The sequence below is a fragment of the Telmatherina bonti genome, assembly GCF_933228915.1.
Source record: "Telmatherina bonti genome assembly, chromosome: 13".
NCBI classification, from domain to species: Eukaryota; Metazoa; Chordata; class Actinopteri; order Atheriniformes; family Telmatherinidae; genus Telmatherina; species Telmatherina bonti.
This window is the reverse complement of record NC_136611.1, coordinates 27999319-28060266: the sequence shown is the minus strand read 5'-3', so window position 1 is coordinate 28060266 and position 60948 is coordinate 27999319. Positions and strand designations below refer to the sequence as shown.

At 39.4% G+C, this 60948-nt stretch overlaps 3 protein-coding genes across 3 annotated transcripts; all 3 read right to left on the bottom strand.

Annotated features, from left to right (window-relative positions):
* Positions 1-1864: 1864 nt before the first annotated feature.
* On the bottom strand, positions 1865-3832 carry ch25hl3 (cholesterol 25-hydroxylase like 3). Its single transcript, XM_079251981.1, has 2 exons — positions 3308-3832; positions 1865-2846 (listed from the first exon to the last, which is right to left on the bottom strand). Exons 1-2 carry the CDS (start codon positions 3736-3738, stop codon positions 2471-2473), a joined length of 807 nt encoding a protein of 268 aa, XP_079108107.1. The 5' UTR covers positions 3739-3832; the 3' UTR covers positions 1865-2470.
* A 3793-nt stretch (positions 3833-7625) lies between these two features.
* Positions 7626-27792, bottom strand: erlin2 (ER lipid raft associated 2). Its single transcript, XM_079250927.1, has 13 exons — positions 27746-27792; positions 26362-26469; positions 25649-25730; positions 23012-23058; positions 21978-22039; positions 21747-21872; positions 19709-19782; positions 17999-18057; positions 15417-15508; positions 15247-15336; positions 10115-10194; positions 9856-10009; positions 7626-7676 (listed from the first exon to the last, which is right to left on the bottom strand). Exons 2-13 carry the CDS (start codon positions 26466-26468, stop codon positions 7645-7647), a joined length of 1005 nt encoding a protein of 334 aa, XP_079107053.1. The 5' UTR covers position 26469; positions 27746-27792; the 3' UTR covers positions 7626-7644.
* Positions 27793-46931: 19139 nt separating this feature from the next.
* On the bottom strand, positions 46932-50306 carry znf703 (zinc finger protein 703). Its single transcript, XM_079251105.1, has 2 exons — positions 49739-50306; positions 46932-49143 (listed from the first exon to the last, which is right to left on the bottom strand). Exons 1-2 carry the CDS (start codon positions 50003-50005, stop codon positions 47635-47637), a joined length of 1776 nt encoding a protein of 591 aa, XP_079107231.1. The 5' UTR covers positions 50006-50306; the 3' UTR covers positions 46932-47634.
* Positions 50307-60948: the final 10642 nt, after the last annotated feature.

Genomic DNA, 60948 nt, shown 5'->3' with positions numbered 1-60948 from the left:
TATTGACTTCAATTGGAATAATTATTCAATCTGGTCAGAAGGGATAGTTTAAGAATTTCCATGATCTGATTATCAGAGAAAAAAAAAGCATGTCTACAATCAGCCTGATGGTTTCTGTGATGTATGTTGTTCCTGGGCACGCTTGAACCATGGCAACATGAAAGGTTTTCAGGAAAGATTTGAAAAATAGTGTCAGCAGCACCAAACTGGACGTGTTAAGGATGCAGCGCTTTAACTGGAAACTCTAAAAGAGGTGGAGATCATTAAGCATCTTAACAGAGGCAAAAAAGGAAGTGCTGAAGCAGATATTTGTGTCTAAAGTAGGTAGGCACCCCCCTTCCCTACCCCCTTCCCTACCCATGCCCTCCGACTGATTTGCCCCTTGATTTCACCCTGTTTCTCTTTTCATCTGTTGTGTCTTTGGCATTTTTTGTAGTTCCAACTAACTAAATGGAAGCAAATGTGTCTTTGTAACCGGCTGCCAAGGCTGTTGAGAAAAAAAATGTAATCTAGATTTTCCTGACAAATATTGTGAATTGCTCTGCACTTGACAGAGTAGCATGTTGGGAAATGTTGCTTCAGCCACTTGAAAATGAGACAAAATAAGATTTTTCAAACCTCTCCCAGGGAGGTGAAGAATCGATCATGTTAAGCTGAGAACTTTGTGTTCATCAATGCAGCAGAACAAGTGGAATCTACTGTAGTCCTGTATTAATGTACTACTGTATTAATATCAACATGTTATTAGAGACCTGAACTTTTAAAGTGACTGTGCTCAGTAAGACAAAATAGGAAAGACTCAGTTTAATATTAGTTCTGTTACGATGGGATGTTTTCCGTGTTCCAGGTTCCTGTTTTATTTTGTAGTTCTTCCCTGTTTCCTGTGTAACCTTTGTTCTTGTTTGTTAGATTACCTGGTCTTGTTAGTCCATTCTTTACACTTGTTTAGTTCTGTCAGTATCTCTAGCCCTCAGTTCAGTTGTGTTTAGCAGGTTCATTGTGTTTGAGTTAGTCTCCGTCAGTCCCTGTGCTTCTTCATGTCTCCTCTGTTCCCTCGTCTCAAGAATAAATCCTCTAGATTCTGCATCCCTGCCTCTCTGGCCTGCATTTGGGTCCACACCTCAGCACCCAACCCATGACAAGTTCTTTGCTAACAACACTTGTTTAGCCCTTGAGTGTTGTGCTATATCTTATGCCTGAGAGATCCACGGGTCAGTGTTGTCAAATAAACAAACAAAAAACCCAAAACCCTTCTTTTGAAAATGGTCAAGAATAGAGTAGAGTTTGCCTGAAACTTTGTCTCTTATCCAGGCTGATTTCTTTACCCCAGAAGTCAATTGGTGGCACCAGACTAAATATAAAGGTTCATTTGACATAAAAAGGCAGATATTTACAGGAAGCTTGCACAATTTAAAGCTGTTTGCTATTTATCTTCAAGGTAATCTGAACACAAGTGATAAATACAGGGTAGCTACATGATGTATGGTATAATCCCAGGTGAATTCTTTTGGGGATTGATGATGACAACTCCTCAGCAAAGAGGCAAAAACTATGCAAACAGAAAAGTGCCTCATCTTTAAAAACATGTGGTTTTGATTGTGCTCCCCCGTGAAGCCAGTTTACTATGTAAGTGAGCCAAATGAGAGGCCCAAGGTAAACATGGGACTGACTACAGTCCAAAGTGAAAACCAAATTCCATGCCAGGCAACAAATTTCAGCCTGTCCTGCTCTCAGATATTTTCTCATGTCAAATCAGACAAACAAAAGAACATACATAGCAATTCAAACTATTGCAACTTAGAAGAGGAATTTTATTCAAGGAGGATACTTATATGCATGTATCTCTTTGTGTACATGACTCTTCTCAAATATTTATAGTATGCATGAACAAGACACTCAGATGTCATCGCTTTTCAAAACAAATTAATCTGAATTTTTGCTTAAGTAATATCTTGGCACTATTTAGACAAAGTTAGCTGCATGCACTCTGTAATTCATAAAGCTCGAACTTGTCAGTGGTATCAAATTTCTCCCAGCGATAAAACAAAGCAATGTACACACACATTTAAATAAATCCTTCTACTACACACATGGTGAAAAGAAAGCTGCTACATTATTAGCTTTGAAAGCACATGAAACCAATCCACACCCACTTCATGAACAAACATTTCTTCATTGTTTTCAATTAATATGAGGAACGATGCTGGCTTTCACTTATGGCTTATAAATATTATGTTCTCAGTTCAGTGAGTTTGAGACTTTATGAAACTGTTTGACTAAAGAATCCAGTTCTTGCAAAGAAGACCTGAAAATTTCCTGATATCGCAGAACATTTGCCTGAAATGTCACTTGCAGATTTCTTCTTCACAGATGTGCATGCAACAGATTTAGCAGAAAGTATCCTTCACTGTATTTTGTCAGCTTTGGTGCAGTTGCAGCAATCATTTTTAAAATGTATGCAACAGTCTTATCATCTTAGATGTGAATTCAAGGCTGATGCACGATATGTGCCGAAGATGCGGTCCCAGTGGGTGAAATAAGGGGCATAGTTGGTATTTGGCACACTGTGATGGGCTTGGTGGTGAGGAGCTCCTCCCAGACAGGGAAGCAGACTGTGCAGAGACCAGGAAAAGTTGTAGCCACAATGGTCCTCTACTGCCAGCCAGCTGTTGAGGAGATGAAAAAGAACTTCGCTGAGAGGGTGGCAGCCGAGTATCCAGGCGCTACTCAGAGCCAGCAGCAGCAGAGACAGCAGCTCAGCTGAGCTGGCGTCTTGGGCTGCCAGCGCAAAGGGAACGTGGTGCTGATGGTGCATCTGATGGATGCTGCGGTACAGCCAGGGAATCCTGATGAGGGACACACACAAACACAGCTGTCTCTACTTATTCTGTTAAGATGGAGGAAAAGTACAGTATTTCCAGAACAGATTTAAGTTCATGGTAGATGGCTCAACAGAATTTCACCTCTAGAGCAACTTGTGCAAACAGCCTACATTTACTTATAAAGATTTTCTGGAACATCTCTCAGAGCACTTTCTGAAAAAGATCTGACTGAAAGGAAACTCCATGGGAAAATAACTGATTGCATCAAGACCTTGGTTACTTTAAGGTTTAAATGTGCCACAAATATTATATGTCAACTTAAGCTCTGATATTTTTTTCATAAAAAAAAAAACAAAAAACAACAAAAAAAAAACTTACAATACAAATCTATTGTAGGTCTACCAGTTCAAAATGAACGCAGCTGCAGAATTAAGGAAAATCCAAGTCATGCTGAAAACAATAGAAACAAAAGATGTGTTTCTCACCTGTGCATGCTGTAGTGCCATACAAAGAAGAGTGTATCAAATAGCAGGAAACAAGCAAGAACTTCAACAAAGAGTCTCCAACAAGAAGGAGCCAGATCTGGCAACTCGGGTGTCCGTAGGAGCTGGAACAGCGCCGTGGCAGGGAGGACGACTGTCGTGTATTTGTACAAAACCCTGCAAAAACATTCAAACCATCGCCTGAGAGACGGCGGGGGGCCCGAGTCTGCTGCTATCCTCCACGACCGAACACGCTGACACACGTTCCCAAGTGCGTCCAGCGCAAAGAAGGGCGCGCAGAGCAGGATGTGCGTCAGGAGGGCGCAAGCCGCAGGCAGGTAAACAGACCTCAGTATCTCCTCTTGTCCCGTTCTCACACATTTCCACAAACCCTGGAGGAGCGGCGCATGGGACTCCGTGGTGGGTACATCCATCACGGCGCTCACCTTTACTCCAGCCTCACGTTCATCCTCTCAGATGAGCCGCTCTCATCGCCTCACGCGCCTCAGACACTTTCCTTGTTCTTTTTCTCCCACTGCTGTACCAGTCACTCTGGTAAGAGAGTCATGCAGCTTAAGAACAGAAAGCTTCTCCACACTGTTGTAGGAGGGGCCCCAGATCCCATATATGTAGGTTTCATAAGTTGATAAGAAAAAAATGTCAGCGATGCGCTGAGGAAGTAAATCCCGTTTCAGTTTTACGCAAACCTGCCCACCTGCGTGAAGATGGTGGTTGGAAACTCAGGGGATTTCAGGGAAGGAAAGGCAGGACAGTTATATAGGCTGTCATTAGAGTCCTCCACCTATTGCTCATCCACACCACGCTTAGACCAACCTTCTTATGATGTAAATGAGAGGGAGGTCACTTTCTGGAACCCGGAGGTTCCAGGGAACTTGAATCACTTAAAATTGTTACCACACTGGTTAAAAAATCATTTCAGTTTAGCTTTCCTTCATTTCTAACTTCATTCTGCCTTTTAATCAATCTGCAACAAGAATTTATATGAAACCTTCAAAATGAAACAAATGGAGTAATTTGTGGATGACCAGATTAGTATTTAATGACATTCTTTCTGTTCTCCTTTAAATCAGATGGATTCTTTAAATGACATTCCTCTCTGCATTTGGATATGCTGATTTACAAACGATGGTCAAATTGTTAAGGTCAAGACAAACCTTATGCTTCCTGTCCCATAAAATACAGATGTAGTATTGTCCAGCCTTATGTTCGGTATTGTTATAATATAGGAAAATGTACAACCCCATTTTCAGACAAATAAGCATAAAATGAATTAATCGAATTCAAAACAGTGAAGAAATAAAATGCATCAGTTCATCCTAAATTTGACAGGAAAGACACATCTAAAAAATGTGACGGTTACCTCTGTAAAACATCTGTAAATAATGCTGCAAACATCTGGGAATGGAAGAGACCAGTGTCGGACATCCGGTAGAGTAATGCTGTCCTGTTCTCGTCTGATGCAGGATTCAGCCTCTCAACAGTCTGGTCTTTGTAAAATTTTGCATGTCATGATGCTTAAGATGCTTCAGTTGTTAAAAGGTCAGGACTGTGAAACACTAGTACATGAGAGCATCCTTAACCTGGCTGCTTCTGCTCCTCTTCAGTCTGGAGGACACAATCAAATCAAATCAATTAAAATGAAACTTTATTTATTTAGCACTTTCTGTACAGTTGTATTCCGAAGTGCTTTACAACATCATTTTTAATGTTTTGTGTGTGTGTGTGTGTGTGTGTGTCATTGACACGATCACTCTTCATTGAACACTCTTCACTCCATATATTCTGCACGCTGAGATCGTCACTTCGTTGTCCTGCAGGTTTATTCACTACCAGTTTTGTGTGTGTTTCTGGTGTTAGCTGAACCACATGGTTTATATTTACCTCTGGTGTATTTGACAGTTGTTGACTTTGTCCTCCTGCGGAGGCACCATGTTGGCCTGTTGGGTTTTAGTCATAGACTGTATAAAAAAAGGTTTTAGTACAGATGTAGCAAATGGTCCAGAATCTATGGTTGGCTTGTGTTTTTTTCTTTGTGGTATTTCTTTTCTTTGAGGTGTTTTTTTTTTTTTTTTGTTTGTCTCCTCCTTGTTCTCCGTTTACCTTCCTTTCCTTTTCTGTCCTCTTTCTATCCTTTTTCTATCCTTTCCAGACAAGTCCAGCAGTATACTATGCAAACTCTGTAATACAAACACTTATTCAAAATAAGCAAATAAAAAAAAAAGAATTCAGATTATCAATGATATCATTATCTACAGTATATATACTATATCACCTCTTGGCAAAGCAGACATGCGCAGCAGAACGCAGCAGCCAGACCATTATTCTGCTTGCTTTAAAAGAATAAAATTTGGTCTATAGGAGTTTCAAACCATTGCATTTTGTTTTTATTTATCCATACACAGCATCCCCAAATTTAGGGAAATCTGGTAGTGTTTGGTGATACCTATGCATACAATCTCTAGCAACCCATTCGTTAGTGAGCCTTTTTTTTCCTTATTTCTCAAGAGCTGATGAATGTCAGTCAAGAAGCTACTTCCCAGCTCTTCTATTGACTCATCTTAGAAAGATTTCTTTAACTCCAATATTGTAATTACTGACCTCAGGCTGGCTCTTCGGCCGGTCAGAAAGGGTTTTTCCATAGTTCCATGAAACTGATGAGTATATTACCTTCAGTCTTAACTCAGCCCTCGGGTCTCAACTCAGTCCTAAATATATATATCTATGTGTACATATATATATATATATGTGTATATATATATATATACATATATATATATATATATATATATATATACATACATATATATATATATATACATACATATATATATATATACATACATATATATATATACATACATATATATATATATACATACATATATATATATACATACATATATATATATACATACATATATATATATATACATACATATATATATATACATACATATATATATATATATATATATATATATATATATATATACATATATATATATATGATGAAGAGGTCTCCCAACATGCATCCCAGAGATGAGCTTCAGCAGAAACCAACGGACCTTGCTCTAATTTGTGATAAATACATACATACATAAAAGGTTATTAATCAATTACAGTATTACACACAGTCATAAACTTCCTCTGTCAAGTTTCTTAATTCAGCCATACAGTGTTATTTCATACTCCCATACATGTGGCAGTATGGGGAAATTCCTATAAAACAGATATGTGTAATGGCTGAAAAAAAATCTATCGGAATTGTGAACAAGTTCGACGAAAGCAGACACGAAAGCAGTTAAATTCAAAGATCTAGTTGACCTTAAAATAAGCAATTCATGTGTAGCATCATTTATAACAAAGTACCACCCAGTACCCAGGTCTTTTTTTTAAAGAGAGTAAATGCAAAGGTGGTTTGTCAATATTATGTATGTTAATAAAAACAAACAAAGAAATAAGTTAGGGACAAACTCAAAGTTTTATTATCCAAAAATCCATGGAGTTTATGAATAGAACAACTGGAGTTGAAATCATGTAAAATGATCATTTAAAAAAATGTACTGAACAAATACAGGATGGAAACATATTGTAGCGTTTTTATTTTATATTGTTATATTTAATTTTCATATTAACAGACATTTGTGATAAATTAATTATAACATTCCTTTAATATATAAACAAAAACAGTTAAAGGCTGTATGCATTAAAAATGTTACTTTTTTTTTTTTTTTTTTCTAGACCACAATTATTTAAAGGAATTGTCAACAAATTTTGATTGCGACAAATGTTTTCTTTTTTCTGTTAAATATGGACCTGTTTCTTTTAATATTTTATTCTTTCCTTTTTTTTATTGTTGGTTTCTCTGATATTCTAAAACAGATTTAATAAATTAGAACTAATGCCCCCCCCCAAAAAACTTTAACCGATCAGGTCTGGAAAACTACTGATCAATACCATTAGAAAAGTCTGACTGCAAAGAAAATTATAAATGTATTTGTGTGTGCATGTGGTAGTTGGGATGGGAATATTACACAGTACTTCAATGAAACAGCATGTGTTGTGTTATTAAATACATTGAAAAGATTTAATTATACTACATCAGAAATAAGGTTCAGTAGATTTTATTGTTTGAATCTCATATAATTTTATCTTTATCATAAAATAAACATCTAATAGATCATTTGATCAGTGCAGAAAAACACCACAATTCTACAGACTTTTCACACAAAAAAACTGTACTTTATTGTCAAAAGACTATCTGGACTGTACATTCACCAGTGAAGTAAGTGCAAAAGAATCTCTGTTTAGTCAAGTCTTCAGAAGGAAGTTTCCAGAGAGCGAATGCTGCCTGTAACAACACAAAAACACGGCTTTAATGTTGAATGAGGTTGAAAAATGTGTCATTTGGTCTACAACTGGAACAGGCATTCAGCAAAATTCGCTGCTGATGCAAAGCTACCAAAAACAGGAAATAAGTCATCCTTCGGTGACTTGCAGAAAAACACATAAGGGGTGGGCCTTTTTTTGGTCCTTATTATTCAATAATTCTCTGTCAGCTGTGATAAATGACTGCAGAGATAGTAAAAAATAAAACACCTTCAATACCATTTTCTCACTTCAGTAGTTTTTATATCAAAGTTTCAGCTATTTTTTGTCATCCTTTAGCTCAATGTCATGCTGCAAAAAAACCAAAAAAACAGAAAATTCAACAAACAGCTTGTAGAAGATGTTGGAGATTCACAAAACAATTTCATTAAAAAAAAGCCGAAAACTGGACAGTAAAAAATAAACAAAACAAACAAAAATAACAGATATTTTTGGTTATGAAAAATGCAGAACAAATCATCTTTTTGTCATGATCCATTATTTTAAAAAAATCTTTGACAAAACAGATACGCTTTTCCTCATACAGCATGTTTGTGCTACTGACACACATAAAAATGTTGTTCAGCTTCACACAGCGGCACAGATTCAGTGAACTTCCAGCAAATTTTGTGTTCAAAAAGCAAAACATACAAAATGCAGTGACATGACACTGAACAGTGATCAGCTACCACACAGTACATTCATACTGATGCGTTCAGGGTCCAAATTAATACAGCTGATCAGAAGGAAATCACGGCTGGTCCTCAGAACAGCAGCTGCTGCTTTATGAAGCCGATTCAACGTGCAGCTCATTTAAAATGACAACAAATACATTTTCTGAATGTGTCTGTTGTCATTTTAAATGGCAACAAATACAACATCTTGGATTGATCAATTTTCTTTGCCCAGCTAATTTAATAAATCTGACCGGTACATGACCCTGTCCGCTGAACAGTTTCTGACCTGAAGCATCTGGGATTAAGGCAGCAGAGGCAGAAGCTGCTAAACCACATCTCACTGCAGGGAATGGAGTGAAGCCTCAAAGCCACTTTGTTGGAGAACAATACTTACACAGGCTCTGTTTGTTGCTGTGAACATCAGGCTTTTTCTCATGTTTCAGCATCAACGCTTCTCCACACACTGGGACACACAGACTATCCCAAAACTTATCCACAACACCCTTCATGAATGTTAAGAAATAAAGTTTTAATTGTTGCTTTTAGATGTTTCCTCCAATAAATATACTGAGGCAAACCTCCCAAAACCTATTGCAGCTGCCGAGATGCATCTTAATACTCGATGGGCAAAAATATTTTTCATTTTTGTTTGAAGTAACAAGCTAAAGACGGAGATTTCCTTTCTGCATTCCAAAGCCTCTGAGCTGAGTATAATGATTCAATTGTTTGATGTATAACAAAGCTCAGCCTCTCAGCGGCCCAGTTAAGGGGTGTTGCGTAACAATCTAATAGGCTTTTTTTTTTTTTTTATATGAAAAGAGTCAGATGGTGGCTATTGAAAAGGTTATCAAGAGGCAGTTTTTATGATCAACCCACTGAGCTGATGCTGCTTTAATCTGTTTCATGGCTGCAGCCATTTGCTAGTAAAAGCAGCCATTTCATTGGCGAGTGCTGGAAGTGAGAGGGCTGCTTTTGACCAGCGATGTCTGACATCATATTCACTACATGAAATGTAGTGAATATGTTCAGTAATGACACATTTTAAAAGATTGGCTCAACATGGGGCCAAACAGGTGAAGTAGTCGTTTTTTTTCTTGTTTTTTTTTTTTGCTGGTGACTGATCTTTCCACCAAATAGCTTAATTAAGATGAATAATTTTAAAGCAAGGCCAAAATAGATTTTAATTTAGGGTATAAGCCGGTTTATAGCAACTTATTTAAAGAGAGAGATTCCTTCAGGACAGTAGAAACTCAGCTTGTCTACTGTGTCGATGGAGAAATTCACATTCTGGTCAGACTTCAGCCGTGTGATTTCAGCAGTGGTTTAGAAGTGTTGGAGAAATACAGGCCTTAAACAGCAGAGTTTTTCTGGGCCGCAAAGATCCAAACCGCCAATCCTGATCCCAGGCTCCATCCTGCCCACAAGAAAATAGTCCTCCACCCTTGTCCTGATTTCTTTGTTAATCCAGGTCCAAGACCTGCTCACCAACAATGTCCAGGGCTGCGGAGGCCTTGATCGAGTTTCCTGCAGAGCCGGAGTCCACAAACATCTGAGGGATGTCATTCCCAAAGTAGATTTTGCTATTTGCTGCAATGGCTTTGTACTTCATGAGCTGCAGGTATTGAGGAGTTAACTTCAGCTGTAAGAGGAGGAACAGAGGTCAGAATAAAAAAGAACACTCTGGACATTGCAGTACCCGTTAGGCCAGACCAGCATGGCATGACTGACTGTGTTGTCTCTTTACCTTGTTGGCCTCTGCCGTTCTCTGAGCCGTGTAGAACTCTGCATCTGCTTTGGCCTTCTGTCGGGCCAGGAAGGCATCGTCTGTCGATTACAAATAAACACTGTCAAGAGTCAGAGCTGGTCTAAGGGCTGAAGGCAACAAATAACCATCTGACCTCAACATTAGCTCCAAAGTGCTCAAACAATTCCGCTGAGAAATAAACAACTTTGTTAACTCAGAAAGCCACTGTGTTTTTTTACATGAGAGTGAGCTTTAATGCTTTAGTTCATATCCTGAGTTTGTTAGTGTTCATGTTTGCTTTATATTAAGTAATTAAACACAGCTGGTCACTGCTGTAAAACACTGTGCAACCAAAGCGTCTTGCAGCCAATATTCATGGCTTTAAATGAAATTACAATCGCGACTCTGCTAAGAGAAAAGGGCTGCAATATTCAAGACATAAAAGTAAGTGGTATATAGCAAAGGTTTATTACCTAACCAATACAAGTACAATGACAAAAACACAGGTCAGAACCAGTTTAGACCACAAAAACACCACTACACCTTCCAAAATGTCCACTACAAGGACTCCTTTACAGGCAGGTTCCAAATGATAATCTGTTCTACACAACCGCATCTGGCCTTAATGTTCATCAGCAGCCTGTTCATGTAAGAAAGTTTCAGCTAAGCCAATCACAGATGAGGAATCCCAAGTCCAACCAGTTGCGGACAGTGATGGCACCGCCGGGTGTGTGGTGTGGTGCCAATATATATCTATATCTATATCTATATCTATATATATATATATACACTACTCACAAAAAGTTAGGGATATTTGGCTTTCAGGTGAAATTTATGGAAAATGCAATATGTTCATGCTACAGTGATATAATATCATAAAAGTAAGACATTTAAGTAGAAGGATGCACTACTGATTTCCTCATCTCAAAAAATTCATTCAACACAAAAGGTAACAACAATGGTAGTTACACCACAACAAAAAATTTGAACGTCTCAATATCTGGTCATGTGCCCTTGAGCATCAATTACAGCTTGACAACGACGTCTCGTGCTGTTCACAAGGCAACTTATTGCCTGCTGCGGCATGGCATCCCACTCTTCTTGAAGGGCAGCCCTCAGGTCATTGAGGTTCTGGGGTGCAGGTTTTCGAGCCTCTACACGACGGCTCAGCTGATCCCACAGGTTTTCAATGGGATTCAGGTCTGGAGAGAGTGCAGGCCATTCCATTTGAGGTACACCAGTCTCCAACAGCCGTTCCCTGATGATGCGGCCTCGATGAGCAGGAGCATTGTCGTCCATGAAGATGAAATTAGGCCTGTGCTGTTCATGTAGGGGCACAATCACTGGATTAATGATGTTATTCAGGTAGTATGGGCTTGTCACTGTACCATTCACAAAGTGTAGGGCAGTTCTGTACCAAGTGGACACCCCTGCCCACACTAACACCGCCACCACCAAAAGCTCGCCTGGTGACAACAGTGGCTGATGCATAGTGCTCTCCTTGACGTCTCCAACATGGTTGCCGGCCATCAGTTCTGCTCAGTGTGAATCGACTTTCATCAGAGAACAGCACTGAGGCCCACTGGTTCCTCGTCCAGCGTAAATGCTCCCTGGCCCATGTAAGACGATGATGCCTGTGCCTGGTGGTGTGGTCAGGTACCCGTGCAGGTCGTCTAGCACGCAGACCACGCTGATGGAAACGGTTTCGAATGGTCTGACGTGACACTTGGGTGCCTCTCACCTCTCTTAAACGTGCCTGGAGTTGAGTGGCATTCATCATCCGGTTTCTCAGGGCAGTGTTCACAATGTATACACATATATATGTATATATATATATATATATATATATACACATATATATATATACATACACATATATATATATACACATATATATATATATATATATATATATACACACATATATATATATATATATATATATACACACATATATATATATATATATATATATATACACACATATATATATATATATATATATATACACACATATATATATATATATATATATATACACACATATATATATATATATATATATATATACACACATATATATATATATATATATATATACACACATATATATATATATATATATATATATACACACATATATATATATATATATATATATACACACATATATATATATATATATATATATACACATATATATATATATATATATATATATATATATACACATATATATATATATATATATATATATATATACACATATATATATATATATATATATATATATACATATATATATATATACATATATATATATATATATATATATATATATATATGTATGTGTGTATGTATATGTATATGTGTGTATATAGACTATATATGTACATTGACTCAATTTTTTGTATATGTACATATGTATACAAAAAAATGTAACTCTTCCTTCAATTATATTTAAATTGAGTCAATGACACAAAAATTGTAAAATCATCAGAACTCAAGACTTGTGTGTCCTTTTACATTAATAATTACATAGATCTAAAATAAATAAAAAAAACTAAAAAAAAACCACAAGATATCCTAATTTATAAAACGTCATAAAAATGCTTTCATTTGCAATTTGCCATTTTTGTTTATGTCCAAATGCATTATGGGTAAGAGGGAAATCGTATGGCTGTAACAGACCTGGGCTGTGTCCTAATGTCCACACTCTGCCCGAATGTCCAGACAGAAAAAGGAGAATCGATGGTCACTAAATTGGTCGACATTGACCACAATGCTTTTTAGGCAGGAATCAAAATGGCGCAAGTGACAAAACCATCAAAGCAGATAAAAAGCAAACTATAAACCAATCATTTTTACTGGTTTTATTGAATAGAATAAAATAACGCAATATAAGGAAATAAAATATTTTCACTCTAGTTTGGATTCGTTTTGGAACGACTTCCTCATGCATGCCATGGTTGCCGTGGTAACAGCTGGTAGTCATGTGATCTGCGATGAGGAGAAAGTAAGTGCTTCGGGTCCGAATTGTCAAGAGAATGAGTGAAGTTCACTGTGTGCTGTATAGTGCTGCCTCATGTAGTAAACGAGGAATAAAGGAATAGTGAAGCCATCCGGACACAGCCGTGCTCTCTGGACTCCACAGTGAAACAAATATGACTTTGATTCGGCTTCATATTGAACCTGAGTGCAGAGTGAGCTGTAAAAACAGCGCTGATAATGTTAGAGGGAACACACAGAAGCAGTCTGATGTTCATGCAACAGAGTCTGTGCCGTTTATGCAACAGCGGCCTTTTTAAACATTTCCACCCCTCAACAAGATGCTTCTTGCAAAAGTACCCATCTCCCTCATGCCACAGTTCCCCAGAATGGGCCTGTTTCCTATTCTGAAATCATCAAACAATTATGGTACTTTAATTAGTAGATCCTATTTAGGGGCTTCATAGAGAAGTGGCTGAATACATATGCACACACTACTTTAATTTATCTTTATTTTTCTCTTCATAATCGTTCCCAACTATGCTCTCTTGTGTTGTAACAGTAATTTAGACTATTTTTTGTAGATCCATCTGTAGAGACTAAACAAATCACTCAAGCAGCATTCAGTGGTTTAAGAGGCGTAATGGCTTCTTCAAAGCCAAGCCCTCAATCCAGCTGAGAATCTGTGGGAGGAGATGAAGACAGCTGTGGACCAGTGAAACTGAAAGGGCTGGGGCAGCTGTGCTTTAAAAAAAATGGAGGGAATGGAAAACATCCCAGCGGCTAGATAAACCGAGCTCCTCCAGACACGGCCGAAGAGACTTGCAGGTGTTCAATTATAAAGAGGAAGCTCTACAATGAAACAACAAGAGGGATGTAGTTATGCACAATATTTTGTTTTTTCTTTTTTTCTGCTTCTCTCTTTCTGTAAATATAATTTAGTTTTTGCCATTTCTTGCGTCGTGCTGTGAGTCCCTCCCTCCAAGGATCTATTCTAATCCTGAGTTTTAAGGCAGATATCAGCAACTCCGGTCCTCGAGTTTCCTGTAGGCTTTAAATGTTTCCTGAATCCAACAAACCTGATTCAAAGTAATGGATATTTCCTCTTGGAGACCATCTCACTTGAATCAAAAGTGTTGCAGCAGGAAACCGTCTAAAACCTGAAGTACATGTTCTTGCAGGACCAGAACTGTCCGCCTCTGCTTTAAGGCAATGAGTTAGAGAAAAATGACAAAGGTGTGTGCATACTTTTGTAAACCACTCTAACTGTCATGCTTTAATATTCTAGATGATCATAACATTATTATGTAAAGGTGGGCACAGTTAGGTGCTAATAGGTGATAAATTTGAAGGATTTTCATTAAATGATTAAACATTTCATGTGATTTTTACATTTTATTAGAAGGTAATAAGGACCAAATAAGATTTGTTGGTGTTATTAGATACTCTTTTCTTCATCCGTAGCATTCAGAGTCTTTTTAAGCCATGTGACTCAAACATTAAAATGTTTTTTAGTATCTGATGACTGTATATGACACAACTAAAACAGACAAGGGGACCACATTGTTATATGATGACTGCTATGACTGGGTTTATGCTGAAATTACCATCACAATTCTGTAATAGATTGTACAGTGTGTGAAAAGTAAATAAAAACTGAACTCAACAATGTCACTAAGACAATACTAAACCACATGCAGCCTTTACAACACAGTGGCTGTCCAGGTGAGGATTCTGGTTGCTGAACTGGTCTGCCTGCAGTTCAGATATTTTACCAGCAGAAAACATTTGGAGCATCATAAAAATGGAAAATCTGGTAATGAAGGTCCAGGACTGCTGAGCGGCTAGAAAGCGATGATGCTCCACTTGACAAACATCCTCTTCCAGCTTTTTTTTTTTTTTTTTAACATGTTGCTGCCATCAGATTTAAAATGAGCTAATAATTATTTAAAATATGTGTTTTTATGATCTGCATTTTGATTTGATTATACATTTTACACCCCATCCTTACTCTTTTGGGGTTAGGGTTGCAGATTTAAAGCACACACAGATGAAATTATTAAGGTTTTGTTTTTTGTTTTACTTCCGGACAGGGTTACCTGCCTGATGTGAAGCTCTGACACTTCTGTTCCTCCATCACTAACCTTCAATTTCAGAAATCTTCTTTTCTGTTTCCTTTTCCATGACCTTCTGTCCAAACTTAATTTCAGCGACTTGGGCCACCTTCTCAGCCTCTGTGGAAAAAAACCCACCAGAATGCACTCTGGGCATGTCATTATTAAAATGATTTATTTCTTTGTGCACTTTTCTTTACCGATCACAGCTTTTATTCTCTCCGTCTCTGCCTCCTTCTCCACCACCTTCTGTGTTTGTTGGGAGATCAGCAGCTTCGTCTTCTCACTCTCCCTGCAAACACATACATTTACATTGACTTGTTGTCCACTCCCCAGTGTAAACTCAGGCTACGTCCACGCGGCGCCAAAGCTGGTTCAGATGTCAAAATGGTGGTGAAAACTATGAGAAAGGCTTCAACATCCCCACAAAACCACCGTAGTACATCCTAAAAGGCTGTGGGAGGTGATATGATGATTGAAGAGTATCACTCCAAAGATAGAACAACGCAGTGTGTGTGCAGATAAGGGCTCGCTGCGTGTTGGTGAACGTTCATACAACAGTCATGTAACATACGCTGTTCTCCATATCTGCTTGCTCCCGCTGCTGATGGTACAGCGTGCAACACTCTGTTGTAACAGCGTCTTGGTGCAAAAGCTGTAAACAAGTCAGGATGGTCTGGAGCAGCACAGCAACACAGCTGGTCACCGACACCAGTACTGGTGGTGTTCGCCACATTGACGCCATTTCCTCCAGTTGTGCGGTTATGCTGTCCTGAAGGAAACCTGGATGGTGGAAGTTTCAAACCAACCCACCTTGGTACCTGGTTTCAGACACGATCAGTTTCATGGACGTGATCCCTGGTTTCATGTGGATGAAAGGCTAGAATGCCAAAATACTTTTGGGGTTTGACTGCAATGCTGCGCCGTGTGTGGACGACCCCTCAGTCCTTACAGATCACTCCTGCTGTTTGAGTATCTGACCTCTGCCAACAGCTTTAGTGTCACAAAGCCCATGAAAGTGGGTCTGAAACGCCTGAAAGTCTGAACTGGGGGGAAGTGAAAGTAAAAGAAAGCATTTCCCCAGACACTGGTTTTCTTTCACGATGAGACACAGCCAGGCTCTGAAGAAGGTTTTTGGAAACATGGACTTAAACACTAAATAAGCAAACATAAACTGGGAATTCACCTTCAACCTCAGTGGAAGAACAAAAAAATAAAAAAAACATACCAGTAAGGCTCGGATGTCTATTCATTTCCTTGCAGATCCCGCTTAAAAGAAAACAGTAGCTAAGTAGCTAAGAGGAACAACATGAAACCTAATCCAACAGACATTGTAACAGCAATGATCCTGATTAAAATGACAATAAATATCATCCATCATGCAGGGTAAGCTGCACCAACATCCACACTGTTAAACAGGCTTAAGACTGATTTAAACCTGTTTAGTCTCAGTTATTAGCAAGTAAAACCATAAGCATGATCATATGTAGGATTAATATCCACCAACGTCTGCATATATGACTGAACCCTTTCTAACCACAAGATGAGATGACAGACAGAACAACTGCCAGAATGAAAAGAGGACAAATGATGGAAGAGTTTTGAATTAAAAACAAGATTTTTGGACAGATTTTATGTCTAAATTGTCAAACTGATCATCACAATGAGGCTCCAGCTAATCTCTGCAGTCGTTTCAGCTGATTTAACCTGCTCTCGCCTGCTTTTTTGAGAATTTGTTTTTTTCCATAAACTCTTTTCACCCAGTGAAGATGAGTGTTGCTTACATATCTTTCTTTTCGGAAACTGGCTCAGTAGTAAAAGAAAATAGTGACAGATAAAAGTTAGCTGTTTCAGCTAAAAGACTGATCTGTTTTCCTTTCTCTGTCTTCCCAGGACCTCGTGTCCCCTGGCACATTATCGCTTCAGCTATCCCTGACTGTAGCCCCTCACACAGCAGCTCCTCCTCCATGACTACCTCAGAACATGATGGGAATTTTGGGATTGGAAATTCGCTGCGAGCCTCTCCGATCACAACTTTGAGCTACGGTGATTAATTCCTGCTGATCAAACTGCAACATTAAAATATGACTTATTGATCTCAGTTTATGGTTGAAATTATGTTTCTTTATGAGATTCAGACTCAGAACACTCGCTTTATCTCCGAGGGACTATTTGATTTGCAGACATGAGTTACAGAAAAAGACAGGCCATTATTCACACATTGCACTTAGATTGGTCCATGTACAGGAAAGAAAATCAGCAGCTAAAGAATCCACCCAGGAGTGCAGCAGTTCCACCATCAGTGCCAAAGTGCAATAGCAGAACAATAAAACGGGTTAAAATGTAAAAACAACACATGTAACACCTCACACGAAGAATCGTCACAAGCATTTAAATTACAGATGGCAAAAGGAATGAAAGAGCCGGCACGTCTTCTTTCGCTTTGGGTGCTGGTTATAAAGAATATGCAATTTTGTACCTGCGAAGAACCTGTTTTGTTTCTCAATGAACATGCATGCATCCTTCCTATCAGTCTAAATATCATTTGCTGTGTTTACGAAGCTCTGTGCTTTGCATGCTGAAAATACTTTACTTGAGCGTGCCTACTTAGCTGTTGCTATAACCGAGCACATAATGATGTAAACCAGCAGTCTTTGATAACTACAGGACACAGCAGGAAATGTGGGCACGCAGTTGGAAGCAGATCAAATAAAATAAAGGCATGGGAGAGTTTGAAGGGAAAGATAGGTGAACATCTCTTTTTGGGAAAAAGAAAACTCACATAAGCTCGTAATTCCTGCGAATGCTCTCCGGGATATTTGGTTTTGTGACACGCACTGCCTGTAAACCAGAGAGAGAGAGAGAGAGAGAGGAAGGCACTTTTAAGAGATAAACAGCATGGATGCAACAAGAAAAATGACTATAAAAAGACATTTTAAGCACACAGCTGGGAACAATCTTAGTTTTAAAAAACTAAAAGAGGACATCTGGAAACACGCCCAGGAGCTAAATCTGATCTTCTGAACTGTGAGACGGAGTCATAACAGATGCTTAAGATTTACAGGCAATGCAAATCAGGCCTTTAAAGCCCAGTAAGGAACGCAGACTCACACATGAGATGAGTACATCTGTGAAGACAAAGGGAATTCAATACAGGAGAAAAACCACTTCAGACCTCTTTAAAAAGTCATAATGTTGCCCAATCATCAACTCTCCAAAGGAAATGACTTGTGTTATAATGATTGCTTCAGAAGCTTGACAGGGTGAAAATATCAAAGGAATGTGAAATGCTAACAAATCGGGTTTCGTTAGACAACTACTAGCTCTGCCACACTGGTTCTGTACTGGTGTTTAGTGAAATGTTTCCCTCACATGAAAAAATAACATCAAGCTAACAAAGGAGGAAAGATACGGTACAGAACTACCCCTTAACTTTTTATAACACTGGCAAGTAAACACGAAAGCAGAGCAAACATCTGATGCAGCAAAATGTTTTAGTCCTCATTTCATTTTTCTACAGAATTATGTTGGAACATAACGTCGATTCTGAAAGCCAGAACACACACAGACTAGCTGCTCCGCCATGCGGGGGAACTGCAGAGTGAAGTGTTACTGACTCTCACACAGGACTTGATTTACTGAAACAAACTCAGCAGTGAATCTTTCATGATGATGCATCTTAAATCTTCTACCTGAACAGGTAATCAGAATCATACTTTTATCCATCGGCTGTGTCTGTAAAGCTGTACGGGAGTTCTTCTGGAGCTACAGGCTCCTGATTAGTAACATCTGCTCATTTCTCACTCTGCACTGATTCACACCGCTTGTGGCAAATTATTTCAGCTAATAGTGAAATTAGCAGCATCACTGCACTTTTAAGATGTCTGGCACTGGACTTTCCCCACACACGAAGTTGCCGGGGATTTTGACTGCAGGTCAGATAGACTAAAGAGAAGATCTAAAGCTGGTTCTTTGCTATGTTGGCTGTTATGTGTTGACAACCATGGGTCTTCCTTTTAGTTAAGTGTCCTTTTCAGTGCCGGAATGAACCATATGTGTCAGTGGCCTTCCAAACAAATAAAAATAAACACGATGCTTCCAGCACTGGACTGAAAATGAGTGAAAAAAGCAGCAAATGTCCGAAGAAAACTTTAAATACCTTCAGAGAGAGGGGGAAACTGCTGCTCAATATCACTTTAAAAGATTAGGAAGGACAAAGGCGGCTCAAAACCTTTAAACACTGCTGTTACTTTCTTGGTGGTGGTTCACATGAGAGATGTCAAACCAGCATATCTGTGTTTTGTCTCAGAGAAATCAGAGCTGGATCAGGGAAAGTATTTAGCATTTCAACTTTCATAAAAAAAACTCATTAAGACAACAAGTTCATGCACGTTTGCACCATGCTGTTTGAACAGGTTAAATAAGCAAGAAATAACCCTCGGCAGAACTTAGCCCTGCTGCTGCCTAGCCTGAACTGGTGGTCTTGTAGTACCTGTATGATCAACCCAGGCGCCATGGATGTGAGATCCTCTTGCAGAGTCAGCTTTAGGTTTTCATCGATTTGGTCTGTGGTTAAACACATGAGAAGAGAGTCGGTGAGCCCGTGAAAACCATCGGTGCAATGAGATAAGGGTTAAGGCATAATTTATTCCCATTTTTGAGGAGACTTTTGCACCGTATTTATTTGATAAAAGACATCTTTGTTGACCCTCAAATGTTCCTTCCTGGTAATTCACACTTTCCAAACAAAGAGGACTCCGCTCCACATCAGTGTGTACTTTCACACATCAAGTCAGCCACACAGAATTAACAGAGTAGTGATAACACCATTATGTCCTGCGTGAGCTCAACTCTCCCTCACATTTAAAGCCTATTTTTTTTGTTATAACCCGATTTCAGAGGAACATTAGATGGATAAACTACAACCTCCTATAAAGCCTCTATATGTTCACACAAGCCACATAAAGTCCCAGCAGGAAGGTCGTCTGTGAAAAGGCCCACTGAATCACACGTATAAAATATGTATAATGTATATGTACAGAATCATTTCATATACATTCATATACAATATGTAAAACATATTGTAAGAACCAAGAAAAAGAAAACGTCACATTCATATATATATATATATATATATATATATATATATATATGTGTGTTTAGAGAGAGAGATTGAGACATATTATATATATATAGATACATACATATTTTATGTATCTATACATTTTATTTTATATATATATGTGTGTTTAGAGAGAGAGAGATTATATATATATACATACATATATATATATATACATACATATTTTATGTATCTATACATTTTATTTTATATATATATATTTTTTTTTATAAAAGGTATTTATGAAGTTTCTAATGTTCTTTGGTTGCAGAAAAGTTTTATCATTGGCTTTCTAGACAAAAAAAAAGGAAAAACACGAACAAATGACCTGATCCAAAGAGTCCAACCAGGACCGCATTTTTGACTATTTGACAGGACTACCAGGATTTGATGCCGCTCGTTTTGCTCCGATGTGTGGGAAACAGTCACCCTGCATTAACCAATAGATGACGCAGTTTTTCTTCATTATTTGTCTTGTCGCCTCCTTCAGTAATTCTTTATGGAGTCCCACCCCTGCAGGCGTAGGGAAAACGTTTATCAAACGGTCATGTTTATTTAAGTAAGTGAGGTGTGGTAGCAAACTCGGACCTGAATCCGCCAATTACTCTGAGTCCCCAACTGTACCGAGTCGAGGCGGCTATTTGGTGTGAATGAAAGCTGGTAGACATGAATTTATAAAACAAAATAGTTTTACACGGTGCTGAAAACTTTATTTCATTTTCACAGTTTGACAGAGCAGAAGCATTTTACAGCTGTTCCCGCTGCTGTGCTCCACACAGGCCACGTTTACATGACTAAGTCCTCTTTCATTCCAAATAAAAATCCACTTTAAAGACATAAAAAAAAAAAAATCACCATGTAAGCACCGACGTCTGAATAAAAATGACAAACCTGAATTAGACACAGTTCCGAGGTAAGTGGCAGCTTTATTCCCATTTTAAATGCAAACAGATGAACTCCTCTATTATGTAAATGTTCGTTTCATTTTAAGTTAATTCCAGTCAATCTGCACACGCTCGCCACCTTGTTCCGCTGCAGTGACGCACGTTTCAACGCAGTCTCCGTTCTGCAGTACACGCCCCCCCCCCAACCCGACCTAATCTTATATTTTCTGCAAACCTCAGCTCAGAATTACTATTTCCATGTAATCCCGAAGGAGAATACCATAATTCAGAGTTATTTGACACTGACTAATTCATTCTAAATGAATATACATGCAGCCAAAGCCACTGTCCCTTGGTCGGGATAAATTTGTGAGGACTGCTTTGTCCGGTGTGGAATGAAACAAACTGGAAATTAAAGATGTTGTGAGCACTTGATTGCGCACGTTAAAAAGAAGAAATCAGGAAAAAGAGGGAACATCTGACAGCTCTTCGTTTGTTTTGTGTTTGCAGCACATCTTACTCACCAAACAGGCCGATGTAGACCTCCTGCAGTGAGTGAACGCTGCAAAACTGGTTGAGTTCATGGTGCACTTTGTTGAATATCAACGCTTTGTCATAGTCTGCTGTGAAGTTCCTCACTATGTCGTATACTGCAAACAACAACAAATAAAGACAGGAAGGATTCTGGGTTTGCATACTGCTACAGAATCCAGAGCTTCGTTAGCTTTTCTTTTCAGGGTTTATATGTTGTTTACCTGCTGTAGGAATGAGGTAGTTCACCACTTCTATGCGGTCAAAGTAAATCATCACTCCTCCACTGAAAGAAAAGATAAAACATCATGTCAGATTGAACTAAGGCAAGGCTATCTTATTTGTATAGCACCTTTCATGTACAAGACAATTCAAAGTGCTTTACATGAAACGTTAGAAGCCTTACAGAAAAAAGGAACAAAAGAAAATACAACTAACAAAATCACAATAAAATTATACATTTTATTAAAAATAATTAAAAGCAGAATTAAGTACAAGTTACTGTGCAGATGTCATGCAATGTTTTTAACCTGCATTTAAAAGTTTCTACATTTTGTGAAAGTTTAATCTCCACTGTCAGATTATTCCACTTGTTTGCAGCGTAACAACTTAATGCTGCTTCTCCATGTTTAGTCTGGACTCTGGTCTGGACTAGTTGACCCGAGTCTTTGGATCGAAGAGCTCTGCTTGGTTTATATTCTCTGAACATATCACACATGGATTCCGGTCCTGAACCATTCTGGGATTTGTAAACAATCAGCAGGTTTTGAAATCTATCCTGTGACTGACTGGAAGCCAGGGGAAAGATTTTAAAACTGGTGTGAACTGGTGTTCAGACCTCTTAGTCCTACTTAAAGCAAAAACCTGCATGGATCCAAAGAAGTTTAGTTTGAGTGATGATGTTTTGGCGTAATACTTGACCATAATTGTCATGTGAGCCCCATTATGAACATTAACTCACTGGCCGCCAAAGATGTCTTCTGTGTATTTGTATATGGAAAGCCACCTGGCCGGGAGCGCGTCCAAACGCCTCCAAAATGCCCCCTGAGTGTGTACCCAACATGTTGTGAATGCGCTCCGGGTGCACACCCCCAAAGACACCCCAACACACACACCTGCATCCCGACAGATTAGCCTAAATGCTCCAACATGCACAGGGCTCTCTGCTACATCGATACCTGGCAGCCAATGAGTTAAATGCAGCACAATCCACACCACATGCAACTCTACTTTTCCCAAGTTAAAACCGCAAACCCACCTTGTTCCACATGGTACATTCTTCACCTCATCTGTCTGCAGCGTCGTCTGCAACATATTAACAGAACAAGCACGTTCAGTGTGTTTAACATTTAGCATTTCCTTCTTACGTTCCTGAGACCACAGCTAAACAGAGGACACAACAGTGGTGAAATCGTCCGCGCTGTAGGAAATCCAGCCTGACTAAAGACAGATGGATTGCAGAGGTGCACGCAGGATAAACAGCGCCAGATGAGCTCATCGGTGTCTAAATCACATCACAACACCACATTACACAGAGCCAACACCTCTACAACAAAATGTGTCAACACAAGCTTAAGTTGATGTTTAAAATCACTGTTTGGGCCAAAAGCTGAATAGTTTCCATTTCCCTTCTTGGAACAGCAAAGCGGCATTGGACTGCTGTTTATTTATGCCTAGACAGTTAAACTCCACTTTCTCACAGGCCTCTTTGTCAGAGTGGAACAACATCTTCATTTCACCTCAAAACTTTCCTCACAAACCTCAGCCACAGTTATCCTAATACTAGTACTAAATAAATACTTGGAAATGTGCAGACAAATAAAAAAAAAACAAAACATGAACATAATCATGTGAAGTATTTGAGCCCCATCCGATGTCTTCTGTTTAAACTATGTCACATCCGAACTAAGTTTATTCTAAAACAACCCCAAAAGAAGGAATTTCAATTATAAGTGCATAGATTTAAGAAAAAATATAAATTTGGCCTGTGAAAAAGTACAAAGTATTTGATACGTAACTAACTAAAGAGGTAATAAAGTAACAAGTAGGTAATAAGTTCCTTGAAGAGCATTTTTTCAGTGGAAGAGAAGCCGACAAGCAAACCAAATGCTTTTCATGTGAATGTTTTGATCTCACCGAGCAGCTCCACGCTGGTGGTTCGCGCTGCAGATTAACAGATGTTTTCCACCGTGACTTTGTATGGTTTTGCTTTTTCACAGGAAGAACTTCGCAGATGGTTTGGTATGATGAAGTCACCTTACTGGGTGTGTTAGACGAAAATACCGCTATGTTCTTAAAACATGATGAACTGGGAACGATTAGGGGAAAAGACACCTAATCTTCCTTGTTTATGTGTTTTCTCCACTCCAAGTTCAGACGACAAAGTGATATGAATGAACCGTAAGACTTATTCCAATACCTCCCAATACCACTTCACACACTGCAAAAATTCACCATCATTATATAGGAAAAAAACAAACATCTAACTTGGGAAAATCCAGTTTGTTAGCAGTGGAAATAATCTGCCAGAGCAGAAAGAGAACCTGTCCTGAAATAAGAAAAAAATATTGAAGCTTCGAGAGAGAAACATTCATATCAGGTTATTTATCACATGAAAAAGAAAATCTACTTAAAACTAACCTGTTTATGCTTCTTCCAGTGTTGTTTCTTTCTCACTTTGAGTGAAAAGATGTTAAATATTTAATGGTTCGACTCCCATTTCACCCCATTCATGAAACTTCACACACTCCGTCTCCTTTCAGGTATGTTTGCTAATGGTCAGAGAGGTCACTGATGGTTCGATTTCTGTCCGTCAGCTCAGAGGCATGCAGCTTACCGCCTCCAGCAGAGTGAAGGAATTATCACAATGGATTCAATGTGAGGTGCTTTGAATTGTGTTGTATATAAATTAAATGGATTTAATTTAATGTAAATGCATTTCCTGCTTTTTCCGGTTAAAAAAAAAAAAAAAGAAAATTCAATAGCACTTCATGAATATCGATTAATTTTGTTTTAACATATTTTCTCTCAACATGGGGAAGAAACAACATTGCAAAAAGAACAAGTTAGTTTTTTTATTTTAATTAATTTTAAAATTTCTTGCTGCTCTGGCAGATTATTCCACGTAATTGAAGTTTGGATATTCTCAAGATAAGTTGTTTTTTCCCTCACATTAAGATACCCAATTTCAGCAATAAAGGAAGGTCTACTTGGCATCCGTCTTTTCTCTTCTCTGGCTTCTCTCCAACTAGCAGGTTGAAGTTGACTCTCATCCTAACTCTTGCTCCATCTCTCTCTGTCTTTTTTCTCTTTTCCTCCAATCCTGTCCTCTTGCATTTCACTGGTAAATCAGCCAGTGTGTTGATATGCAGTTTCTAGCATGTGTTGCTATGTTGTGAAGTGAAAAGTAGCAGTAACATAAAAAAAAAAGAAAAAAAGAAAAAAGGTTTTCTCAAACTCAGACTGCTTCATGGAAAAATAACTCCAGTGTGCATAAAAAATGTCAGTGTATCATTAGAATGAGTCAGAAGAAGTGTTTTAAGGTTGGAAAGTTATGCACTGTTACTAAAATAATCCTCTTATAAAGTTATGGCAGCATTTAGTCACACAAAAAAGATTTTACTTTCAGACAAAAATCCTCTACCGACCAGTGCAAAATGGGGTGTGTCCTGAAGGACAAATATATTCCAAGGAAAAGAATGAAAACTCTGCATCCATGTCATGTTCATACTTTAAATTCAGTCCATCTTGGAAGGCCTTAAGTGAAACAAAAGCTAATTTTGGAATGAACCTAGTCACGTTGTTGACAGTAAAATGTTGTAGCAGGACCTGAATTAAACACTACTTAAGCAAAGACAAGTGGAACAAAACTGGAGTCTGACTTCAGCCAACGCACCTGAACAGACTTGTAGGTGGTGATGAAAGGAAGCATTAGATGAAAACCAGGTCCACTGGTGGTAGTTAGGAGGGCCCCACCCCTGTGTCACACAGAAACACACACACAAACACAAACACATGCACACACACGTACGCACAAGGACAAATGCAGAAAAAATGTGGTTTGTTATAAAAGTGAGCCGATGATTCAGAGCAAAACTCTGAATCCTGAATCAGGGCAGCAGAAGAATTATTTGTAAAGACTTGTTTCGGGCTTTATGCATAATCAGTTTACAGAAACTGTTCACTGCTTTATTTATTCTTTATGCTGCTGTTGCTCCCCCACTCTGGGCTTTTTCCATGGTCTTTATCATCCAGATTGGAAAGGGATAAGACTTTTTACTGACTAATTTCTTCAGAAAGAATATTTACTTCTAAGAATAACAGCATAACAATGAGAATGTGACATGTTTACATAACTTTACTAGAGTAGAAAAAAAAAAAAGATTTAAGTAAGTTTGCTCGAAAAACATGGCCTGCCTGTACAAGTCACACACACCTAAGACACAGCTGGGAACAATCTTAGTTTCCAGATAATTACAGCGCTCAGTGTGATATTGATAAAATGCTTAGATCAGAAACCTTTAAAGACGGTACTAAATTCTTCATAGACTCAGTCACCCTTATAACATACAAGTACAAAATGAAAAGCAATGCATCCTACAGGCTCACCTGTAGTACACACCAGTGTGTCCTTCATCAATCTTGTGCACAGATGCCAAGAGCGCTGCTCCTCCAAGGGCAGCAATTACAGAGAATATGGCACCCCACTGTGCCATCCTGGCAAGCAGAGAGTAAAGGACAGCATGTGAAAAGAAGCAGATGAAGTCTTGAGACACTCTCCCAGCTACATGTGACAGTAAAGATGTCTGTTTAGGCAGTCAACTCTCAGTAGCCTGAGTAGTGCAGCAGTAAAGCGCTGGAGCTGGCTTCTTGCTCACTGGTTTATCTCCTCTCAGCTCAGGCTTATCCAGGCATCAGATGGGACTATGACCTTGTCACACTAAAACAGGATTGGGGCTAAGGTTCAGAAATATAACTTCCATGGTGATTCAAAAAGAATGTGAAGGCAACATTTATCTGCATTTTTTCCAAACATAAATATATGCATCAATATATAAAAAAAAAACAAAAAAAAAAAACTAAGCAACAAATGTTTGCTGTTATGCAAGCTTGAGGTGTCGAGCTGCTTTAGCTTTGATTATTAAGGATTTGCTGAGACAATCTGGCGAACCTTATGGCTCAACTTTGGAGTTACACAAGTTTTTATTCAGCAATGTTCTTAAATGGTCCTACTGGACCTATTAAACAGATTTTTTTTTTCCAATATACATGTTTAGTTTTGTGGTTTGGGTCTGTTAGTGGTATGACACAGCTCTACAGCATCTGGTTTGTATAACCAGTTGGATATATTTCCCTGGTGCACAGCTTTCTACTGAGATGAACAAAAATAGTCAAATTCAAGAAGGGTATGTTCTGAATGTAGAGAAGAAAAGAAATGAACATTTTTTAAAATGTTAATATTAAATGAGAGACATGAAAACTCTGGAAAATGACTGGACGTCTCAGCAGTTCAAGAATGAAAGGAAACCACAGATTAAAATGAACTAATAATAAAGTAACAAGCTGAAACCTAATAGTTGGTGAAATTATAAAACCAAGACAAACAAGAACATCTCAAAATCGTGATAATATGATATGTGTGACTGAATTCAAGGACATAAAACCAAATAACCGAATATTTGAACAGAGTTCGGATTATTTGGCTTAAGGGCTAATGTTACTAGCAGGATGTTATTTTCATCATGTATGTTGCATGCATTTATCAAACACAGGTCTATTCCAAGCGTCAAGCTTGTTTAAAAATCATGATCATTAATGTCTCAACCTCACCACAAAATTCAGCCACATTTAGTTGGACTTTTTGCGTACGTTGTAGGTCGTCAAAGCAGCTTCAGATCGTATCTTTTTAACGAGTAATCGTCACATTAATCAATGCAAAGCATGTATTTTGGATATAAAGACACAACAGTCCACTCTACTCGTCTGTTCTTACCTGTATTTGTTATACGGCTACACGTTCACCTACATAAAAGAAACAGCTTCTTCTTCTTCTGTTTTCTTACAGTAGCCGTCTGTACATGCAGTGTTTCACTATCGCCCTCTGGTGGACAAAGTGGAAAAGTAAAATAGCAATTCGAGCTTTTCTTCTTTTCCTTTTACTGCTGTATTTATAAATAAAAAACAATCTGATCAATCGAGTTACAACACACACAGTCCTCCAAGCAGTTTCACTCTGCACAGGTTTACAAGCAGATAAATTCACAAATGATTAACAGAAAAGCAATAACTAATTTGGAATAACTTGTATGATAAGGTATTTTGTTTTTCCTTAAAACAGTTGATGATACAATTTATCTGTAGCCTTAATTGTGATAAAAGACAGATGTTTGTTGCTTCCTTACAAAATGTATTGTGTTTTTACAAAGAGTCATTTTTCCGCACCGGCTTGAAATTGGTTTACTACCATCTTACTACCATCTTGTGGCCACACCTGGTTACTACAACCACGTTCACGGTAGCGATTTGTCAATTAAAATTCCGATAAATTTCTTAAAATTAGGCTCACAATAATTCACTGTACTTGAAAAGAATAATACATATACTACACAAAATATATACTTAAGTTTTTATTACTTAAATGTATATAAAAACAGTTGCAACGCCACACATTGCATTTGTGTCATTGGTGGTCAGTGTGTGGAACTACAACTGCATGTCTACTGCAATAATAAAGCACTGATCCAAAACTTTAGGATATTTGTGATAACCAAGTTAAAATATATATATATATATATATATATATATATATATATATATATATATATACTTTTTTTTTTTTTAATAGACACATACTATAACAATCTTTCTGTCATATTCATCTTCCTTTGATGGTCACAATTTGTGCTTGCAGCTTCAGTGGGTTTATCATAGAAATTGCACAAAACTATACAAAAACATTGGTGATATGTTCGAACTAGTTACATGGCAGATAAAGAGTCAACAATTTTGCCCTATGTATGCATGAATTCTTCATGAGGGAGACAAAATACTGTACAGCAGGGGTAGGCAGCTCTAGTCCTCGAGTGCCACACTCCTACAAATGTTAAGAGTTTCCCGACTGCATCACACCTGATTCAAATCAATGGCTAATCAGCAGACCTGTGCAGAGTTTAATGTCAAGATCTGCACAAGTCTGCCAATTAGGTCTGATGTGTGCCAGGTTTGTTGCAGCAGAGAAACTCCTAACAATTGCAGGACTGTGGCAGCACAGAACTTCAATGCATTGCACTGCGGGACCCCCTTCTTTATCCTCCCAGTGAAAAACCAATCAGCATATGGAATGCAAATGAGTTGACAATAGCCTGATTGTTGGGTGTCAAGTTTCTCCCCCTCACTGGCTGAGCTACTGTAGCAGTAAAACTTTAAAGAAGTGAGGGAGTGAAACTCTGTTAAATACCTCATAGCAATTTATATTGTTAGACAGGCTACTTAATGACTAATTAACAATAAATAAAGTAGTATATAACATCTATATGTTATGTCAAAAAGAGATTGTTGTGAGCCTGTCAGTGGGAGCATTGCCCAACCTGAACATTGGATTTGTGTGGCATCCAGATTGCTATTGTAGAGTAGGGAATAAGTTTAAAAAAAAAAAAAAAAGAAAAATTAAAAAACAAAAATTAATGTTCTCTGTTTTTGTTGTTTGTTTTTTATTTTTATATAGGTTTGAGGTCATTGTTCGGGGGACTGCCACCTTATTGTGGTTAGGAGCTTGATGTTCTGCTCTGTTTTTGTTGTTTGTGACAGGCCTAACCATTCCAGCTTAGTTTTTTAGGGTAGTTTATTGTTACTTGGATGTATATTGAGACATTTGTTGTTTGTTAAAACTTTGATTATTGATATTTGTTTTTTGGTTCAAAATCATGATTTGATGCAATCAGTTAGCAAGGCTATTTATAAATTGGCTTGAATTGATGTGTATGTAAAGTGCCCTGTGACAACATTGTTGTGAAGTGGCGCTAAACAAATAAAGGTGAATTAAATTTAATTTTATATATACATTTTTTTTATTTTAGGTATCTGTAATTTTTATATTCCATTTCCCCCTGAGGAATTGACACCTTATTGTGGTCAGTGAGTTTGCGTACCTCAGTGACCCGAAGAGTTGTCCCAGCAGGAGCTTTAGTTTCTGGTGGGACACCGAAGTTGGACAGGTCTTTGGCTAGAGGCCTGATAAAATGCAGTCCATTTCTTCCCTGATAGACAACAATAACAAGAAAAAGAGCTGTGCACGTATGATGCCTCGTTAACATTTCTCTGCCCCCTCATGTATGCATTCCTGCAGCTGGCCTTGATTTTCATGTCCTTTTTTTAGGAAAAAGTTAAAGTTATGCTACTTGTTGCAATGATTTAAAAAGTTAAATAGTCTGGCTGAATCATTTCTCTGGCTTTGCAAGTTTTTGTTTTAATGGTGTCGTACAATCTCAATTTTGTTACATTAAGCATGCTTTTACCCTCCTGCACATTTAAATGATCATTGGTGTATCTGTTGCAATTTGACTATCTGCTTACCTAATCCTAGAACTCAAACATATTTGGGTATATCTAAATAATCTGAATATATTTTGGCATGCTGTTATGAACCTCATGAAGTTCACCTTCTGCCTTGGCAACTATTCATTTGTTTATATGCAGCTAATTTATATTTTGTATTTCAGACCCATAAAGAAATTTAAAATATAGCTGTAGAAAGAAGGTGAAAAACTATATAATATTATGTAATATCAAACAGCTCTAACTTAATCACTGTCTTAAAGTGAACAGCAGGTGGGGGCAGAGACCATCCTTGCAGCATAGCTTTGTTTTCATTTGTGGTGCCTTTTAAAGGCTGCAGTTCTCTAGTTGTCTGACTAATCACCAAAAAGGTTCAATGAGTAACCCTTTTAACAAAAGCAAGAGAAAAAATAAATGTATTTTTCAAATAGGTTTAAAACAGAACAAAATCAGTGTATCTAATCGTTAAATACACCTACATAGGCAGCCAGGGAAACAACTAAATCTGAAAACTCATTTTTCTTTTGCTCTGGCAGATCCAGAACTTGTTCATTTGTTTGGTGAAACCAGACTAACAAGCAAAGGCCTTGACTCCTAAATGGTTGTGGTGCTTGATTTTTATTTTTAGACACCCAACTCTTGAGAATTCTACAAAGGACCAGAGCTAACCCCAAGGTGATGCAGTGGCAGCTCTGTGTCATGCATTTTAAACATGGTTGCAGGGGGGGTGGGGGGCTGGATTGTAAAGGGAACAACAGAGCAAGGGAAAAGAAGTTTGTCAGAGTTCATTAAGTATCAAGGGAACATCGCTGGAACTGGCAGCGTAAGCCGCGCCGGGGCCCTCGTGCCATTAATCACGACTGACATGAAACCGGGGGCCGAGGGAGGGGAGGGGAGGGCAGCTCTGCCAGAGACTCTGGTAGTGATTATAGAATGTGGTCCAGGCAGCTCGGACCAGGGGTGTTGAAGGTAAAACACACCACAGCCAAGGCTACAAAGTTCAGCTAACCTCACACAGATCACTCTCACATAATCACAGGTAGACCGTGAGGAGAGACATGTGACTCCAGGCTTTGAAAACATGACAGCGTAATTGCAGAGGGAGTGGAGTATTTTGGCCTGAGAGGTAAAGTGCAGAGCAGGAGCTGAATCTTTCCTCTTGTGCATTCCCCCCTGTCTCCCTCATGTATATGAGCTGAGCCTGTGGCTTAATAGCATGCAGGAGGAAGAGGGTAGTGCGACAGTAACAGAGTGCTGCTCATATATCTCTGTCGGCCTCTCTTATTTTCTCTCTGCACCCCCAGAAACCTTGTGGTAGCTCGCCACCCTGGTAGAAGAAATAAATAGGAGTGAAAAAAGAGAAGGGAGAAAAGAAAGAAGAGAGCTCGTGACTCGTGAAGATGGAGGCCTCTGTTAAGTGCTGTGCTTGAAAGGCCGTCCAGCCTCATTAGCTGTCAGTTGTAACAATACTGAGCTGGCAGCGAAGACTGCTCTCAGTCTCGGTGCCATAAATCACGGGCTGACAGGGCCCAGACAGGGCTGGGAACCAGCACACATGCAACACTCACTTGCTTTCTGTCTCTCTGCTGTTCCCTTTTCTTTCTCCTCTCTCTCTCTCTCTCTCTCTCTCTTTCTACAGCTCATTCCTTTTCCCTTCTTTATGCTGCGTCCTCTCTCCCTCTCTGACTTTATCTCTTTCTGTCACACACACTTGCAACACATTACAACATGTCAGCAGACAACCCAGGACACATGGGCTCATATACTTGTCTTTCACAGCTTTTTCTCACATCCTGTCCATAAGTGTTTTTGACAGGAGAGGTATTGTGAAAAAAAAAAAATAAATCAACGATTATATTGATGGATGAGATGAGATCACAGAGTCCTTACACACATGTGTTACAGTTCACACTTGGTTTTTGTAAAATTTCTCTTACAAGGCCGGATATTAGATATATTTTACATGTATGAAAGTCTAGCAGACCTGCATTTTAATCTATAAAAGTATGAGCCTATAAGCGTGTGACAGAACTGCAAAGACAGTAAAACACATCAGTTCATTATAAGTTGGATTAGTAGTGTTTTAAAGGAACCTGCTAAATGTTTCCAAACTGATTAAAATCCAAATCATCAAAGTGGTCAGAACCCTTCAATGTTATATATCTTTTAGCACATACGGCTCCCTTTTACTTTAATTGCTCAACATTAGACCATTCTAATGGCACTCAATGGAAGTCCATTCATAATATATATAGCAATGATGAAACTGAAGGCAGATTTTGTCTGCAGTCGTTACAGACACTCTAAATATCTTTGTGCTAACCCAGAAATGGAGGAAAAGGTTGCAGTGAAGACATTAGTCCATGTATCACATCTGTCTACTGACTTTAGTTTATCACAGCCCACTCCTTGATTAGAGAATATAATGTAGCATGAATGCAAAACTAAGGACTAACAATAACCGGTCATGAGAATGATGTTCATCTGCCTGTGAATGTTTTCTGATGTGTGTCACATTCAGGTCTATGATGTGTGTCACACCATGTAGGATGTTGATCAAAAGTCAGCAGAGGCTGAGAAGACACTAAGAACAACCAGTTCCATAAGTAAGATGACAAAGCAAACAACAAAAGAAAGAAAAAAAAAAAAGAAAATCAGAAGTTTGTCCACTTGGAGCAAAGCTAAGGGACAAACAACACAACTAACACAACCAAGATGAGCCTACAGCTCAAACTGCTGTTTCTGAAAGCCTTCATATTCCACTGCCCCAACATGGCAGCAAACTGCTATACCAGGCAAACTGACAAGCTTTTGTCAAACCCTGATGCAGAAATGTTGGAGAATCATGTCCAAGCCATACAAAGTCCCCTGTATCACACAACCAGTTCCTTGCTGGATCAAAAAGTAGAACTCAAAGAAACTCAAGAAACACCACACTACTGCATCGGTTAAACCCGTTAGGAGCTTTATCATTGCATGTGCATCAGATCTCTTCACTGTCCTGTCCTTTAAAATTCATCTCCAAACACCCTTCATTAAATGTCATATTATGAATGAGAATGTTTTGTAAAAACTGACCTTGACTTTAATTTTTTTTTTTAAGATGAAGGGAAATCTGCTTGTTAGCTCTCGGTTAAAGTGGAGGGTGTGAAATTACAGGAAAAATCTACTTGTGTAGTCTGACTTCAGTGTGACACTTATTCCAGTTTTAGATTGTGTTCCGCACATTTTTCTGTTAGTAGCTTCAGCAGCGGAGAAAAAGTGAGATAATGTTCAGCAGTACGGAGTACGGTGACGTTTTGGGATGTTGGAACGCGTCCACGTCCAGCCATGTCTGTGTCCATGATGACAGTCCGTTATACAGCGAAACTTTTACACCGCTGGACAGATCACTAGATCAGGGGTGCAGGACCACAGACCTCTTAAATTTCACATTTTAATATGATAGCTTGTTTTTGTCTTTTAAAAAATGACTGCAATTAACTTAGGAGAGGATATTTTCAGTCAGAAACTTAACAAACAGGAATAAAGTAAATCACTTGGATTCCATATGCCATGTTCATTACATGCAAATAACACGCAAAATAGTTTGGTGTCACCAAACTATATAAAAATTAGTTAAAACAAAAAAAAGAAAAGTGTGTGTGGTTTGCATTTAACAGACTGATTTAGCTGAAATTAGTTGAAAGAAATCTGAGGATGATGCAAAGAGCCACAGACATGTAAAACTGTCCTTGTGCAGCTCTAATGTAAATGCATGTCGGAATTACCACGTGAAGGATGTCATGGTTTGTTTTTATCCATGAGGCCGAGTAGGGGCTGCTACAAATACCTGTCAGCGTCACTTGGGGTGACTTGTGATGATTCATATGACTTGCCTGGAGAGGAAGGAAGTTGGCGAAAGCAGGGCTGTGGGTCATTAATCACCGGTCACACATCCATGCACACACTCATACACACAGCTGTGAAACGTTGGTGCTGAGCTTGCAGCTGGAGTAAACTAAACTGAACATTTATATACACAATAATCTTATGTACACAGTTTTGTGAGTGTGTGTGTATACACAGATGCCACTGATTGTGTTGTGCTCCACAAACCCAAACCCTTCATCCTCCATTTTAAAGCTGCATATTAATAGAAAACCTAAAAGGACCCAACTGGATCTTACAGAAACAGACTTTATAACTCCACTATTAGGAAGAATTACTGACAACAGCTGCTGGTAATTCAACAAGAATTTTATTGCCTCTTGTTGGTTAAACTTGTGCTTTAGCTTAATCAATGCATGATCCTTAATTACCAAACACAACATTATAAACACTTTCATTTAAATGTACAATAACCAGCAAACAGCTGTGACTTACAGCTGCTAACAAATAGCTGAGAGAAATGTTGGGTTGTTTAGCTGGTAAATGCTGGACATGCATGTTAAATAGCTGCCTGTTGGCATCTATTAGAGAGATGGCAGCGATAAACAGACAGGATCATCAAACTAAAACAATGAACAGTTGATGAAAAAAATCCTCAAAACTGGAATAAGCCATAGAGTGTGATAATTATTTTTGTTGGTAAGCCACGAGGAATGATCACTATGATACCATTTAATGTAACTGATAATCATTTATTAACGGTTAATCAAATGATTGCATATTATTGTATGTTTCTGGTTAGAGACCAACATAAAGTAAAGATTTAACTTGAAGCATCTGGACCATTATCATCCTCCTCCTCTGTTCTTGCCTGAAAGATTTATAATGTATTCAAATAATCCTGGAGAAAAGAAAAGCGTTTGAAAGTTTAGGATGTCCTACTCTGCACGTTACCACAGTTCTGCTGAGTCCTATGGAGGGTCTTTGCACAAAGTTACACAACTGGTATCTCTCCATGGCACCACATTAATCTTTCCTCTCAGAAATCTCCCTTCAAGGTCTTCCTCATGGTTATTGCAAGACGTGTGTGTGATCTGGTGCATCGCATGCCTATATGTGCATGCATGTGTGGGTGGACAGGGTAATTGGTCCTGAGAAAGTGTTTGGTTCTGCTCTGGGCTCTTGATGCTGCATCGTATCTACAGTGTGGCGCTGAGCTGTGGGGGTGTGGGAAAGTGATCACATTGGACTTCAGAGGGAACAGAGGAAGAATGAGGAAATTGCAGACAGATAGGCTTAATGGTTGTGTTGAGGGAAGAGGTTGTGGAGCCAACAGCTGCTAGCCATCCATCTGGACCAGCGGGGACTGGACCTGCTCGGCAGTGACGTATTCACCTCCAGGGGATGAATGTGCTGGGACTTTCCATCAAAGCTCTGCCAGCGGGAATTTGCAATAAATTAATTGAGTTTGTTTTAGAATCCATTGAAAACAGTTATGCAGATATAATAACTTTATCCAAGACTGACGTTGTCCTTTTTTCTCCATATCCATATTGTGGATCTTGTCTGATAGGTGTGGCTTTAGTTCTAAAGTTGCAGTGGAAAGAATCTTTTGTTGTGTTGTACGAGTCAGTGAAGTTGTTGCAAGCGATTTGATGCAGAAATGGGGCGGGATTAAATACGTTTTCTTTTTTTCTTTTTTTTTAATTATGGTGGTTAGCACTGTGGCCTCACAGCAAGAAGGTCACTGGTTCAATCCTTGGCTGGGGAGGGGTTTGGTCAGTGGCCTTTCTGTGTGGAGTTTGCATGTTCTCCCCATGTATGCGTGGGTTTTCTCCGGGTACTCCGGCTTCCTCCCACCATCCAAAGACATGCATGTTAGGTTAATTGGTTACTCTAAATTGCCCCTAGGAGTGAGTGTGAGCGTGAGTGGTTGTTCGTCTCTCTGTATGGCCCTGCAATGGACTGGCGAGCTGTCCAGGGTGTACCCTGCCTGTCGCCCAAAAGCCGGCTGGGATAGGCTCCAGCTTCCCCGTGACCCTGAATTGGATTAAGCGGTTCAGAAAATGAATGAATGAATTTTTTTAAACTTTCAACAATTGATCCAAAAATACTATGCACTTCTCTTGGTGGCGCCCTCTTTCAGCCAGGGTTGTGCAGTAAAACCACAGCTTTTTTACAGCAGTCTGAGCTGAATGTACACATGCTGGAGTAACGCATTCATTCATTCATTCATTCATTCAAGTCTATTCCAACAATCACCAGGCGAGAGGCAGGCACACCCTGGTAATGGTCACCAGTCTATCAGCTGGAGTAACTCGACCATAATAAATTAATTCTTTTTTAATAAGCTAGTTTATAGTCTGACTGAAAGATTCCATTTAGCTTGATTGAAGTCAGACTAATGTATTTACATGTGTTATAAAAGTCCAGCTTTAGTCAGACTAATGCAATTATTTGATTTTCTTTTCTTGCTGGCATGTAAACTTAAACTGATGAACTAAAGAGTAACTTAAAGAAGAAGAGACAGCAAAATGGTCTGCATCTCATATTCAGCCTCAAGATAACAGTCATGTATGAAAACAACAAATGTTCAGCTACTATTTACTGGTTAATGGCCTGTCTATCTTAAACCCCTTTTTCCTTTTTTTAAAAAAAATAGGCTCTAATACGCTCATCTTGTATGTATGACTGCTTAATAAGGGAATTACTTTCAGAATAGCTGCAGTTTGCTAAAAATAAAGAATAAATTACACTGTAGAGACTTGTGGGAACCATAGACTGTATATAAAGAGAGTGGGAACACTTTATTATTTCAGGACATTAGCTGATGTTTGAACAGCAGTTGGTTAGGACTGGTTTAGATCTGGCTCTCAGTGACCGCCATGTTTCCCTTTGAGGCATTGACTTCACTTAAATATTCCTCTTTGCATGCAGATTTTCTCCAGTTAATTTCTCACATTGTGGAGAAAATGTAACAGAAAACATCTGAGCATTTTATGCAGATTGATTCTTCGTCTTTGGGTTTGGGTTAGGGTCTTCTATGACTCAGCATAGACAGGTTTTACAACAACACTGAGAAGGTTTGTTCCGTCTGCCTGGGAGCTGAAGATGGGTAAAATGAGATGAGGGTCTATCTGATTAATCCCATTGATGTCTGAACACTTAATGAGGAAGAGGTGTTGTTACATCTTTATAATTTTCATTTAAACATGAAGTGATAGTTTCAAATGCAGCAGACTTTTGTACATGTTTCCTTTATGAGGAGAGATGAGTTTTAGAGGGTATAACCAATACCGGGAAAAAGCGTTGATCATACAGCCTAGAAGCTTCAATGAGGTCCCAGAATTTTTTAACTCTTAGCAAGACATGCAGAGAACTTTCTCGCTGTGAAACAATAACCTTTTAACAAACTCAGTCCTAGCCAGGCTTCTTCATGCAAGTCTTAATGTCAAGTTATGTCATATTTAGTACATAAATATAGTATGACAGTTGCTTATCTGATGGCCAGAAAGGACATAAATGCATTCTCTGAAATGCCAAACTTTTCCCTGAAGACAATAAGGTTATTTAAAAACACACTGTACACTTAATTTGAACTGACATTTTCCTTGCCTTACTAAAAGAACTGCTTTTAGGAGCAACGCAGGCCAAATAAACATCACTTACAGTTGAACAATGAGAGAAATATTGCTCATTCTCTTCAAATCTCGTCTGTGGAAGGATATTGGGAAATGACTGATGGAAATCTAAGAACCTATGGAGAGTTGTTTGAGTCATTCTGGATGTAACATCGATCCTGCTGCTGAAGTTCAATCACGGAGCCATGAAATAAATAGAAAAAGAGCTTAGCTAACCATCTTTGGTTTGTGTTGTTGATTTGTCAGAGCAGAGGGTGAAAGCTGATGAGGTGATTTTACTCACTGCTCCCCTCTGTGTTCTGATCCACACCTCCTCTGGTCATGTGAATAAATACCCTCGTCTTTCCCTCAAAGCTACCACACACAAACACACCATTTGGACTCGTGCAGGCACACACAAACTCAGCCTGACTTCCACCCTATAACCTCACTATGGTCTTACACAGCAGGCCTGCCATAAATCAATGGGCAGGATCATGTCTGCCAGTTAGACTAAACAAGAGCATTTGTGAGGATTTGCTCTCACCCATTAATCATCTTGACAGCTTGAAAAACACATTTCCCCTTTAATGACTGTATTTGGATAATCAGCTCTGTTTCCCCTCCCGCTCTCTCTGAGCTCTACCTCCCCTCTTATCCCCTCCCTAATTTCTCCCCAAGTGCACTGCTAGGCCTGTGGGTATAAGTCACTTTTACAGGAGGGGTTATGATGTGGGAGGTGTCTAACTCCTCTAAAATTTTTTACTGCAAAAAAGTAAAAATAATCACGGTGCCAGTGGAATTTTTTCCACCCTTTCTCGGCAAACCACATGGCCTCCGCTAATATAAACTTGAGTGTGTGAGCACACACACTTACCATCACAGGCCTGCTAAATAAACATGAAGAACCTAAGAACTGAGATGAAGCCTGGATATTGTGTACTTTCAAATAGCAAAACCTGTTGTGCCTGATAAGGTACTGTAACTTAGGTTCCAGTGAAGCAAATGAAAAATGCATTCCTAGCATTTGTGGTTTCTCTCCATCTGCAGGTCAGAAACAGTGAAGCTTATTACTGTGAAGGAATCAGGCCACCTCTGTGCCGCACTGGACCAGCAACATCCAGAGACTCTGAAGCTGGCAATGCAGCGCTCTGGAAAGCACAACAGAAAGAAACAGAGAGGGAATATGATAATGTGGATATGAAAATGTGCCCTGTTTTCTAAACCATGGCTGCTTGACATAACTTTGCAAACTTCCTGTTCCAGACTTGTTTGATGACATATTATGTGCATTTCTTGAGCCTTTGCTGCCCGGCAGCTTCCTGAAGTTGATACCACAATATACAACTTTTTCTTCCCAGACATCACATGATGTTGCAGCTGAGTTTTACATTGTGCACCATGTCATACGCTAGCAAATAACACAAGAAGACGTAGGAAGAAAAATACAGAACAAGAGTCTAGATAAGACTGTATTATACTGGCTGGAGAGAGCTTACAGGACAGTTAGGATGCAGGATAGATGCTGAATTAGCTGTCAATAGGGGGTGCGTCACTGAGGAAAAGCTGCATCTTTAAGTTGCGGACACTGACATGAACACAAAGATCAGTGAAAGTTTAATCAAGCTAATATGTGTAATTATTCACAACTTTATTGCATGGAAATTAGTTAAAAAATAAAAGACTATTATATCATAATGTACTCAATGTGCACACTTATGCAACGTTTGCACCACACACACAAAGTTGCATTCACAGTCATGGAGAATTTGTGAATAATTTTCCCAGTCAGCCTGATCTGTTAGTCATCGGTTTTATGGCCCAGATTAAGATTTTCTATGTTGTTTTTAAAAACAAGTGCTTTTGCTCCATCTTTTTTGACAGAACTGCTACAACAACATGCTTCAGTCAGCACTCTGAGGGCTTCCACCCTGCTCCTCCTGGAGGTTTCAGCATCCAGGCTTAAATCTGGGGTAACAGAGCATCTGTCAGGCGCTGGTCCTAAATTGTGGAACAGCCTCCTGCTCAAACACTGCTCTGGTTTTAAGTTTATAGTTAAAACTAATCTCTTTATACTGGCTTTTAAACACAGTTGACCTTGGCATTTATTTGAACTTGTTACCTTTTATCATGTTTTATCATTTATTGTTTTATTGTGCTTATTTCTCCTTATTTCTGTATGCATGCGCCTTCCTATCTGTTAATCTGTAAGAGTGTCCACTCTGATCTGCAAGAAAAGCCAAGCAGCTGTCATACACATCATATAAAGACTGTAGTCCCGATGATGACACAGAGGGAGACATAAAACAGACCCATGATGCTTAAAGAGTGAACATCATGACCACAGAAGATCCCCACAAGGAAGAAATAACTAAGCTGCCAATCGGACCATGAATCATGATCATCAGTGCCGCTGCTTGATCTCTGCCAAAGCACGTTTGCTTCCAAAATGACATCTTCATCACGTTCTTGCTGTGTGGCAGCAAATAGAAACAGCTGGACATCCAGCCCCAGTCAGATTCCAGTTATTAAATGTTCATGTATTTACTGGTAGTTATGGGATAGAATGTGTCCCTTAGCAACGCTCTCTGACAACACAGGAACTATAGAGAATAAAAACATCTCCGGGGAGCTTTGAAGTGATAACTGCTGGGATCAGCATAACAATAAGATAGAAAAAACCCCACTTGTTTGGTAATTTTTCTTTTTTTTTTTTTTTTTTAACTTGTTAATATGTTTGTGAAAAACAAAACGTTTTAAGTCTTAAGCATATTTTATCGACAATATATTGAATTTGTTTAAGCTTGGATATTGCCATGGGAGAACTTGTAGATGGCAGTGTGAAATGAAAAATGAATGCTCACAGGTGCTTTAAAGGTAGGGCGTGATCTTTACGTCTGCATTGTAAAACTTTACAGCTTCTATCTTGCTGCTTTTCTTTAGATCTGTGTTGATGTTTTTAAATAAATGTATCATTTCAAATATTTTACAAGACCTTTCTATAATCACATAATAAATTATCTCTCTTTGATGAAAAGCTAAAACTACTCACTTCCAAACAGAAGCTTTGGGTCTAAAGAAAAGATGAAGAGTGACAACAGCATATATTTCCATAACAAGAAGCTCTTTCTTCTTTCACATGTTTATACTGAGTCAGTATATCGCAATGAGGTCCTAGTAGGACTTGTTTTGAAAAACCTTGAGTGATGGCAAGGATGTTGACCTGGTCTGTACATAATCATTCACTGAATTACAAAAGATCTGTTGTAGGAAAATGAGAATGGAAGTTTATCATTTCTTTATAATAGATGAAAAGGTGGTGCGGACATTTCACCTTTTTTCATTTCCCATTTTCAGGTTTAATTTTGTTTGAGTCAGCAGGTTGCATCTATTTGGCCTCCAGGTTCCCTTCTGCCTATCTTCCATCTGTAAAGTAGTACGTTTTATAAGTTTTTGTGTAGTAACTTTTAGAAACTTTTATTAATTGTATTATAGTGAACTCACATTTGTTGTTCAGCTGGTTTTTAATTGGACCTGTGGCTTCTTTGTTTATGAAATTCCCCAGTTGACGTCAACAGCTAACCTTCCCTTATCACAAAGTTGTTGAACACAATAACTACATAGATGCATGTAAAACGTTCCTGTTCAGTTTTACAGTGGTAGTTTATTTTATGTCACAAATAATAAAACATGGAAGTTCCATGGTAAAATGTGAAATAGTTGCATGGCAGAAAACTTAATGTTAAAGGTACAGCATGGAAGAATTAAGAGATGCGTTTCCATTACATTTTTTTCATTAGAATAAAAGCTAAATTTGTAAGTTTTGACAAAAAACAGTTCTGATTTGCAGGTGTTTCTATGAAACAGTGTTTGGCGCATTAGCCTCAAGACTCATAAAATCTTGTCTCACGAGTTTCTAAGAGAATTGTGGTTTACGCAAAGTAGCGTTTTTTTTTTAATTTTTTTTTTATTTGCTGTAGAAAAATTGTTATGGCTTTTCTCCCTCAATTTCTTTTCTAAAACTCTGAAATTTGCTGTTTGTTCCACACTACGCCATCTTCACCAGAAAAATAACTGGTTATGACCCCTCTACATCACATCTGGGGACTCATGGATGGATGGATGGATGGATAGTAATACATTGGGTTCCACGGGACGAGGGCAAAAAAAACAGGTGCCACCACTGTGCCTCAGGGGGGCGCTGTCTGGAGAGACAAACATCTCAAAAAGCACAACATTAGAGAGCACATGGGAAGTGGGGTTGGGTGGGATACACCGGCACAGCCAGTCAGTTCACAGCCAATAAGATGCATCTCCAATTGCCATCCGTGAGTTGACGGAGGGACAAGGCCCAAATGCAAAAAAAGTGTTTCCGCTACACTTTTGCGATATATTTCTATATCAAAAGGACTGAAAATCCACCTCATGAGAGCGTAAAAACTTTTTAGAAATATTTTAGACTTTTTTGAAAATGTGGGTGTTTCCATTCACGGTAATTTCATTGCGATATTTAGTTTTTGCGCAATTCTGGGTGTGACGGAAACACATCTAGCAAGAAAGGTAGAGATAGAAATTACTTCAACTCTTCTATGGTTCTTGCAAGGTGTTTTCTCAATTGGTGCTCTATCAAACAAGACAAGTAATGCAGTTTTAAAGCTTGGAAGTTTCTCACTCCACACACAGTCTATTCAGACACATTGTAGCAAAAATGGTGGCACAAATATGGCAGTTGCCATGTAGGTGGACCCACACCAAATGGATTCAAATGGCTAAAGAAACTTAAAAGTAAAGTGAATATCTACCAATTGAAAAAGTTTTAAGCTACGATACTATATTCCTAAAAACTACTGGTTCAACCATCCTGTACATTTGGTGTGTTTATCAGAGCAAGTCAAGATGATCTATCCTTAACCTCTTAATTTATAATTCCTAATCCTACCCAACCTTTTGTGCACCATTCCCCAATGCTTTCAATATCCAAATGAGGATGTTACTGCCTGTTAAATGTTAGGAAACACTCAATGTGACTATTTTCGGAAGTCAGGTGACAGTGTCCCTCCGTGGATTTTCTTTTACTTGCACAAAAAACAGTTAAAACTGTGTGTTAAGTTTTATAGCTAACAGTTTTCATTGCAGTCTTATAATGAACAAGAGGCAAAGTAATAGGTGATTGAGCAAGCAAAAACCAAGACAGACCAAACAAACTTGGTCAATCTTATAAGGCATGAAACAAACGCTATGATCCCTGGAGAATTTTTGTTTGGACACATAACTATGTGTTTGTCAGTAATTATTCCGCTCTAGGAAATAAGAGTTACACAACCTTTTTCAAAAACATCATGGTCCCTGTTTTTTTTATTTTCTATCATTACCACATTGTCATACTTGCTAATTTGCACAAAAATGTAGTTTAAAGGAAACATGTACTAAATAAAAGTGTGTTGCAGATCCCTCATTAAAAAAATTTATCAGGTCTTGTAGCAAATACATAATCCTGAATCTACTCATATCTTTACTGTATGTACACATTACAAATGTTTTACAACTAGTTACATATAATTTGACCCAAGTAGCACTGATTATAATCTAAAATAATTTGTCAAACAAGGAATTAAATGTGATCATGAGAACACTACTGTACTTATGAGAAACTTGTTCCAACCAGCATCAAACCTTGAATTCTTTCTTTGTGGTTATAATTATTTTTTCATACAGAGCGTTTCAGCATGCATGACTGCAAATGTGAATGAGAGAAGTTGAAACAGGCATGTAAAAGAGTCAGTCACAGGGTTTATGTGGAGAAATAAAGCAGATATTGTGTGACAGGCCCTGATGAAGGATGTGTTCACGCCATCTGGGTTGCTTTAACACTGCGGTCACTGTTGGATGCCGAAGGCTCTGTATTGTGTCCCGATGTTAAACACAGAGGTGGTAGTCATGGAGTTGAGGTTAATGTTTTGTTCAGAAGACAGAGAGAGTGAGAGAGAGAAAGACTGAGTAGCCTTCCTCTCCCTCTCTGTCCAATCTGTCATCAACGATGGTGAGCCTGGGTAGAGCTGGCGTCTAATTGAAGAGCAGCTCCACACCCTGTCGTCATTAATCACCAAGCCTGTCAGACGCTACTCAGGACCTCACAGTGGCACCCTGCACCATCTCTCCACTGACACACAGAGAGGAAATATTAGTCTCCTCCATCACCATCACCACCTCCTCTGATACGTCTGTTACTCTGAATATTTCTGTACCTACAGCAACATAACTGTGCAAATTAACGCTTTACATTACATGCTATGTTTATTCCAAGAAGTACTGCTACAATAAATATTAACCCATGTTTTGATTTTTACATTTTTTGTAAATAACAATTGTGTTTTTTTAGCTATGCCAGTTGAGTTTCTAGTTTTATGCAAATCTGTCCTTTGCAATAGAAATCAGTGATGTGAACTATCTTTTTAAAGTACAATACAGGCAAATATTAATTTTTTGGGCCAAAATCTTTTAAAAATAAAAATGTTTAAGATACACGCTACCTCTTTAAATGCAAACCTGATTTTCAAAGAAGTTGGTGACTTCTTTAAAATGTAATAAAAGTTTAAATCTTTAGTTAAACCTTTATTTAATTCAGCCTCAGCTGCCATTGGGCAAGAAGCAGGGTACCATTGGACAAGTTGTCAGTCCACCACAGAGACAACAACCATGCATGGTCATGCCTTGAGTGTTGTCGGCATAATATGTATGTTTTGGGGACTGTTGGAAGACATCTAATAGTATCCAGAGAACCCAAACAAGCACAAGAAGAACATGGCACTAATTTCTGATTCTTATACTGAATTTGCTCCAGTTTTGTTATTTAACATCAGTTTTTGCTTGGAGAGTCTAACTTGGATGGAGGTCTTCATCTGCACCAATATCAGCCCTTGCAAACATCCTTACCTGGTGCTTATTGCTCTTATGACTCTAGATTCTTCCAAAATCTTTTTGCTTTGTTTTATGGTCTTCCTTTTTTTTTTTTTAATTTAAAAGAAAAAAATATATAAAATACAAAATTGTCATTTGTAATTTGGTATCCAAAAAACAAGGTGTATTGCTGGATTCAAAGCGCTTGGAAATGTTTTCTCATGAACAATTTTGTGAAAAATCTGGGGTTTGTTACTTATAAAGCCTTAAATGTATCTAAAACTTAAAAACACAAACCTGCTAAATTCATGTGAACAGAGGTGTGTGTAATATCAGAAGAAAGATATGTGGAGGGTTTCTGCTTTTAATCTTAAAATATTGCTTCAATTGTCTGAAAACCACATTTCTGGCGACATAGTCCCACAAAATTAACCCCCATGTGTCATCTCTGTGGACAAAGGATTGAGGCACACACACACACACACACACACACATAGAAAGGTGACATAAATGGAGTGTGTGGGTGTTGACTCAGCTGCATGAGTGTGTGTGTGTGTGGGGGGGAGAAGATAGATGGAAGAGATTGATGACTGCTGGGATGGGGAGAACAGTCAGGCATTTGATGAACGAGTGTAAACTGGCAACAGAGGAATTAATTTAAACTCCACAACAAGATTGAAAGTTCTCCCCTCTGTGTGACCTCCAGTTTGAATCATCTTCACATTCAGGCAAATGTTACTAATTCTCTACCTACATGTATGTAAAACGACACGCATTACTCTCTCTATTCGTATCCAGAAAAAGACAACACTACTTGTAAGTAAAGTCCATGCCCCTGGTTTTCAGCTGTAATTCATCAACACATCTTTAGGGGGCAACATCAGCCAGTATATTTTCAGTTGCTCAACTAAATAAAATGAAAGTATGTTATACTGGATGTGTGTGAGCAGCACAGCACTAACACCTGAATACCCTTGACCTATTTTGTCCATGCAACTTTATAAAGTCCATGAGAGAAGCAGCAATAAGATAGCAAGACTGTGTTGGTCCAGACAAGTGCTTGGTTCTCGTTTCTCAAGAAGAAAAATTAGTGTGGTGTCCCAAAGAGCTACCCAGAGCAGTGATTAGGGCATGGTGACCTTGCTGGTGTGGCAGGGGCTGGATGTGGTTTGGGAGGGTCATCCATTTTGTTAATGGTCCTGTCAAGTGACACCTGTGCTTGCCTCTCTCCTGTCTGGAGTGCTAATGAACCACGAGAGTAGAGGAGTCTGGGAGTCGGGGTCAATAGCCGCCTTGGAGAGTTAAGCCTTGATGCACTGCACCACCTACACCTTGTCAGCCAAATAAAGAGAAGACACGGATGTGTTATCTGGACCCAAGCGCTCTAATGGCAGTGAAGCGGCTGGAAAACAAAATCCCTCTATCTCAATGGAAATCTCAGAGTTTTAAGCTAAGAGCACTGACTTTAGTAAATTATGGTGGAGCATAAAACAGTAATAAAATGGCTCATCACATAAGGAGAGAGGCTTCTATGTTTGTGGTCCTTGTAAGAGAGGTAGCTTCCCTCAGGGGATGTGTCAGCGCTTTGATTAATATTTCTCTATTAACCGCCTCCCATTGTCAGCTATGGCCTTTGTGTTGTTGGCTAATCCGTCAGACTGTGAGGAGATCCCGGGTCGACACCTCCCTCAGGTCATTGTGGCAGTCCCAGTGACCCAGCAGCCTCTCCACACAGCCAGCCACTTTGCTGAGGATGCCACTTTCAGTCCTTACAAACAAGAATCAGCAGTTAAAAGCTGCACTTGCAACAACAAAAGCAGTGTGAGTGATAGAAGGAGGTGGAGGAGGTACGATAGTCTTTGGAGAATAGCTAACAGGGTTTATGTGACCCAGGCTGGCCTCTGTGGGACTGCCCTGTCAACTGAAATGAGCCATGAAATATTAGATATAGCTGCAAACAGCTCAGCTTTAGGAGCCATAATGATAGATAGTCTTAGATAAGTGCAGTGCTGCAGTCTACAAAGATTTTTCTGTGAGCTGTGCAAAAAGCCACTTCATAGAACTAAACGTGGTATTAAATGAGGAAAAACCAAGTTAAAATGCAATCATGTATCATTTATTAAACAAAATAGGACCATTTTTTTGTCTGTATGATAGCACAGCCATCATTGTTTTTATTTGCTCTTTTTTTTGTTATCTCTGCAACATTTGCATCAGTGACCTCAACCTGCTGACCCCATGTAGGCCTGAAAAAATATTACTTCTTTGCATATTTACAAATAAAAATAACAGCATTATTCAAGATATTTCTCTAGGACATGCAGAGTCTCTGTATACAGCTGAGAATGAAGAACCAAAAAGAAAACTGAGATGAAACATGATAGAAAAAAAAATGATAATAATAAAAAAAAAAAAAAAACAAAAAAAAAACGCCCCAAAATAAAGCCTCAGAATCCACCTATGTCATGGTGCAAACTTTTTTTTTAAAATTATTTTTAGTGTATGATAGGCATAATGGTTCTATAATTATTTACTTGAACAGCGAAAATTTACCTCCAGAGTAAAATACCAAGCGCTTGAGTAAAAAATAAATACAGTTATTTCTCAGACAGATAATGGGGGGAAAACAATGACACAACAGAAAACAAACTCAAGGCTGTTGTCATAATTCCACAATTTAATAATTTTTAAGCTCTGCTTCCTGCCGTCTTTAATCACTAAAGTCTGTTGGTTCGCTGCAGCACACAATCCATCACAGGCTTTTGCCTTCGGAGCACCAGTCACAATCCTGAGGCTAACAGGTGTTATTCCTGGCAGGCAGGCCAGCAGGCATAACACCCTGTACTGGTGATGACCTCAGTCTCAACAATCCATCTTCAGGGCAGCTCTAGAGAGTCCAGCTGATGCCTGCAGTTTGTGGGCCTCTGTGACATTTGGGATATCATTGGTATCCCAGGGCGGAGGCTGAGCCCAGTCTCTGATTGTAGAGGGCGTAGGGTGAGTAATAGGCTGAGGAGGAGGGCAGAGATGGCATGGGAAGTCCTGGGGCTCCAGTCAAGTGAGATTTGCTGTAGGGGTGGTAGCGGGCCAGGCCCAAGCCAGGGGAACCACGCAGGGAGAATGAGCTGGGCAGGGCACCTGGGCTGCTCGGTGGGGGCAAGTGGAGATGGCATGAGGCTGTTGATGAAACTGATGAAGGGTAGGCTGACAACAGCTTACTGTCCACCATCCCGGGTAAGGCAGTGTGTGTACGCAAGTGGGCCAGCAGCTCCTCTGATGTGGCAAAGCGCTTGTCACAGGGACCGCTGACAGACACCCAGTTGCAGGCATGGGGCAGCGGCTCATTGGGGATCATAAAACCATATGTGTAAAGGGGATGGGAAAGGGAGGGAGTTGTGCTGGAGGACAAGGAGCTTGAGTGTAGGGAGTGGAGGGGATGTGAAGGATAAACCAGAGGGAAACCAGACTTAAGGCTTGAAGGGTCATGGACACACGTGGAGCAGTTACTGCCTCCTAGGTGGGATGTATTGGGATAACTCAGACAGTAAGGGTCCCGACACAAACCTTGCATCAGAGATGGAGGAGAGGCTCCGGTGAGAGGGCTGGAGCTGGGATGCTTTCCTGGAAGTCCTAAACCCAAACTAGATTTGGTAGGATCCAAACTGGGAACAAACTGTGAGGGATATCCAGCATACGCCCCCACAATGGAGCCATGGTAGCCCATGGTAGCTGGAGGCAGAGGGAAAACAGAATGTCCTGGTTTGAAAGGTGAAACCGGTGCAATGTGTCCAGAGCTCAGGCCAGACTGCGAAGAGGTCTGCGTTTCACTCTTGCTCTCTGGCCGCGGGCTGCTAGCAGAGCTAGCATTGCTGGAGTTAGCAGTGGCTCGGACTTGGCTGGAGTTAGCTAACTGAGCCCCATCCATCCCTGACTTTGCTGCATCTGAGTCTTTTTTACCAGCACCGTTACTGCTACTGTCCGAGATGGTCTGCTCTGGACTCCCAGTTTTTCTGTCCATGTGTGGGGCCTGGGAGTGTGATGGGGGTTGCGTGGAAGGAGAATGACTTTGTCTATGGGTCTGGCTCTGAGTGTGCAGTGGGGGGGAGTTGGAGCTGGGTGACCGGGAGTGGGGTGGGTAGGATGGACCTGAAGCACTGCCCCCACTGGAACTTCCATTTGGCACCCTAAAAGCTGCTTTTTCTTGAGGCCCCTTTGTCACTAGAACATCCTTACGACAGTCGCCTGATAACTTGGAGTAAGGCTTGAAGCTGGACTTGTCATCCAGGGACTGGTGCTGCTCTCCAGGCTTGGATGACCGGTTGGAGGACTCCTTGTCTCCCAGACTACCAGAGGAGAGGGAGGCCAACTTGGAGGAGGAGGGGGGGTCAGGCTTGCCAATTTGAGAACAGGTCTGGGCCAGCAGAGCCAAGGGACTCTTCTTGGCATCCAACTGTGAGGAGAAGGAGGATAAAATGGTACATTTTTGTTGCCTTTAAAGTGAGTTCAGTTTAATCATCAAGACATACTCAATCACCTAACTACAAAAATTAACTCAAAATTAAATCACGCAAAAACACTCAAATAGTGTGCCAGAGATATAATTATTGGCCATACATAGAGTACAAAAACAGCATTAAAGCAAAATCAGCCTCTAGTCCTTAATTTATTTTAATAAAGGGAGAGACCGAAAAATTTTGTTTTAGTAGGAAAAAAAAAACTACTTTAACAATCAAAATGAAGTTTTTATTTGTTTGTTTTTGTGGGTTTTTTTTTTTTTTTGTTTTTTTTTGTTTTTTTAAAAGATTGCGTATTAATATGTTTGTTTTGCGCAATCAAGCGATTAATAAGATTTTGACTACTTAATATCTTCTGTATGAATTTACAAACGGTCAAAGACTGGCTGTGCGTAAAAACATCACTAATGGTGTTTTAGTGCAACATTCACTGAAATTCACAGGCTTTACATGAAGGGCATAGAAGAAAACGCACATCCAAATGACACCAACACAACTTAGAGAAACAGATATGCCCTTTTTTTTACTTACTTCAATGCTAACAGGCGCGGACGTGAGCGGTTGGAGATACTCCGGGTGCAGCAAGTGGCCACTGTGCGCAGTCAACATCTTTACGATCCGAATGGGAAGCCTTTTAGCCTGGCGTGAAGGATCAGAGGGAGAAGGACAAGAAGTGGCTGTGAAAGTGGATGGTCGTGCTGCTCCTCTCCGCAGTGGATCACTGATGAAATCGGCAGCGCTGCGCTCCGGGGACTGGGTGCGTAAAAGCGGTTCAGGTCCACCGGGGAGATCTCTCATCTGTATCTGGGCGCGGAAAGGGCCGAAGGCATACAACGAGTGGACGCAGGATTATATTTCATTTACCTGTAGATTTCATAAATCAACAAAATCAACCAACTACGGTGTGGTAATCCCAAATGCCAGTGCGCAAAGTCCGTCTTCCGTGTCGGACCCAAGCTGTGTCTACAGACGAAAAAAAAGCCAAATCGTCATCCTCAGAGGAAAGAAAGCCAGCTAATTATCCTAAATATTCCTTTAATATTTGGGGTCCTGAAAAAACGCAAAACTACAAAGTAGTTACTTCTCATGAGAAACCGAGACAAGTTGCGGAATAACCCCGCAGAGGATAGTGTCTGCGACAGTCCTCCGGTGTGCGTGTTACTCTCCCACTGCAGCAGGCTCGCAGTCTCTGACTTCTACACGCTAAAGATGTGAGGGGAGGGATTTCAAAGCGAGCAGCCGCCATCCAATCACAAGTACCCGCATTCACAAAGCAGGGCAGGGACGAGGAAAGGGGCGTGGCTTGTCGCCTGACCTCACCCTCAGCTGTAATGTGGATGGAAATCTGTGTCAGTGGCTTCCAAGTGCAAACTGAACCAAAAGTAGCAATAAAATATGGCACAATAGATCTGAAAGCAATCAGAGAAAAGTGGCCATATTAAATTTAATTGACTGTGTGAACACAATTTCTCAAATTCAAATAATAAAGAAATAAATTAACAAAGCACAGTTTGATTTGAATTGGAGGCTACTCACCCTATTCTTGCAAAAAGTTTAATGGAAATGAAAATGATAACCTACTGTCTTAAAACATTTCTGGTATGTTTATAGCTTTATTGCATTATAGCAACAAAACTGGAATCACTACCAGGCTTAATGCAATTTACCTTATTTTATAACTCATGTCATTTAAAGCTGGGGTATAATGTTTGGGAGCTAGCAAGATGTGAAAGTGTCACCCTGTCTTGGCTCCTCCTCCTCTGGTTTTGCTCCTTGTATGATCCAAGGCTTTTTCTTACCTCCGCCAAGGAGGTTATGTTTTTAACGGCATTTATCTGTTTGTGTTCAAGATAACTCAAAAAGTTATGGACGGATTTTAATTAAATTTATAGGAATTGTTGGAAATGACCAACGATTTTCTCTTTCTCGGCTGTTTAGCAGGAGGAGGCAAATAAACCGAGCCTGGTCAGAGAAATCCTTCCTGCATTTTCTCAACCATGAAGAAGCCTAGAAATATAAGAAATGAACAACTTCAATTCGGTCCGAACATTTTGATTGGTCAGAGTTTTTACAAATTTACAGTAAACTGAGGGGTAAATTTCTCATTGTTCATGACTACAAAATATACAGACTACTATCAGGATGAGGAACCACTTCACCCACAATAAAAAATAAAAGGTCTCTGAGCAAGATTACCTACCCTAGCTTTAAGTGTGATGTTTTCTGTGATGGTGCATATCTCATTATGCATTTTTAGTCACACTTTCCACAAAAATGTAGTTTCACAAGTAGATATTATAGATGCATCCATACTAATCTGTCCAGTCTTTAATGTTCAGTCTGGAGCGCACCTTTATGTCTTTCTATATTGTAAAGAATACAGGGAATATGCATATATACACAGACACATGTATACAAGCTAGAAGTTATATTTATACGTGTGTGCATGTATATGTATATATATACATACATACATACATACACACACACACACAGACACACACACACACACACACACACACACACACACACACAGACACACACACACACACACACACACACACACAGACACACACACACACACACATACATATATATATATATATATATATATATATATATATATATATATATATATATATATATATATATATATATATATATATATATATATATATATATATATATATGTATATATGACCTTCAAAATGTCTGATGAACTTTTGCTCAAAAAGACTTTATGAATGGGTGCTTGCTAACAAAAAATTAAACAAATTTTTTTTTTTAAGTTTTCAAGTTTTTTTTCTTTACTGTACATAAAGTGTAAAGAATCTAAAACTAACATAGTAGAGTATCTTTATTAATGTCACAGTACTGAGCAGAAGGCTACATCAATTTTCCATTGGGAAGAAAATATGCTTTATGGGAAATTTACTTATTATGGTTGAATGCCTCATCCAGTGATTCTACAGCTTGGCCTTAAGGTACCCAATCTTTAATCCAGGATATTACAGTATTAATGTGTGTTTGAAGCAGTTACATGGATCCCTGGTTACTGACAAAAGAAAATTATAAGCAAGCCTCTCTTCTGATGTTGAACATGTTAAATTGTTTGGCATTTCACAGAACAGGCTGGCCTTATCAGACTGCACAGCATTAGCCCACTTCTTGATTATAATGGCCGTTGCCATTTATCTGCAGCTGAGTGGAAAAGCGGCATGAGGAGGATAAAGTCACTCCAGCCTCACTCAGCAACATCACTGTTTCACCTGTCATCATTAGGCTCAGCCATCACTCATCACCCACACATCACCACTCATGCTTCAATGACCTACAGGGCTTAGTATGTGAACTGCAACGTGCACGCCACCAGTTAAAAGCATCGTACAGTCTTCTTCTGAATCCCTCTGTTTATTTAAAACTGTCTGTCTCCACCTTGGGCTGAGACACATAAACAGGTGACGCATAACAACAGCTTCCTTGCTGTGAGATTTAAAGGTGAGGCTGGTAGCTTTAGGGGATTTCAACTTTTTTTTTTTTCTTTTTTTTTTTGAGAATCAACACTGCTGATTAAGTTGTGATACTTTAGATAGTGCTTATGCTTACCATTGCGTCATCCACTTGTTAAAGGCAGTGCGTGTCAAGCCGCTGCGGTGTAGGTGGGGCTGCATGAGGATGGGTGGGGGGGCGTTTAGAAGGAGACCAAAGAGGAGGGCACTGGGAAAAGCCAGACAAAGGCAGCGAGAGAATGTAACAAGGGAGGGCTCAAACAACAGGGAGCAGCTCCTTTCATGTGTCCCCTTGATGTAGGCTGGTAACAGCTGTTTTGGCGTGTCGATGACTGATGGCTGTTTCCTGTTGTGGATATTTTAAAAGGACAGCTTTTCATTTTAAGAGGTTTCTCAGCATGCCCAAGTCCCCTCAGTCCTGGAGGCATTTCCATGCCTTTCCATGGTCATATCAAAGCCGTAAGTATCGCTGGAACGGCCATATAAAACCTCCAGGATGGGGCTGATAGGAGCTGAGGAGGAGCAGACCCCACATGCCCCTGTGATTTATAGAGCCGCAGAGGCCTGTAATGGACGCCATAGTTCTGTGGCGGGGTCTAATTCATTCCCGTGTTGAAAAGCTGCTGTTAGCCTGACTCCAGAGTAAATATATAATGCTGACATTAGGCAGCTGAATTCTTCAAACTTGGCTCGAGTAAATCCTCATGTGCTCGTTTGTCTTTACTCCATGTTTGGAAGTGCCGAGGCGTTTTGTGGCGCACGGGGGGATTAGTATTGTGTAGATGCTCTGTCTGATTGTTTAATGAGGGGCTGACACTGATGTGAGCTCATAAGAGTCTTGTTTCTTTTTTTTCCCCCCATTTTTTTCTCCCAAGTTATTATATTTCAACAGGCCTTTGCTGGTGTCAGCCAGACTTTGACAAGGTCTGGCTGCATGGAGCACTGTACAAAGAGAAAGAGAGAGAAATGATAAAAGCGGCAGAGAGGCAAATGACGGAAAAAGAGTGTAAATAACTCCTATTTAATTATCTGTGACTGACTTATGGGGTGTGTGGAATGGGAATAGAGGCCCGGGGCTGGGGTTCTGCTTTACCTCTAGTGTTTTCTCCAGCAGTAATAAAAAAAAAAGGAGAAAAAAAGTGGATTAAGACAGTTTCATGGGGTGTAGCAGACATGGCATTTAGACCCGAACACTTAAAAAGAGCCTCACAGGCAACATTCCAGGCAGGACAGAATGTTGAAACAAGGATTTCCTTGAGCTGAAAGGTCCACAAACAATATCTACACAGTGTTCTTAATGTATTCACGCTTCCTCATTTGTCTTTCTGTGGTTGCCTTTCCCCTATCTTTGACGTACACGTACTAATCCTTTCACAGCTGAGTGTGCATGCACTCAATTGTGAAAATGTAGCCTTTGAACACAAACATAAACAGACAGGCCAGTGAACATGATAACATCTTAAAGTGTGTGTTTTTGAAGTTCTTACAGAGCACCATCTATCTGACTGCCTGCATGGTGAATCTGTGTGTCAGAGGCAGAGCTGTGGCTGACAGTCTTATCTCGCCAGTTTAGGAGGGAGATTGTCTCTCTTGTCAGTTCATCACGTCTCACAAGCTAACGCTCTTATCCACTCTGCCTACCTGTCGTCTATCTGTCTGCATTATAATCACACCAGGATAATAGGCTTCCCCTCCATGTTCGCAGATCGGCACTTTTATTTCCGACCTCACAGGGTTCCGCCTTGTCGTACTTGCTACACCTGAAATTCATTCGCAGACAGGCACGTAGGCTGCATACCGCCCACACCAATGCAACCTCAAGTCCTCACTGCACTCTCGGAAAACAAAGCTGCTATTGTCCTCCATACAGAGAAGTTATCAAGAGCACGGTGAGAGGAGGGAGAAGAGAAGGTGGATGGGAGAAAGGGTCTGCACTGCCAGACAGTGTCTGCATCAAATCAGATCATCTAGTTATGTTGTGTGAAATTTTACATGACATCAAAAGACTTTAAAAAAAAGAAGAAAAAAAACTTTCATATGGGTCATATGATGGAGGGGGTTTATTTTGACAGCAGCACAATCAAGGTATTCACAAGCCGGACCTGTGACACATCTGGTAAAAGGAACAACAACAGACCAGGCAAAGAAAATCTCCCCAAACATTCCTCAAGCTTGTTCAAGTCCGCATTGCTTCCTCTGTAGTCAGAGTCTCTACCTCTGTCTTCATCATACGACCGTTTTACAGCTGAGTGTCTCACCGCTTTTTCTGAATTATCTTCTATATATGACAAAAAAAAACAAAAACACATCGGATTTTCTGGTGAGGAAAAAAAAAGGAGGGAGTTAGAGAATTTAAAATCTCAACACAACTTCACCACTGTGTAAAGCAGAACATCTTGTTGGGTTGTGTGACCTCGTGGACCTCAAGGCTCCTGCTAAACAAAAGTGAAGACGACATGAGAGGTGAGACGGGCGAGGCGCGGCAGTAAATGTCAATCGTCACAAGCCACAGTAAAGCAGTCATGTAATTAGCCACGGCTTTCATTTTACTAGGGGTGGCATTGCTCTATTAAGTTTGTCAATGTCAACATAAATCAGCTTCTCTCAGGAATTCCACATCAAACAAGCAGTTATTGAAAAGGCCCTCCCATGCAAATAATATCTCTGCATGTACATGCCAACCCTTAGTCACAGCAGGAGCAGAAGAACCCGTACCAAACTGTATTAAACACAGGAAATTGGACAAAACCAATTCAGATGCAAGATTTTAAGTTAAATGGGAAAAAAATCATTAAACATGGTTACTAAAACTATTCTGCATTATTTAGCAGACATTAACTTCATGTCTGGTCCAGCAAAAGTAAGAGATACTTTTTTTGGGTATTTTTTTAAAGATAAAAGGAGTCTCAGAAGAGACATATGGGAAAAAAAGCATTCCAGACACAAACCTGGTGAGGCCAAATTATTTTTCTCAGCTGCGTCTGTGTGGTGACAAAGCACCATGCTAGTCTCTGGCAGTAATTCAAAAACGCAGATGAATACATGAAAGTGAAACACTGCGATATATCACCCCTTCCTCCCTCCTACAAAGCGCTCCATGTGAGCAGCGTAAAGTCATATACAGCCATTTGTTATGCAGTCGTGCGTTCTCATTTTGAACTGTGCTTTGAGGGCTATGGGCCAAGTTGACACTTATGAAATATTTCCCTTGCTGACCTTAGCTACTGCCTCAGCTGGGGAGATTAATCCTCTGTCGGCAGACAAACAGCGGCACACACACACTGCTTTTTAGTGACTATAGAAAACAAAGCAGCAGAAACAACTCTGTTCGTGGTAGTAATTATTACAGCTTCTTTTGATTTATTTCAGCTACACTTGATAGTGTGCTGGTTACAAAGGACCAAGTAGGAAGTTGAATGGAAAGCAATGCAGATTATGGGCTGCAGTCAAAAAGCAAATGCTGCACTCGTACCAGAGCAAGATGCAGAGTCCACAAATTACAGCAACAACAAATATATCTTTCAACTCAAAATATTTCTAATTCAAATGAAGTAAAGAGTACATAAGGTGTGGCAGGTATTAAAAACTGAAGTTAAATGTGGATCGGGTGGTTGGAAAAGGACAAAGCCATGCATAAGCCTGTATAAGATGGATAACACATGTTTAAAAAGAAAGAAAGAAAGAAAGAAGTAAAATGATATTAATCAGTCCATCGTTATCTTCAGAACTTTTTTTAGATTGAAATGCTTTCGGATAATTAAAAATAAATTGATGGTTCTAGAAAATCTTTATCAAATGCCATTTATTTAGATTTATTTTCCCAAATTCCTTTTTCAGAATGTAAAATCAAGTTTCAGAAATTTGTAGGAATAATATCTCATTTTTGTATAGGTTCTGTATTATTATTTGGATAAATATTTTAACAAAAAAGAAACAAACAAAAGAAAAAACTATTCACCATCAAAGTTCCAGATAGAAAAATCCCCAGAAGATTTGACATCACCATCGTTACAAAGCTAGGGTAAAACGCTTCATACAAATGTAAATACCAACCTGTATAATTAATAAACTTTAAACGGCTATGATCTTTCTTTACTCGTCTGCTTCAGTGTGCTAACCCTGAGAAAGAGCAGTACTGTCGGCATCTCTCCAGCCACCACTGTGGAACTCACTTCTTCATTCCTCCTCTTCCTTCTTGGGGTTGATCAAGTCTCTGTCCAGCTTTGTCCTCTCTACGCAACAGCAGATGACTTGGCAGCATTTGGTCTTTTGTAAAAAGCTATTCAGCTGCCAGGAGAAAGCAAGCTGCTCTTGCAGTTCCTGCCAGAGTGTTGTACTACCGGTGTATCGTAAATTACTCAGGACAGTGTACAACAACAGGGTTTGGGAGTGTGGGGGTTTGACGTGAGGGAAAATAGGAGAGGAAGGAGAAAGGGTGAAGGAGTAAGTGCAGTTTTCTTTTTGGTCCATGGTGATGAATGGGTTTCTGAACAAGGCAGAAAATACATCATATCACCTTTAATGGTTACACATTTCTGCAGCCGTAACTCAGTGTTTAAAAATAGGGAGGGGAGGGTGAAATACGACATCATATATTCCTCCCAACGACACTTTTACGAGCCCTTCCTGCAGTATAAAGGCATTGATTGCTATTTCAAAGCTCGACGTCAGAGTCAGTGAGTGCTGAGTACCTCCAGCTGCCAGCGAACTGAACACATGGAGCCCAAAATATAACTGGTTTCTATTAAAATAGGTGGATTTTTAGTTTCCAATATGTGAAATGGTTCTGCCTTGATTATCCATAAAACATTTTAATAAAAAAGAAAAAAAAGTGATGTATTTGTCTACTCTGTGGGTGGTCATAATGTCAAAAAAAAAAAAAAAAAAAAACTGTGGCAAGTTGTTTTGAGAACAGCCGACCGCTCTGTTTACACTTCACTCTGTCCAAGCTTTCCACACAATCCGTGCTGATTAATAAATGATGGATTAATAAACTAAGAAACTGATAAGAAGAAGTTTAAAACTGTCCTTGGGGTTATTTAATGGGTTTGTGAACAGCTGTTTTTGATGGTGGTGTTTAAGTGAACATTGGATACAATAGAAGAAGGAACACCTTACAACAGGCTGTTCACACAGAAGTGAGTGAATTTAAAGAACAATTCCCTTTTTAACCGTATCTATGAAGTTCTGTTTCTAGCCTCTGGTTGGGGTGAAGTGAGCAATGAACACTACTTTGCTCCATCCTCCCATCACTCGTGAACAGGACCCCAAGATACTTGATCTCCTCCACTTGGACAGGAAACTCATTCCCGACCTGGAGAGGAAACCCTTTCCAGTCATGGTCTCAGGTTTGGAGGTGCTGATCCACATCCCAGCAACTTCACACTCGGTTGTGAATTGCTCCCAGAGCTGGAGATCTTAGTCCAATGGAGCCAACAAAATCTGTAGTATCTGTAAAAAGCAAAGACCCAATCCTGATGCCACCAAACCAGATTGCCTAAATGCAAACATTCTGACCATGAAAGTTATGAAATGAATCAGTGACAAAGGGCAGCCTTGGTGGGGTACAATCCTTACTGGAAATGCATCCAATTTAAAACCACCAATGCGAACCAAGCTCTGACAATGGTTGCACAGGGACCAGACAGCTCGTACGAGGGAGTCCAGCACTGCATACTCCCTGAGCACCTCCCACAGGAATCTTCGTGGAACACGGCCAAATCCCTTCTCCAAGTCCACAAAGTACTTGTAGACTGGTTGGGTAAACTCCCACGCTCCCTCCAGGACCCTGAAGAGGGTCCAGAACTGCTCCACTGTTCCATGACCGGCATGAAAACCACACCGTTCCCCCATAATGTGAGGTTTGGCTATCCGAAGGACCCTCCTCACCAGGACCCCTGACTAGACCTTACGGAGGCTGAGGAGCGTTAGTCCCTGTAGTTGAAGCACACCCCCAGCTTTCTTCTTAAACAGGGAGAACGGAGGGACATATTCTGTCATATTGAAATTATATAATTGTTCTATTAAAAGCTGTATCATTTCCTTTCCTGTTTATCTTTATGTGGACTTGGTATTAACAATGTATGTGTATGAAATGTTCCAATAAATGGATTTATTTCAAAAGGAATGGCTATGCTGGATGTGCTGAAGTAGCTTTTTCTGCACACATACCATTGTCCCCCATTCATAAACTAGAAAACAGCCTTAACGTGGGTGTCCATTATAGCTGTCACTTCGCATTTTGTTTTTAAGTCACTTGTTCAACTTTAGTGAATCATCTTAAAAGCTTACAAACACACCTAACATGTTTTGGTTCAGCAGAAAAAGGTTGTAATTTTCACAGCATTTTGTTGAGGTGTTATATGTCAGTAACTAATAAGGACAAACCAGAAGAGGGTTTCATAGTTTTTTAACCCTGCTAAGCATGGTTTTAAGTGAAAAACTAAATATGATTCACACACATGGTATGTATGTAGTGTGAACACTTTAATGAGGCAGAGAAGAAATAAACAGGCTGCTGACTGGACTTATGGAGATTCTTTTCAGGGGTTCTCTCAGCTGTAGATTTACAGTGTTTGTGTGAATTGCCGTTAAAAGCAAATCCGCAGCCTGGCCAAGGTAGTTCATTTTAGTAGGTCTGGAGGGAGAAATTCTTCTCCTGAAAGATTCCTTGTCATGCATTGAAGAGGAAAATGACAGACAAGAGAAAAATAAATCATATAAACACCACCCTGCTCTGACAGCTGATTTACAGTTTTGCTTCCATGAGCATTACATAATGTAATTCTACATAAACATCTACAAATTGAGTGAAATTTTAGGTGAAGACAAAATTTATAGAACGTTTAGACTATTGGGATCCCATTTGCAGTGGGCATGAAGCAGATGTGTCCAGAGGCAAAGTGGATTAAATACATTATTCAATTAGTGGAGGGAAAGTTATGATTTTGGGTCTGTGTGCCTTTGAGCAATTATTTTTTTTCCTTTTGAAATAAAAATCAGAAAAGCGAATAAAAAAGATTAGTGGTTTAGGTTTACAGGCTGGACTCAGGAAAACAGTCAGGAAAAAGTGAGTTGAATGAAACAGTTTCTTTACACCATGTCTGTGAGGCTCCTTATTGGAGGAAAAATGGTTAGAAATGCGACCCCTTCATTTGGTTGGGCTTGGTTTCTCTTCCTGTGATGGACTAATGACCCGTTCAGGATGTACCCTGCCTCTCGCCCAATGATCACTGGGATATACTCAAACTTCCCCGCAACTCTTAATTGGACTAAGCAGTTTGGTAAATGAATGAATGAATGAAAGAATGGTTTCTCTTTACTCTCTAGTTTACTCAAGCAGATCAAACAAACATTGTCACACAATGACAACAACTGCCCATTAGGGGCGATATTCTCCAAAATGAATACTGACTGTGACGGGGTTCTGTCCTGTTCTCGATAAATAATTGCGCCGTCGTGGCTTCGTTGAGGGGGTTTATTTACAAGTCCTCCACAGTGCAGCAATATATACAGTGATTCAGCCCATTATGTACAATATTTACACAGATTTCTCACCAAAGGTTTTCCAAATGCCAGTTTTGCAAAACACAATCCAACCTACTCTCTACACTGTCAGCTCAGAAATGAGCACTTTTTAAACATGAAACTCCTCGCCTAACAGGAAGTTTCCCAATTATTACAGATAATAAGGATTTTTATGAAGCTCCATTTATTCCACACAACAAATACAGATACAGAAACATCCCTTAATGGACATCAATTTAAACAACCCCAACATCATAATAATCACCATTACATAGGACAAAATAAACATGATAATTTGCAGAGATGCAGTGTTTCAGTGCATTACGTGACGGTGACGTCACTGTTGCATTGCGACACACAACTCCGTTTTAAATGCGGCTCGAACGTTGCCTCGGTTTGCACAAACTACCAGCAGACATAGAAACACCTGGTAAGTAAACGACCCATTCATAATGTCGGTATTTGTGTGGCATCGATTGGCCGTGCTTGTGACAAGGCCCCTTTGTCATACTGATAAAGAGAACCAAAATAGAAAGCAAGAGGAAGAAGAAACATCTGGTTCACCGTTTAGTCAGGAATTAAAACCAAAGAATGGGCAAACACCAAATTAATCTATTGTAGGGGCCTTTCCTCTTGGCTGAAGAAAAAAAAAAGCACTCGGATCTCTACATCACTTCCACTGTTGTGTTCACCGAGTGGTTCATT

Coding starts and splice junctions, on each gene's coding strand:
- ch25hl3 (XM_079251981.1), bottom strand. CDS start 3,738: ATGGATGTACCCACCACGGAGTCCCATGCGCCGCTCCTCCAGGGTTTG. Junction 2,847..3,307: donor TGGCACTACAGCATGCACAG/GTGAGAAACACA, acceptor GTCCCTCATCAG/GATTCCCTGGCTGTACCGCA.
- erlin2 (XM_079250927.1), bottom strand. CDS start 26,468: ATGGCACAGTGGGGTGCCATATTCTCTGTAATTGCTGCCCTTGGAGGA. Junction 19,783..21,746: donor GGTCTACATCGGCCTGTTTG/GTGAGTAAGATG, acceptor GTTTAACCACAG/ACCAAATCGATGAAAACCTA. Junction 7,677..9,855: donor CGCAGCCCTGGACATTGTTG/GTGAGCAGGTCT, acceptor GTGTTGTTACAG/GCAGCATTCGCTCTCTGGAA.
- znf703 (XM_079251105.1), bottom strand. CDS start 50,005: ATGAGAGATCTCCCCGGTGGACCTGAACCGCTTTTACGCACCCAGTCC. Junction 49,144..49,738: donor CCGCGCCTGTTAGCATTGAA/GTAAGTAAAAAA, acceptor TTCTCCTCACAG/TTGGATGCCAAGAAGAGTCC.